This window comes from Ailuropoda melanoleuca, chromosome 9, assembly GCF_002007445.2.
Source record: "Ailuropoda melanoleuca isolate Jingjing chromosome 9, ASM200744v2, whole genome shotgun sequence".
In the NCBI taxonomy this organism is placed as follows: domain Eukaryota; kingdom Metazoa; phylum Chordata; class Mammalia; order Carnivora; family Ursidae; genus Ailuropoda; species Ailuropoda melanoleuca.
The window spans coordinates 56,065,751-56,117,328 of NC_048226.1; the positions used below are offsets into that span (position 1 = coordinate 56,065,751).

Sequence of the window (51,578 nt, forward strand, 5' to 3'; positions counted from 1 at the left end):
TTTTTTTTTTAAGATTTTATTTATTTATTTGACAGAGAGACACCAGTGAGAGAGGGAAGACAAGCAAGGGGAGTGGGAGAGGAAGAAGCAGGCTTCCCGCCGAGCAGGGAGCCCGATCCAGGGCTCAATCCCAGGACCCTGGGATCATGACCTGAGCCAAAGGCAGACGCTTAACGGCTGAGCCACCCAGGCACCCCAAAGCATCCAGCTCTACTTCTTGAAACTACTGACGTCCATATCCTTCCAACACAGTACCCAACGTTACTATTTTGCAAGAAGAGTAGGTGAAAGCTCTGTGGATTGGTTAAAAATAAATGCTGATCTATAAATATAGTCAACTGATCTTTGACAAAGAAGCAAAAGCAATACAATAGACCAAAGATAGTCCCTTCAGCAAATGGTACTGGAACAACTGGGCATCCATATGCAAAAAAAAAAAAAAAGACACTAGACAAAGACCTTACACCCATCACAAAAATAACTCAAATGGCTTATGATTTAGAAATACGACCTATATAATGATCTAAATATAAAACATGGAACTATAATGCTCCTAGAAGATAACATAAGAGAAAACTTAAATGCCCTTGGGTATGATGATGCTTTTTTTGATACAACACCGAAGACACAATCCAGGAAAGAAAGAATAAGCTAGACTTTGTTAAAATTAAATTTTTCTGCTGTGCAAAAGACAATATCAAGAGAATTACAAGACAAGCTATAGACTAGGAGAAAATATTTGCCAAAAAAACTCTTAAAATTCAATAGTAAGAAAGCAAACAACCTGATTAATAAATGAGCCAAAGACCTTAACAGACACCGCAACAATGAAGATATACAGGTAGCAAAGAAACATGAAAAAATGTTCCATGTCATGTGTCATCAGGGAAATACAAATTAAAACAGCAATAAGGTACTATTACACACCTATTAGAATGGCCAAAGTTCAGAACATGGGCAACTCCCAAAGCTGGTAAGGATATGAAGCAACAGGAACTCTTACTCATTGTTGGTAGGAAGGAGTTGAAACTTACGTCCACACAAAAACCTGCACATGAATCTTTATAGCAGCTTTTTTCATAATTGCCAAAACTTAGAAGCAACTAAAAGCCCTTTAGTAGATAAATGGATAAACAGTGGTACATCCAGACAATGGAATATTATTCAGTACTAAAAGGAAAAGAGCTATCCAGCCATGAAAAGACATAGAGAAACCTTAAATGCGTATTGCTAAGTGAAATAAGACAATCTGAAAAGGCCACATATTGTCTAATTTCAACTATATGACATTTTGAAAAAAAGTATCGAGACAATAAAAAAGTTAGTGGTTACCAGAGGTGGAGGGGATTGGGGGAGGAGATGAATAGGCAAAACAGGCTTTTCAGGGCAGTGGAAATACTTCGTATGATATTATAATACTAGATGTATGTCAGTTGTACATTTGTCCCCACGCCTGTCACATACAACACCAAGAATAAATTTCAAGGTGAACTATGGAATTGGGGGATATGATGTGTTAGTATAAGTTCACCGTTGGTTAAAAAGGAAAAAAAATATGTACCACTCTGGTGAGCGATGCTGATAGCCAGGGAGGCCATCCATGCATGAGTGGGAGCAGGGGGTAAATTGGAAATCTCTGTACCTCCTTCTCAATTTTATTGTAAACCTAAAACTGCTCTAAAGTCTTCAAAAATAAATTCTGACTAGCTGATATTTCCTGAAGCTTATCCTCAGGATTGAATGATCAAATGGGAAAAATTACTTTTAAGCCTTCATCTTTGGTGAAATAGAAGAAAATTGTGCTCTCACATTTCCTCACGGCACCTAGGAATGAATAATTTCTATCTTCTCAGTCACCTTTTATTGCTTAAAACCAAATAAAAGTAAATCAAGTGGGATAGTAAGGAGTGGGCAGGACAGATACATAACCTCCTTGGTAAGTATTATAAATCCGGGAAGAGCTGGGGGTAGTTTAAATCGTTGTATTTCCTAGAAGGAAATGTTTATCTTTATGTTCAGGAAGTAGCCTGCACTATCCTGCATTGATGAGACTTCAGAGACACGGGTTGTATATAAATCCAAAACAGCTGGGCATGGGCTTACCCCCTCCTGAGCCACATGGAAAGCATAAATCGACTTAAGACAGGAGTAATTGTAAAATACAGAAGGGCAGTAGCAAGGAGAGAAGGGATGCCTCTGTAAAAATAAAGCAAAGGTCAGCACTCAATTCAGAGAAATGACTTCTTTCAAAATCAGCTCTCCATTGAAGCCATGAGAATAGACTGCTTTGAGAGATAACTTACCCGAGGAAAAATAAGTCAAAGTAAATGTCGTGAATGTTGAATGAGGAGCATATTCTTTTTAAGTCAAATTATGCTTTAACCTTTTTTTCCCTCTTAGTCCTTTTAGATTTTCCCTACATATTTTCCCAGTAAGATATAACGATTATAAGCACTAAATTAATTGGGAAATAATAGGCTCAGAACAAGAAAATAAGTGCTGATTTCAAATATAACTCACAGGCACAATGGAAACAACAGGGCTTAACCTCTCAGAGACCAAGGTAGGGCAGTATGACATCTTTTGTTGAGCATCCAAAGGACCTCCCTAATAGCTACTTAAGTGCTCTACACACAGCTTATGAAGGCTTATCTCAAAATCAGCAAGTGGTTAATAGAAAGTGACCCCCCGCTTCTGGCATTCTGTGAATGTGGTTGTAGATATAAAGGAAAAGCTCCCTTTTTATTAAGCAGACATTACAATAGGGTCTGCTTATTGTATAAATCTGATGCAAACTGAGGGTCTTTCTTTTCAAGATTGTGAAGTGCTAACATTCTCATTAAACTGTTTTAGGGACCCCTGATACTATACCTGATGTAAGCCCAGAGCAAGAATTTAAGAAAAGAGGTTCTTGAACACTTATTAAGAAAAGTAGTAACAGTGGGGACATGTAAGTCACATATATTTTTTAAACCAGAGTTTCTCAGCCAGGATCTCAAAGCACACAGCTATGTCTCGCATGGGTGATGGCGTAGAGATGGTGATTTCCAGTAGCCTTGGGGTGCCCATGGTCTCCAGTCTCCTCTGATCCACAGCAGTCTTTGCTGCTTGCCCCAGATGCCAAACAAATGCTATCACTTTATGTGTACACAACGATATGGAAAGAAACCAAGTAAGATAACAGATGAGTAACCCGTGGTTCCTCCGAAGAGATAGAAGCAAGACTAGCAGAGCCCATTTTTATATTTTTATGATACCGTTTATAGGCCTGAGAATCCCTGGTCAGCACAATTTGATTTGTATGTTTCCAAGAGATTAGCATTCTCCATTCTCTGCAGCTGAGTCTTAGTCTTACAGCACAAATTCAAACTATATATCAACACATTTCCATAAAAAATTGACATATATGTATGATACACTAATTTTTTACAGTAAATTCTCTACTTTAATGGTTATATCCTAATCTGACCACTTTAGTACATTAGGGTGAATATTCTTTTGTTTCCTTATTCAATATAGCCATCTAAGGAACACATTTTTATTTCCTCACTGGTGTGTCTATCCTAAAAAGACCAAGAAATAAGATAGATGATTTAAGCTGGACCTGAAATACTAAAATCGGTACCAAGAAACAGAATTTCAGAAACAGAATGGACACTTGTTTTCCAAATAAGGGAACCATAATCAGAAGGGCTAAGAGGAAATGAATCAAAACTAGATTTCAAGTGTCCTGACTCTTCCATTTCGTGTGTGTGTGTGTGTGTGTGTGTGTGTATGTGTAATCTACTTTCTTTGTGGTGGTTTCATTTTTTATTTTCTCCTTAAGTTATAGCCTTCAGTTTAAGACTAAGGTCGTTGTCTGGTCCAAATACATTTTGTGAAAACAGAAATCCAGTGTGCCTGGCTGGCTCAGTTGGAAGAGTACGCAACTCTTGATCTCGGGGTTGTGAGTCTGAGTCCCACATTGGGTGTAGAGATTACTAAAAACTATAAATAAATTTTAAAAAATGATAGAAATCCTATCAAACCAGCTTGAAATTCAAAAAGGAAACATATTGCCTCGTGTCATTGCGAATTTGAATTGCTCATGGAACCAGACCCAGGTCATCAAAGATTTCATTAAGAATTGTCCTTTTGTCTTCCCCATGTGCTGTCACAGATGACCAGCAGCAGCTCAGGGTCACACTCTACCAGCTACTCAGCCCAGCAGAAATTGTCCTTCTTGTCCAATAGCAGCAAACATATTCTGGATTTTACAGTGATTGATCTGTCAAAGCATTTCATGTAAACGTTTTCAATCGTAATAATTATTATTCTAATATTTGAGAAATCAGGAAGAATTATAAAAAATGTTAATTAACTTTTATAAATTATTAGAATAATAGAAACACTACCTACTTTATTTAATCAATTAATATGTACCTGAGCATTCACTTTTATAAATTATTAGAATAGTAAAAACACTACTACTTTAATTAATCATTTAATATGTACCTGAGCATGTGCTGAGCATTATTTAATCATTTAATATGTACCAGGCCATAACATACTCAGTGTAATTTAAGACTTCCAGTTGGAGATAATTTTGCCATTGTTCAATGCTGAGTGCCAAATACATAAAATTATTTGAAATGCTAGTTATCAAAGCTTTGATTTATTAAGACTTTAAATTTAAAATGTTAATAATGAAGTTATATCATGACATCTTAATCTCCCTCACCCATCATTTACAATCCCTTAATAATAAATTCTCCCAATTCTACTAACCAAAATATTTCTTTAATCTACCACTTAAATCCAATCTCATTTTTGTGTAGACTAGGGCCATAAACCTCTGACTGGTCTCTATTCTGTCATTATCCCTACAACAGAGAGAGCTTTTTAAAACCCAAGATCTTATCACTTTCTTATTTAAAACTCTTCCATCATCTCTGAAATAAAAACAAAACTTTACTATGGCCTATTAGGTCCAAATTGGTCAGGTCTTTGTTACTTTTCCATTCCGTATTATTGGCTTCTCCCCGTCCAACTATTACACTCTCACTGGCCTTCTTTCAGATTTCCAATATCCCGAACTTTTTCCCATTTTGGGGCCATCATACATGTTCTTCTCTCTACAGGGAAACTTTTTCATTATATGTTTACATGGTGGGCCCCTTTCCTNTCCATAAAAAATTGACATATATGTATGATACACTAATTTTTTACAGTAAATTCTCTACTTTAATGGTTATATCCTAATCTGACCACTTTAGTACATTAGGGTGAATATTCTTTTGTTTCCTTATTCAATATAGCCATCTAAGGAGCACATTTTTATTTCCTCACTGGTGTGTCTATCCTAAAAAGACCAAGAAATAAGATAGATGATTTAAGCTGGATACTGAAATACTAAAATCGGTACCAAGAAACAGAATTTCAGAAACAGAATGGACACTAGTTTTCCAAATAAGGGAACCATAATCAGAAGGGCTAAGAGGAAATGAATCAAAACTAGATTTCAAGTGTCCTGACTCTTCCATTTCGTGTGTGTGTGTGTGTGTGTGTGTGTGTGTGTGTAATCTACTTTCTTTGTGGTGGTTTCATTTTTTATTTTCTCCTTAAGTTATAGCCTTCAGTTTAAGACTAAGGTCATTNCCTGAAATACTAAAATCGGTACCAAGAAACAGAATTTCAGAAACAGAATGGACACTTGTTTTCCAAATAAGGGAACCATAATCAGAAGGGCTAAGAGGAAATGAATCAAAACTAGATTTCAAGTGTCCTGACTCTTCCATTTCGTGTGTGTGTGTGTGTGTGTGTGTGTGTGTGTGTAATCTACTTTCTTTGTGGTGGTTTCATTTTTTATTTTCTCCTTAAGTTATAGCCTTCAGTTTAAGACTAAGGTCATTGTCTGGTCCAAATACATTTTGTGAAAACAGAAATCCAGTGTGCCTGGCTGGCTCAGTTGGAAGAGTATGCAACTCTTGATCTCGGGGTTGTAAGTCTGAGTCCCACATTGGGTGTAGAGATTACTAAAAAATAAATAAATAAATTTTAAAAAATGATAGAAATCCTATCAAACCAGCTTGAAATTCAAAAAGGAAACATACTGCCTCGTGTCATTGGGAATTTGAATTGCTCATGGAACCAGACCCAGGTCATCAAAGATTTCATTAAGAATTGTCCTTTTGTCTTCCCCATGTGCTGTCACAGATGACCAGCAGCAGCTCAGGGTCACACTCTACCAGCTACTCAGCCCAGCAGAAATTGTCCTTCTTGTCCAATAGCAGCAAACATATTCTGGATTTTACAGTGATTGATCTGTCAAAGCATTTCATGTAAACGTTTTCAATCGTAATAATTATTATTCTAATATTTGAGAAATCAGGAAGAATTATAAAAAATGTTAATTAACTTTTATAAATTATTAGAATAATAGAAACACTACCTACTTTATTTAATCAATTAATATGTACCTGAGCATTCACTTTTATAAATTATTAGAATAGTAAAAACACTACTACTTTAATTAATCATTTAATATGTACCTGAGCATGTGCTGAGCATTATTTAATCATTTAATATGTACCAGGCCATAACATACTCAGTGTAATTTAAGACTTCCAGTTGGAGATAATTTTGCCATTGTTCAATGCTGAGTGCCAAATACATAAAATTATTTGAAATGCTAGTTATCAAAGCTTTGATTTATTAAGACTTTAAATTTAAAATGTTAATAATGAAGTTATATCATGACATCTTAATCTCTCTCACCCATCATTTACAATCCCTTAATAATAAATTCTCCCAATTCTACTAACCAAAATATTTCTTTAATCTACCACTTAAATCCAATCTCATTTTTGTGTAGACTAGGGCCATAAACCTCTGACTGGTCTCTATTCTGTCATTATCCCTACAACAGAGAGAGCTTTTTAAAACCCAAGATCTTATCACTTTCTTATTTAAAACTCTTCCATCATCTCTGAAATAAAAACAAAACTTTACTATGGCCTATTAGGTCCAAATTGGTCAGGTCTTTGTTACTTTTCCATTCCGTATTATTGGCTTCTCCCCGTCCAACTATTACACTCTCACTGGCCTTCTTTCAGATTTCCAATATCCCGAACTTTTTCCCATTTTGGGGCCATCATACATGTTCTTCTCTCTACAGGGAAACTTTTTCATTATATGTTTACATGGTGGGCCCCTTTCCTTCAGGTTTTAATGTCACCATGTTGCCCAACTCCAGTGAGCACCTTTCATAACTTTTAATTGTGCAAACCATCAGTATACAATAATAATGCATATTCACTTTGTCAAAGAGGTTCTCCAGTCTTAAGGAGATAACTCACATTGGTCTTTTCACCTCACAATTCTTACCACAATTTGTNTAATTCTTCCCTCCCCCCTTTTTTTTCACCTCACAGTTCTTACCACAATTTGTAACCATAAATGTATTTATATGTTTGTTTTGTAATGTTGGTTTTCCCCATCCAACTATGATCTATGAGACTAGGGAGGTTATCTTTTTGATCACTGCTGTGTACTTCGTATTTGGCATAGAGACTGGCATATGGCAGCATCTAATACATATTTCTTTAATGAATGAGTAAATTCTTCCACCTGTAAAATTCTATTAATCAAATCATAGAAGTGCTAAAAGATAAACTGAAGCAAATTACAAATTTTAAGTTTATTTGAACAAAAATTGATTACAATTGAGCAGTTCCACACAGGGAGTAGTTAGAAGTGCTCCCGTGACGAGAATGAGGAGAAAGACTTATAGAGAAAATGCCGAAGCCAACAAAGGAAATCATTCAATTGGCTATAACTTAAGCATTTGCCTTATTTGGAAAAGCCTATTAGCTACCGGTGATTTGTCCTTAGGTTTGATTTCTTAACCTTGAGTCGTTTACAGGACTTGGTTTTGGTTTGCTTACATAGGTATTAGAACCACCTCGGTCTAACCGCCTCCTTGTTTAATCAATGTAACAAAAAGGAAAGACCAAAACATAACTAGGCTAGGGAACCTGTAAATTTCCTTGAGGCCCAGATATTTTCGGCACCCAGGAAGACAGAAAGAGCAAAACAACTAGACTGAAAGATTGCCACAGTCTCACTCAGTGAAAATACAAAAACACGCTGCAAAGTAGAAGCCCTGCTGGCTCTTGGACTGATGTGTCTGGAGCACACTGCAACACAGCCTGTAATAGGCACACCACGTGTCTCTGTTGAACGAATAAACCCATATGCGAGGCAAATATTGCATCAGGACCCACATCTGACCCTTGCAGCAAAAAGGGGAAACAGTGACGTGGGATCTGTATCAAGAAGAGCATTTGCTGAGAGAGTGGAGCAGCCAGATTGCCATTCTTGCCTGTGCTCGCATCTGGCAGAAGCACTCACAGTCAGAAGCCAAGCCAATTTGATCACAGTAATAGACTTTGGCCAAGAATTACTTAACTAAATGGAGCCTACTTCCCGTGGTCTACAAACACAGGTGTTTACAAAGGACAAACCCAAAGGACAGGGAAATTCACTAAAATTGCTTCATGGTGTTCCCTGAACACCAAGATAAACTTGGGTAATGATTCTCAATTCAATCTGCCTGCCTGCTCAAACACCTAACATCTACGTCGAAATTTATAGGAGTCTAAGCATGTATAAAGAACTGGTTCGTTCTCCTGTTTTGAAGTATATTAAAAGAAAAAAATTAGACTGAATTATCGAGTGAGATTTACTCTGCATCGCACTGTTTGTTTATTCAACTAATTATGTTACCTCTCTTCAAAGAGTTCAAAACATGTAGATAAAAGCAGAAGTACAGAATATTCCACCTCGGTGATGAAAATTAATCAGTATATTATGAGGATAAAAGGTAAGTGAAATTTAGAAAAAGAGAGACAGAGAAATTATTTCAAATAACTGCAAACAGCATTTAAGGTTAATTGCAAAGTCCCCAACATCACTGAAACCAGTGTCTGCCTGCCTACCAGGCACCAAGCCACACCCCATTCATCCTATCAAGAACAAAAAGGCACTCAGAGAGGCTACTCTATTTCCAACTAGAGGAGTAGCAGAGATAATCTGAAATAATCGTTCTGGAGGTTCCACATTTATTACCTACTCTTAGTATGGTCTCCTGATATTAGACAGCAATTAGACATCTGTTCAAAACAATTTTCCTTACTTAAATGTGGAACTCTTGGGGAGAGTGGGAGAACTATTCCACAGTAGACTCCTTGAGGTGTAGGTTAAGATTAAGTAAACCATGCCCAAACGCAGCCGAAAAGCCATATAAATGCATGGAGTCTTATGAAACCTCTGTTGTTCTGCAATTCTTTTTCAAGATGAGGAATGCTAAAAATGCACTCACTGTGGACTAGCATTGTGTTTCCTCAATGACATCTGCTCTTCCTAGGCACTTAAATAATAAATCTAATCTGCTAAATGTTTCTCAATTGCATCATTCCAAAAGAAGAGAGCTTCAAAGTATCGCTCCCCAAGTTAGCCAGTTCAATAGGCTTAATGCTTGAATTTACTTCAACTTAGGAAGACGTGAAGCATAGACCTAGGTGCAGGGAAGTAATCAACAATATCTGGACATCCTGGTCATCATTTTGCTGTTTTTCTAACCTTATGTCATAAGTCCTTTCTACTACTTCACAGTCATGGAGAAATATTTTGAGACAAGATTACCTCAAATGCTATTATTTGCTTTGACAGTATGTGGGAGTGAGGAGTTAAAAAAAAATCAAAGTGTAAAATGGTTTCAGAGGTAAGCTTCATTCTTCATATTCACCCTTTAGGATAATGATCCACCCTCCAAAACAGATTGCCTTTACTCTGCTAGGCAGAACTCAGTAGACGAGACCTCAAAAAATAAATATTTCATATCTCATCAGGCATCAAACAAACACACTTTGACTCTAAGAAATTAATTGGTTAGAGCAGAAAAGCCTTGAGGAATGAGTATGAGGAATTTGAATCTATCTTCCCCAATTTCCGGAATATTGTGGCCCTAGGCAAGTTAAGTGAACTTCTAAGATTCAGTATCCCCATCTGTGAAAGTGAAATAATTATATCTATTTCTTATGATTGCTCTAAGATTTAGATAAAATAATTTATTTAAATGCTTAGTACATAGTCGGGCAGTAGGAGTTCAGTAATTGTTCTATCCATACTCCTTTGGACAGACTTGGATTAGACTGACCTATGCATGTGACTCTCCCAGTCACTCGGCTGAAAACACCTGGAAAGTGAAGACCATCTCTTTGTGTTTCTATTAATTCACAAGACAATGTTTGCTTAAAATAAATCATACATGCTTTTTAAATAAAGTCAAACACTTGCTACTTGATATTGACAGAGACATATGACTAAAATAATTCTACTTTATTCTCAGATTACATTTGGCTAAAGATTAATTTAAAAAATGAGGACCATTGCCTCCCATATCAACACTGCGTAGTCCCTTTTGTATAGTACTTTCTTTTGCTTCCAACCCAAGGCCTCCCCTCCCCAAACTCCTAGAGCGGGTCATGTGCTTGCCTTAAAGTTCCAGTTAGTCGGCCGGCTCTCCTCTCCCACTCCTCCGGGTCAGTGCATGCCTGCTGCTGCACTCCTGCCCATAGTCATGTCTCCTATTTTGTTTCTGTGGACTCATCGCTCCCCTTTTCTCAGTCTCCTCCCTTCCCCATGCCTCAGCTCAGTCCTACAATCAATTCTAATAGAAAGTTAGGCAAATATGTCCCTACCTTCTTCAGTAGAAGCCTCCACACTGGATAGAAACACTTCCTGATGGTCCAAGATACTTTCTTCCACTATCTCTACCTCTATTTTTTTTTTGGTTTTCATAAATATTTTTATGATTTGCCCTTTTAGAATGTATCTGTGGAGCCACAAAGACTGAGTTCCCGGAGAACCTGGACACGTGGAGTCCTGCCCCTGCCTATTCCTCAGGGCCCTGGGGCACCTCACTGCACCCAGAGGGGTGAAGGTGTCCACAGAGTAGGCAGCACCCTGAACATGCCCCGCTATGTAGGTACACCTCGCTGTGTCCTGAGCCTCCTGCCCGACACTTAAAGGCAAGTCCCCACACCAAAGCCCACCCAAACACAAGCACCCTCTCCACAGACCTCCCTTTGAGGGCTGTACATGTGTGTGTTTCATTTTCAGTGCACTGTATTTACTTGTGTTCAAGAATGTCTTTATGCTTCCCTTCTAAAAAAAACTACTGTTAGAAAGTAAATATCTTTTATTATAATTTTCAGAATATAAAAAGTCATAAAAAAGGCAAAATAATAATAACATAGTGTTGCCTCAGGGGTTGCTAAACTGAACAAGTCCATTTGCCCTTCTTTGTTGTTGTTGTTGTTGTTTTTTTAAAGCGGGCTCCATACCCAACATGGGGCTTGAACTCTGGACCCTGAGATTAAAAGTCACATGCTCTACCAACTGAGCCAGCCCAGGCACCCCTGCCTGTCTGTGAAATGACTCCAGACAAGTACATGTTTTGTAGTTTGGGGATCACTTTTCTATAACTTCCTCTTCACTTCTCTCACTGTCAGTGTAATATAAATTATTTTTTATTATTTTTCTCTAGTTTCTTTCTATTGAAACTGATTTTCTGCTCACCTAATGGGGAGCAATAAAACTGAACTTTATACCGGATCAAATTAGGTCTAAAAGAGGAGTAAATAGAGCTCAGCGTAAACTTTAATACCTGGCATTGTGATGCAGCTTTGAATTCTCAGTAAACCCTTTGGCTTGATGGATTATTTTCTATTTCCTGAGAGCTGAGATTACTTTGTTAAATAACTGCTGGGTACGTGAAGAGTTTTTATATTAACATTCCTGTTGACAGGAAGTGGTGGGGCTGAATCAGCAGACTGATATGTCCTCTAAACCAGTATTAAATAATGTCTGTGTCCGTCCGTAAAGACTTGTGGGTAGTGGAGATGCCAATTGCCAAACTGCGTTACAAAACCAAGCCTTTAATTCCTTCTGATTATTAAGTATTCCACTGAGTGTGTGATAACAAAACAGGAGAGGATATTTTCTTCCCAGAGTTCTGCCAATTCTCAGCTTGGATTTAACACTTTGGCTGAACACATTTCCCCTTTCTGTTTCATCTGGATAAATTTTGCTTTTCTGGTTTCCTGTCATATGAGGTTATGTTTACAAAGGGGCCATATCATCTTTGGGTAGAAGGTATTTCACAGGGTGCTGTCAGGCTAATTAGCAAGGAAAGCCGCTTAGCGCAAGCTGCTATGGAAACGTCAGATACTACATTATGTCAGACCGTGTCATTTTAATTGGCATTGAGGGAAAATAGACCTAATCTCTAGGAACAATTTAAGCCCAAATCCTTTACTAACTTGACATGACATTTTAAATTTGAAGTGGAAATTCAGTTTCTCAAAGGGGAAAAAAATATTCTTTTTATAAAAAACATGAAAATGGGACACTTGAAAAGGAATAAAAGAAAGATTTAAATTGAGTTGATACGGTTTGTAGGAAAGATTATTGTGTATTTGCCTACCTTTGCTTCTGCTCAATCTAATCCCTCTGAGGTTATCAAATCTGTATGCTCAAAGAGCTTCACTGTGTGGCTTTATGAGAACCTAATCATTAACTCACAGAACATAGAATCTACCAATAGTGTCCACAAGTCTTCAGTACTTTTCCAATAGGTACTATGGTTAAGAGTCTCTAATTTGCAAGCACGAGAAACTGACTGGCTAATCCAAATGAAACAGGTGAGTGTGTTAAAAGGGTTGCCCTCAAAATCAAAGGAAGGGCAGGATTCATCGAATTTGAAGGGGACAAAAATCAGAGCAGATGCAGGAAAATCATGGGGACTGGTTGTTCCTGAGCCCTCTCTCCAGGACGCTCACATCAGATGACTCAGCTCTGAGAACCTTCAGTTTTTACATATCTCAATTTATTTTCAAATGTCTGGGGAGGGAATATCCTCTGGGCCAGCTAGATTTAACATCTCTTTGGATTAACAGCACAGCCAATGCCAAGAATAAGCAGAAGAATGAAAGGGATGACAGGACAGTCAGGGCTACTTGGAGAATCACTGTGCCTGAGCAGCAACCCCACTTTGGTGGTGAGCTTACACTCAGGCTCTAAAGTCCTGTATTTATCACGGAACATTGATTTTCCTATATTTTTCTCTTCTAAAATTAATAAATAATTTCAACACTTTAGTAAGTACCTACAGTATGCAAGGGAGAAAACAAAATTCCAAGCATAAAAAGAGAAGCTCATACTCCAGAACGAGACATAGATGTGTAAGTAATGTAACTTGCATTGTAAGAAATACAATTCAGGCTTATGCGTATTTAGGGAGTTACTAGAAGCTTTGGAGGAAAGTGTCAATCTACATACACCTGAAGATGTCAGGGAAAGCTTCCTAGAGGAAAAACTATTCGAGTTGAGTCTTAAAGGATCATTGGGAATTTGTTATGTAACAAGGGAAGAGAGGCATGCCCTATAGAAAAAGTGCATTTTTAAAACATGCAGCACCTACAAAGGATAGAAGAAAAGGACAGCGTGGCTCATTTGGGAGCTGTGAATAGTTTGGTATTGTTGGAGTTTCAGAATCTGAAGGAGAAGTTGCCAAAAATAAGTCTGAAGAGAAAGGCAAGTCCCTGAAATTTCTATTATGAAACATTACGATGAATGGACTAAATGCCTTAGATAATAGAGAGTCTAAATGATTTATGACTTGGTGAAGTGACACGATCAAGTGGTTTTAGAAAAGCTACTTCGGCAGTAAAGTGGAGGAGAGTCTGAGTAAGAGAAGAATATCAGCTCGAAGAACACAGCAGTAGAGCAGAAAAGGGAGGTCCGGGGAAATTCAGTCTTTTTTCTCAGGCAATAGTCTAGAGGCTGGGGTCACTAAAGGAGATGTGGAATTAATGAAGAGAATGTTCAGAAGGTCAAAGTGTTCAGAGGTCAAGTTCAGCAGTCAAGAGAAGATAGAAAGACTAGAAACTTGTATTTCTGAGTCAAAAATGCAATTTAGCTATCAAAGTGTGGGAAGTTATGAGGTTTCACATAAAGAATATTTAGAATAAGCATAGACCTCAGAATGGAACCCTGGAGACATTTAAGGGGGGTGGATCAAGGAAAAGACTGAGCTGGAATTCAAGAATAATAGGAAGAAGACCAGTAAGGAATAGCCATTAGATAAAGTAAACAGGGGGAATGGAGGGGAGTTTTAAGAAAGATTATGTACTGGTTAGGATTAGACTTAGCTGCAGGTTACCGTTCTTTCTCATGTAGTCTAGATGTGGAGTTGGGCAGCTGGTGCTTGTGCAGGGGCTCCATTATCATCCAATTCTTTCTCTATTCTACTCAGCATCTTAATAGTCTAAGTTGGTTGTCCAAGATTCAGCCCGGTGCAAAGGAGGACATACTGAAGAAGGGAGCTCCACTCCTATTTAAGATAGTTACTGTACATTTTGTACAACACTTCTGATTCCAATCCATTGGCAAAATTTAGCCACATGGCCATGCCTGACTTCAAAGGAGACTGGAAAATGCACATCGTATTCTGGGCAACTATGAGTCCAGCTAAAAATGGTGTTCTATTTTATTTACTAAAGAAGAAGGGGGAAATGGATCCACGGAAGCAACTGGAAGTCTCTGCCACATAGAAATTGGTGAATAATGACATAACCTGAAGAGAGTTCTTATAAGATAAGGAGTGAAAAGTATTTATTGTTGTTAGTCAGCAACAACTTTGGCAAAAGTAATTTCTTACCTGGTGAAAATGTAAGTCAAATTACAGTAGATAGAAGCATGACATTATGATAAGGGAAATGAAGAGAAATATAGATTCCACTTTCAACAAGCTGGCCTGTGAAAAGGAAGGTAAGAGGTTAAGACCATAGTTAGCTCGGCACTCTTGAGAATGGAGTTCATTCTGTACAGTCTGAAGGGCAGGAATCCAGTCATGAGAAAGAAGACAATGGAGCAATCTTCTTCTTCTAGAAACTGATTCCTCTTCCCACCTCCTCCCAGTTTTTATGTTTTTTTGAGATGTTATATTCTTATATGACCTATTTCTTGGTTCAGGTTAATCGGTAGAGGGTAAATCTAACCGAAATTTATCCAAAGAACCCAAATTCATGAACCAGTTGAATAAATTAGGAGTGGCTAACTTACTCAAATGAGCCAAAATATCTCTATCGTGGGATTTTTAGATTTCATACCAGAGGAAATATCGAGTCAATTTCATTCCAGTGATTGAAACTAAAAATAAGTTTGCAGCCATTTTTTTTATCATGTGTTGAAAAGCAACCTGTAATGTGAAAGACAAACGAAGCCAAGATTAAGAGAAATATAAAGGTACAAAAATGACAGAAAAAAAGAAAAGAAGACCAGAGTCCTAGCAACATTTAGATCCTTGCTTCTGTTTGTTCCTGAGATCCAGCAACATTCTTTCCCTTGAGATGTATGAGATCATCAGGATCCTTATAATAAAATTCCCCCTTTCTGCTTCAGTGAATTCTAGCTGGCTTCTGTCATTTACCATCATCAGAAGTATTCAAGTAATACTGAGAGGAACAGGCTTATATGTTTAGGAAAGAGATCCAAGAGAAAGGCAAGATACAAAAGACAGAACTGGAGAGTGTATCCCAGACAGCATTCTGTTTCTGCATAGCTCCCCTTGAACTAAATTCCCTGCCCCAAATCCCTCCTGCCCTTGTGACCTCAATCTCTGACCACAGCTGTTTGTATCATGAGGGGGCACCTGACTTCCCTGTATGTCCTAGATGAGCTTTTCTGATTGGATTCTTTTGTGGGGTTTGGAATTGAGATGTATAGAGACTGAGCTCATAAAGAGTAGAGGCTGAGACTATGTTGGGCCATGTGCAAGCTGTAAGCGAGGGAGCCAGCCACTGTAAAGAACTGGAGCATTCCCACAGAGGGAAGTAGAAGGGACTGTGGGACCCTGAAAGAGAGGACAATGGAGGCTTGATCAATGCTACCCTGTATAACATTCAGGAGGGTGAGTTTCAGAATCAGAACTAAGTTGGAGCCCTCGCTCCCTATCAACTAATGTGAACTTGCAGTAATGTAACCTTACTTAACCTCTTTAAATCTCAATTTTTTCATCCATAAAATGGAGTTAATAATAACATCATTCTCATAGGGTTGTCATAAGAATCAAAAGAAAGATGTCTATGAAGTACTGAGCAGTGTCTGATCCATGGTAAACTTACAATGTTAGTCATATATTAAATATAAGATGATAATCAAAATGACGAATAATAAAAATTATCTCTTAGTTCTTTTTTTTTTAAGATTTTATTTATTAATTTCACAGAGAGAAAAAGAACATGAGCAGGAGAAGTGGGAGAGGGAGAAGCAGGCTCCCCGCTGAGCNCGAATAATAAAAATTATCTCTTAGTTCTTTTTTTTTTTAAGATTTTATTCATTAATTTCACAGAGAGAAAAAGAACATGAGCAGGAGAAGTGGGAGAGGGAGAAGCAGGCTCCCCGCTGAGCAGGGAGGCTGATGTGGGACTCGATCCCAGGTGCCCGGGATCATGACCTGAGTGAAGGCAGATACTTCATGGCTGAGCCACCCAGGCGCCCTATCTCTTAGTTCTGATTCCCATCAATCCCAGATCCTTTCTTCATTTCTCAATGAAATCTATGTATCCTTTTAATAATCTTTCTTTCTGTTTGATCTGAATAGATTGAGATTTTGTTCCTAACTAACACGAAGTTAAGAATGCTTGGCTCTCCGTCCCCAGGGTGAGTTTGGACAAGTTATTACCTGAATTGTCATTCAGCAATATTGCATCCTGAAGTACTCTTGCCCTTGGCTTCTGTGACCTTACTCTCCTCGCTTTCCTACTACTTCTCTGGTCATGGTGTTCCCCTGCTGGCTCAGTCTCTTCTGCCTGCCCCCTAAATGCTGTAGTCCTCAGGGCTTACTCCTACATGTCCTCATTTTTCTCACTCTGTATTTTCTTCCTAGACAATGATGTAAGCTCATGGTGTCAATGATCATCTAATTGAACCCTTGATTCGCAAAGGGTTATCTTTATCCCAGACCTCCTCTAATCTCCAAATCTACATATCTCATTGCCCACTCAACATTTTACTTGGATATCTGAAAGGTGACTCACAGTCTCCAAGTCCAAAACTGATCTCATGATCTTTTCCCTCCAAAGCTGGTTTTCCCCCAGAGTTTTCTATCTTGATACCACTATCCACCCACCCATTCAGTTTTGCAAGCCAGAAAACTGTAAATTATACTAAAGACCATCCTCTGCCTTATGCCCTGGTCCATCACTAAGTCCTGTTGATTTTCCTGTCAAAATATTTCTTGAGTTTTTCTACTTCTCTTTCTCCTTGCCATCACCCTTGTCCAAGCCACCATCATCTTTCACAGGACCTTGCAACAGAAGTTATTTCATTATATCCTATCATATTTTTCTACAATGTTTTCTTCATACTACAGCCAAAGCTATAGGGCTTTCTGTTGTTTCTTAAGATAATAAACTCCTTCTCACAACATGTAAGGCTCTGGATGATCTGGCCCTTGTGTGAGAAAAGGGGTGTGTTGGAGCGGGCTCATACTGGCTGGCCCTGGAATACGGATGGTTAAATTCTCCAGAATTTTGCAAACCGATTTTTGAACGGTTGGTATTTTAAGGTTTGATGCGGTAGGAGAAATTGGCAAATGCTACAAAACAGGGGTTTCTTTTTCCCCTGGGAGAAACAGTTTACCAGCGCACTGCTTATCTCTCTCATCAGCTCAGACTCCCTTTAGCATTCTGTGCTTTCAGCACACTATCTAACTTTAAGTTCCTCTAATATGTCATACTTCCTCCTATATCAAATATATTGGCCCTTTAAGTTCCTCTAATATGTCATAGTTCCTCCTAATATCAAATATATTGGCTCTTTTTTCTCAGGAAACTATAAATTCTAAAAGGTCAGTGACTGTATCTGTTGGCCCAACATTATATTCTCAGTACCTACCAATACCTGGCACAGGAGAGATGCTCAATAAACCCCCTGTACTCACATGGATATTATAAATCTCAAAACAAGGTGGTACCCGTGATAATGATTTGAAAATGATAAAAAAATATTTAAATATGATGATGCATATTAAAAGATGTTTTGCTTCTTGAACAAACGTATTCCTATTTTTCCTGGCTTTTCTATTTTCCGCTTCAGAGAGCATCATAATTCATCTTCTAAATGATGAATTTTTATTTCTATAAAACAGTCATAACTGAACCATGATATTAATGTTTATTTAACTTGAATTAGATATGACTTTTATTATCATAATAAAATTACATCAGAATAGATGAGGGTAATATTTAACAATGAATTCTTTGAAATTTCTTCTTTCCTATTTCAAAAGTCAACTTTCCAGAAACACATATTCTTCCTCTTTATACAATGAGGTAGTTAAAACATAACGTTAAACTATTTCCTCTGAAAAGAGATTGTTTAAATTATCAGAACTCTCTTGGAAAACATTTCCAGTAACTTATAATGAAGTGAAAATTGCATCATCATCATAATTATTAAGATTATATCCACAGGTAGAATTTCCCATTTATACAGAAAAGAAATATGTTCATGACTATTTCCCTATCAATACTTTTAACTATTCATTCATTTTTCATGCTTTTTTCCTCACAGTGTGTATTTTTTTTTTTATCTTTAAGGCACTAAATGCAAATCAGACTTATTTTAGCATGTGAGCTAATTAGCCAAGGCAATACTTTTTTACAAATGTCATAGTTTTTTAATATGTATTATCTCTTCCACATAATCTCAACTTAGTTTTGGAAAGAACAAGTTGCTCCATCATAGAATAATATGGGATAACACTGTAGTATGTAGAGTAATATAGAGTAATTAGCTACTCTTTACCATGATCACTAGTTTTTGTTGTATTTAATGTTTGTACCAGACGTGATTGAATAGATATCTTCTAGATTAATATTGGAGATCTAGTCAATCTTCTGTGGTTCCAAGTTCAAATTATCCCCATATTGGGCAAAACAGAAATAAAGATTCCTAATGGAATAATCATGTCAATCTCTCAATCTCAACGACCACAACGTTGAACAAGATAGATCACACTCCAGGCCATCAAATGTATCTTAACAAATTTAGACTAAATCATACAGAGTCTGCTCTCAGATGACAATGGATTTAAACCGGAGATTTAATCCATGCGTTGGTCTCTCCCTACTGGTTTTCTTATTCTTGTATCTGGATGTGATTGAGCAATACAGTGTTGCTTGTAAAACGGCATATTTGTGCACCACTTTATTAAAGTTGCTGATGTGTCTATCATTTGAAAAGTGTCTCCTGTTCTTCAATGAAGCATTTGTTGAATTTGATGTTGGCTTTCCCTGTCAGTACACACTATTAGTTACAATTAGTCTCTGCTTCCAAGTGTATGTGAAGCCAACAGACAGTTGCAGAGTTCTTTAGTTGTATTTGATCATTGTGGACAACAAGCCAACAATTTAGACCAAAAATAACTTCATTCTTTTCCTTAGTAAGAGAAAGAGCTTGTAGCTTCTGTTTGGATTTTTTATGTCCTCATATGTTTGTCTATGTTGATTTACCTTATAGAAACATTTTTCCCTGCTTTTTTTCTTTTTAAGCTGAACATTATAATTTAAATACTAAGAATGTTGGTCTGGTAAGAATTTAAGATGTTTTCCTTTTTATAAGACTTACAGCTTACACAGCTTACTAGACACTATTGTTTGGTACTTCATCCTAATTCAGTGTCTCATTAGAGGCTAGATATTTTTCAGCTTATTGTATTACTTCACTTGATTATTCTGTATATACTAACATTTGTAATTGCTCCCTCAAGTCCAAGGACCACATAAGGTAGAGAAATTCATGCAGAAAATTTTTAGGTTATGACCTTTGAAAAGGCTTATTGTAAAATCACTATTTTACAAGTTGTCAGATATTAAACCCAGCACATCTCTGATACTCATTTCATTCCTGCTCTTTCTGTAATCCTCCCTGACTCCCCAGACTAAGTCAAACCTCCTCATTATATGCTCTTATAACACCACAGTCTTTTCTTACAGAACTTTATCTCAGTTTGTAACGATACATTTATTTTGACATTAGTTGACCAAACGTCTAAGTTTCTCTGCAGATTGTAACATCCATGAAGGCAGGGATTGTGTTCATTAAGGTACGGACTAAAATGCTTTCACAAAGAAAACCTCAAATAATGGAACTTATACAAGTTGCAAGCCTATTTCTCTTTCACATAACATTCCACATAAGGGCAATGTGGAGCTGGTAGGATGGCTCTCCTTTCCTCAACACATGGCTTCTATCTCTAAGTCAAAGGAGCTGACAATTTCTTACTATCTCCCTGTTGATTAAGAGAAAAGGACCAGAGCAGCAGCACAAGTTCAATTTAAAGGGTGAGACCCTTTAAAGGAGCATACATTGTTTCTACTCACAACTCATCAACCCTGACTTAGTCACAGGACCACAAGTAATTACAAAAGAACCTGGGAAATGTAGTCTTTAGCTGGCAATCACCTATCCTAGGGAAGAAGGAGAGATTAAATCTAAGGGGACAGCAAGCTGTTTGCCACAGTATCTGTTATTACTACATGCTATATCTCCAGATCCTACTCCATTGCCTGTCCCAAAGAAGCCCTCAGTAAATATTTTAAGAATGAATGGATAAATGGATTTCAGATTTTCATACCATCACTGACCTTNGGGAGATTAAATCTAAGGGGACAGCAAGCTGTTTGCCACAGTATCTGTTATTACTACATGCTATATCTCCAGATCCTACTCCATTGCCTGTCCCAAAGAAGCCCTCAGTAAATATTTTAAGAATGAATGGATAAATGGATTTCAGATTTTCATACCATCACTGACCTTTCCCCCAACCTTTGACAGCTGTGGACCCAGAAGAGCAGGAGGCCCAGGGGAGTTACAGCTATGGGAAAGTGGCTGTACAAGCAGCCCAGGAAGCAGTTGTTTTTTTTTTTTTTAAGATTTTATTTTATTTATTTTAGGGAGAGAGAGTGTGTGAGCAGGGGCAGAGGGGTTGGGTGGCAAGGTGCAGAGGGAGAGGGGAAGTAGACTAAGCACAGAGCCCCACATGGGGCTCAATCTCATGACCCTGAGATCCTGACCTGAGTGGAAACCAAGAGTCTGAGGCATAACTGAGTGACCCAGGTGCCCCCAGGAAGCAGCTTTTTTGCAAGGATGAAGCTGATGAGATAAACTGCGACTCATGCTATGTGAATCACTAATCCCTAAGATAAAATGAAGATGTTTCAGAATCTACCCAGGTGGAGGCATCTTCCATTGTGCCATTACCCATCACTCTTAAGCTGAAGGCGTGCCAATTTCTTCTTCCAGCTGAGCACACAGGATTGTCAGGGGAACCCAGGTATCTCCAAAAACCAAATATTAATTCTGAGAGACAGTGCAGTACAAATACAAAGAGAAAAGAAACATTTTTCTCTTTCATAACTGAATTGTTACTTCCCATTATCAATGGAAATAAATGAGAAATAAGACCATGACTCTCCAAGGAAAATTTAATTGCAACTTTCTCCATTCCCACGTAGCACCTTCTATAGCACTTTTCACATGGTATTATAGTTAACTACACTATGAGATATTTGTGGACTCGGAGCATATCTTGTTTATATTTATATAATCACCCAAGTACCAAGTAGCACATAGTAGTACCTAACAAATGTCTGTTAAATGAATCAGTGAATGAATGAGGAATTAATGAATGAATAATGAATCTCTTGAGTCATTGTGCTACTGGAAGAATAAAAGGTAACTTAAAGAATAAAACCTTCTCCTCTCTCCCTTTAAGAGAAGCTGAAAGAATCTCAGCGCTTCTGTAGGGCCTTCGTGAAGAAAAAAGTTTGGCCATTAAAAAAAATTTTTTTTTTTAAACAAGGGAAGAAGGAAAATACTATTTGTTCTGCTTAATCTAAAAACTGTGAAGTATTAATTTGGTTATGGATTAGAAAATGTTTATTTTATTATAGGATTGAATTTACTATCTATCAGAATTAGGATGTGCTTTGGGGGGTGGTGTGTGTGTGTGTGTGTGTGTGTGTGTGTGTGTTTTAAGTATTCCTCCATGCACAACTGGGGTAAGAAACTGCCATTCCATAAACTTACAGTGCTCTCATGGAAGACTCATATCTATTCTGGCTGTTACCAAGCTACTTAGGGAGTGTCGGCACAGATCATTGACGCCCCACCTCCCACCCACCCACCCAGAATGTTACTTTGAAATGAATTACTCAGATTTGGGAAAACGTACTTTCGTGAAGAGAAGAATGGATTGTGGGAGATCAGCCTCTGTAGTTAAGAGGCATGATTTCCCAAAAGGATGGTGAAGATTTGCAGGACAGAAAGAAAAATGAAGCATGGGGTGTAAGAAACCAGATTAGAAACATGAATGTGTCCAAGGGGGTCCTCTACGAGTGTTTTAGCTTCTTGGGTGCTCTCTCTCTGGACCTCGGGAAAGATCATATTTGGTGCATACTTGGTGACATCCTTGACTTACACCGAGCTGCATAATCAAGTGTGAGAAAGTTATTCTGTATACTGTAGTGGTAGTGGCAGGAAAGAATGGGCCTACACTTAGTTAACCTTGCCCAGCTTGGTGCCCACGGACAGAGGCATATGGCCTTTCCCCAGGCCTGGGATAGAGCCAGAGGAGAGCAAGGATGCTACAGGGGGCCGGGGCTAGCCACTTCCACACAGAGCGAGGCAAGATTTCAAATCAAAGAAAGCAGCTCTCCTTCCCCAAAAGGCAGATTTTTTTTTTCTCTAAACTGCTCCTTGTTTGAATCTCATTTGGGTTAAATTGTCAAAAGGTTTAGAGATTTCAGAATTCTGAAAAGGACTGTAACTGTAGCTCACTTTGTTCTTAATATTTTCATTTCCAAAGAGTTTGCCTATAAGAGTCCAGAGAGCCTAGAGATATTAAGAAATTTATGTTTGTCATTGTTATCTAAGTAGTCCCAGAGAGCCATGAGATCATTGGTGGGAAGCAAGGTGTCATAATAATGCTCTGCATTTAAAGAACATAGTACTCGAAGGACCTAAAACAGTTTCTTGGTGGATTTGTATTAAATATCATTTATTTCAGAAGCTTAACATCACAGTAATTAGTTCACTATTAAAAAAGATTATGAAATGCTTTCTAAAAATTATTTTGCTTTCCATATAAACTGATTATTACTTGTTCTCAATTAGAATGTATCATCTCCAGTCTGGACACTAATTCAAAGCTAGAATAGCCATTTAGCTATCAATATGCACCCATTTTACATGGATGCGTGTATTTACATTCCATATTTATGTTTATGTTTAATATGCGACTACTCATTTTTCTGTTAAATCTCCTAGAAAGTCTCAACCATTTTTCCGTGGTTTGTAAAGGCTGCATATTCCTAGTTAAAGGGCACCTATCCAGCAGATCCAGCAGACACTCAGTAATTACACACTGATGATGACCATGCTAATGGTAATTTAGGATATAAGATGAGTTAAATTCAGCATTTTCTTCTCATCCAGCAGAGATGGATTTTTTCCCCCATGGCAGAATTCCAGTGGCAATGACGAAATCTCAAGGCTTCCACCACAGAATTTGCCCCTCATTTGTCTACACTTCTCTTCCTTTTGCTTCAAGCCTTCTCCCAGGGCTTCTTAAAATAAGCTGTACCTACGGCCATGCCTGCAGCTCCTCCTCGGCTATTTGGAAGTGGCTTAGCTAACTGCAGACTGGAGCACCTCCCCAACCACCACCATCACCATCAATTAGAAACAACTCCCAAGACTATCATTTGTAAAGGTGACACGTGGCCCCAGCTCCTTGGAAAGTTCTCTGGCTCCTAAAATGGTTAGTTAGATGGATAGATCAGTGCAGCGCCATCACTGATAACACTCAGGGAAATGCAAACCAAGTAGCACAGAGGAGTCACCACTTTGTGTCTGAGCAGGTCTGCATATCCACCCACTCTTTGGCAGGAAGTCAGTTGTGAGAAGTTTCGTGAAACTTTAGCCAGCTAATCTGAATTCTCCTCCTAAGCTTTAAGCCAATAACCTTAGATTTTCTTCTCCTAAATTACGTAACTTGCAGCTGGACTAATTATAGAAATAAGTTTGGTCCTAGATAAGGCATAATGCTGACCTGGTCTCTTTGGTACCAGGTCTCAACTGAAACTGTACCATGTAAATTCCACATTGACTCATGGCATTTTCTCCAGGTACCAGGAAAGCAACACTGTGGAGAGAGGTTTAATCATGTTGGATGGGCCATGATACTATTGCTTCCTACTTATCAAATTATTTCCCATTTCCACCCTCAGAATACATTTGAAGTCTTAAAAAGTTTTTGGCTGATGAATTGTAGGCATATAAAAATCCCTTAAATGAAAGAATCATCTTAGTTTTATACTTTCTAGGACAAAATTTTTTTCATTTATTATTTTATGTGTAGGCTTTCTGAATCGTGTACCATTTTGTTCTAATAAGTAGTACAATTAAAGGACTTTCTGTAATCAAATATTTTTGAAAAGCCTCAAGTAAGCTAACATTAGAGAAGCTTACTTACTGAATCTTCTGAGAGAACTAGGTTGTTTAAGGTTATAACTATCAAAATAAGATATTTTGCAAACCAGAGCATGATTTATTTTATTCCCTAAAAATCAGTGTTAATTTTCATTGACCCTCATAATTCCCTATGCCCTGGCTAAGCTAATTAAAACCAGATGAGTTGGGTTTTCCCACTCTCATTCTAAAGTTAAAGGCCTGATAAGTCAAACTTTAAAGTTAAAGCTTAGAATTCCATCTATGGTCTAGGTTTATTAGAAAATATAATAAATACACTTCTAGGAGTTATCTAATTATGGGGCTTTTTTCCCAGATTCCTAATTTGTTCTATATTTTCTACACAGCAGTAATCATATTTATTCAATGATTTATTGTTTTCTAGTATGGTCTTTACAAGGCACTGGTTCTTGGTATTTTATGAGAAATGAAGATGGATAATGAGGAAAACTTATCAAAGACTCGGAGATGGCCAGGAGGTACTCCTGTATGTCCTTTCAGGGGAGCCCTGGGTATTAGCAGGAAGACCCTCTAGGGGTTATCTGATTGTATAGAGGTGTGACCTTTGACTCTCTTTGGTTGACTAGTGTTTTGCAACTCCAGGAAGACAGAAGTGAAGATGTAGAAAACTGACAACAATGTAAATAATTTCTGTTCCTGCCAGTGCAAATTAGTTTTGTCCTGTGAAGAGCATAAATCTCTGTAAATCAAATTCTTATTTGAAACAGTTTTAACATCTTACTGGTTCTCTCATTAATGACTTGAATAATTTTTGGTACATGTTCATTTTTCATTGGTATAAGAGTCATGATTTCACTATTTTGAAAATTATACCTTAACAGCGAAATATGTCCCTGCCCTTTAGATGCTTATAATGTGAAGTGAGGATATATACATATGTACCGTATCTATAATACATGTCAGAATTTGGGAAATTCCCTATAAGAATTGTGTGTTCATTAGAGAAATTATTTTACTTGGAGCACAGAGATTTCAAGCAAGGATTCAGGCCAGTATATTCTGATGACAAAGATAGAAATAAAGGAACACATTCCACGTAGGGATATTATAAACAAATACACGGAGATAGAGAAAATAAATTGAATGTCGAAGAAACAGCAATCAGGTCAGTTTAATCAGAGTATGCGTGTACATAGAGGAGTAGTAAAATGAAAGCCAAAAAAAAAAAGAGGAGACGAGGCAGGAGAAAAAGAGAAATTGTTTCTTTTGGACATCCCTCCACAATTTATATTATTTCACAGTTTTTAAGGTAACATGTTCACATAATGACTTTTAAGATTAAGATATAAATACATTAGAGGGAGAAATGTGAAAATAGCAGCAGCCTGAACACTTAAAAGTCAAAAGTTCTGCTATTTTTGTATACAGCACATCTCCTTCCTTGTGCATTTCACCCCCTCCCTGCCATCAGCGTAACCTCTCTTTCCTGGCCCAGACTCCCCCTCTCAAATGTTAGGAGTCTGGCCACTTCAAGGTAAAAGTAATACCATGATGGAATTATGAGTGTTGACACAGATTCCTGTTCAACTCTTGACTCTGCCACTTACTAACTCCGGTATTGAGACCATCAGTATCTTCTGTAAAATAGTTGCCTCTGACGGGGTGCCTGGGTGGCTCAGTTGTTAAGCGTCTGCCTTTGGCTCGGGTCATGATTCCAGGGTCCTGGAATCAGGCTCCCTGCTCAGCAGGAAGCCTGCTTCTCCCTCTCCCACTCCCCCAGCTCGCTATCTCTCTCTCTCTCTCTCTGTCAGATAAATAAAATCTTTAAAAAAAAATAGTTGCATCTGAGTCTTAAGGTCCTTATTTCTGGGCTTAGAGTGGCAAGTCTGGGGGATAGGGAGGCTGAGGAAGGAGAAGATGGGTAAGAGATTTGGCATTATTTTTTTTCTAGCTCAGCTTTCTCAGACAAAAATGAAAAAGTCCTGGTAACTTGCTATTAAATTGACCCCTAGACATAGTGAGGAGTTTCTGTTACCCCACACAGAAAATTCCAAGCCAAGTTCAAGAAGACCTGCCTACGCTCAAGGTTCCAGGGATAAAATCCAAATGACACAGACTTAGGGAAAGGGGTGGCATTTCACACTTAATTCTAGTTATCTTATAAAGAAATAAAGAGTTGACCAAATGTCCATTCATAGGTGAATGGATAAACAAAATATGGCATGTACATATAATAGAATATTATTCAGTCTTTAAAAGGGAAGAAATTCTGACACAGGCTGCAACATGGATGAACCTTGAAGACATTATGCTAAGTGAAATAAGCCAGCCACAAAAGGACAAATAGTGTGTGATTCCCCTCACATGAGGTAACTAGAGAGGTCAAATTCGTAGAGACAAAAGAAGAATGGTGATTTTAGGAGCTGGAGGTTGGAAGAAATGGGAAGCAGTATTTAATAGGTACAGAATTTCAGCTGGGAAAGATGAAAAAAATCTGGAGATGGTTGGTGGTAATCTTTGCCCACAATGTGAAATGTACTTAACTACACATTTTAAAAATTATTAAAATGGTAAATTTTATGTTATGTATATTTTACCGCAGTAAATAGAAAGCAATATAGAATTGAGCTGCCCAGCTCTTCAGGATGTCCTCAAATGAACGCTTCCTAAATTAGGAGATTGTCCCGTACTGACCCTCTTTCTATTTCTTATGCTCCTATCACTTTCTCTCCCCCGCCCCGCCCCGAGTCTCCACTTTCTTCATCATGTTGCTCTTCCCTCTTCCCCACTTCCTGGGCACTGCAATTTGCCCAGCAGCTAGCTATTCATGAGCTTTCTTTAGCACCTGGGAAATTTTGTTTTCTTCCAGCGTTAAGTTGTGAATCATAGTCATTTCCTTCCTGCCCTCGGTTTTCACTGCTGGGTAGGGAAGAAGAGGAAGCTTCAAGCCTCAGGATGGGGGAGGAAAGGAAGATAATCCTCCAGTGTGAGTTGAAGTTTGAGTCTTGGTTTGTTTTTCTTTGGCTGTCCTCAAGAACATGAAACAAGTTAGATAGCCTCCCTGCAGCTACCTAAGAGATTCTTATCTCTCCTACTAGCATAACTTCAAGTCCTTGTGTTGAAAGAAGAGCTTCTTCTCTCCTTGGTTGCATTTCAAAACTCTCTTCCATTGATTCAGTGTGGAAGGCCTCCATGACCAACTGCATCCTCCCAGTAACCAGAATACATCCACCCACCCGACCCATGTCAAGGAGTGGGGGAATCGTTGGTGGAGTCTTACCACACTGACCTAATAATGAGAACAAAAGATAATACAGGGGAAGCCTCCACCTGTTCTTGACATGGAAACTCAATAAATGATGCACATTTTATAGGATGACTGGGTGGCTCTGTCAGTTGAGCGTCTGTCTTCGGCTCAGGTCATGATCCCAGGGTCCTGGGATTGAGTCCAACATTGAGCTGCTTGCTCAGTGGGAAGCCTGCTTCTCCCTCTGCTTGCTGCTCTCCCTGTTCAGTCTCTCCTTCTCTCTCTCTCTCTCTGACAAATAAATAAAATCTTTTAAAAAATAGAAAAATAAGGATCAGAATGATATGTAAGTATCATGGAAGAACTTTAAACATTACCCAAATCTTTTTAGGATAAATACTGTAGGATTTTTGAACAAGGGAATGACATGTTCATAGCTCTCCTTCAGGAAGATTAAATTAGCACCAGTGAGGAAGATAAATTGAAAAAGAATACAACTAGATGCTGAAAAATTAATTAAAAGGTAAGGGGTTTTTCATGTAACACTACTGACACGAACTCTAGAGTGTTTTCCAAACATGAAGCAGTCAATTCTCTGATTCTCTAACACCCCAACCGGGTGTTCAGCAATTCAATTCAACACTGATACTTAACAGAAGTTTAGTGCAGGCTCCACAGTTTAAGGTCTTAGTCCCCAAGACTGTCCCCTACTTCAGATGCTAATCACAAATCCTGTGCCTCCCCCATACTTGTAACAGACAGGCTACAAAACCATGGTTCCCATTACCCCACTTCAGGTTTGATAATTTACTAGAACAGCATGCAGAACTCAGAAACATACTTTACTTATATTTACTGGTGTATTATTAAGGGCATTTTTAAAAGGATACAAATGAATAATAGCCAGATAAAGAGGCACACAGGGCAAGGTCTGGACGGGTCCTGCTGCCAGGAGTGTCTGTCACCCTAGAAATGCAGTGTGCCACCCTCCTGGCATGTGGATGTGTTTACCAACTTAGAAGCTCTCTGAACTCCATCATGTAGGGTTTCTATGGAGGATTTATTACATAGGCACAATTGAGTAAATCATTGGCCATTAGTGATTAACTTAATCTCCAGGCCCTCTCCCCTCACCAGAGATTGGGAAGGTGAGGATGAAAGGTCTAAGATTCTAATTAAGACTCAATGTTCCCAATGACCAGCCCACATCCTGAAGCAACTAAGGTCCCACCAAGAGTTACCTTGTTAGAACAAAAAAAGCTCCTTATCACCCTATCACTCAGAAATTCCAAGAGTTTAAGAAGAATGCCAAGAATGGGGGACAAAGATCAAATATCTTTCCATGATATCACAGAAGAGTATTGCAGAAACTGCTAGGGGGAAAAAAAAAAGAACGTTGGTTGTTGGTGTTGGAAAAACACCAGAACTGATGGTCAGAAGTTAAGGACTTGTGCTAGAAAAGTAGATGCAGCAATGGAAAGGAGAAAAAGCAATATGTGAGGAACACTGTCAAGGTAGAATTAATAGAATGTAGATGGTCAACTAAATACGGGGAAGTGAGGGAAAGGAGGACTCAAAGATGACCCTTAAGTATGAGTCTATATTGCTGGGAAGATACGGATACTGCCTACTGAGAAGTAGAAGTAGAGTGGATTTGGTAAGGAAGATGTTCAATTTTGTATGTGCTGAGTTTGAAATATCAGTAAAAGATTCTAGTGCAATAGCCTAAGGAGGGACATAAAAATATTAAGATACAGTTAGATAACAATTTTACACTGCATTGAAAGAACTGCTCCTTTGATATTGGATCAACCCACATGAAACTTTGAGACATGTCGACATTTTATCCTCTCCATCTGATAGCCGCTCTATTTCCAACTTTTGAAAGAAGCTCAGCCATTTGGAAATAATTTTCACTACCAAGAAAGTAAGTTGAGAAATAGAAGAAATAAGAAGAAAATATAAATTATAAATGAATCCTTGAAAGACTTAGCTTTAGACTTACCAGAAAATGTCTTTCACTGACCTAAAGGCTAGGCTTTTGTAAGTGTGCTATGCTAATTATAGTCATATTTCTGAAGTTGGGTTCATATCTTCCTTTGCCCCTTCATGTGGCTTTACGAGGTTTTCTGTTCTTTATGATTTTCTGTGCTCTGAAATGCACCCCTTCAAAGTTTGAAAAGAACACATAGTTTGGCTATGTTCTTTAATAAGCTTAACTTTTTTCTCAAGTTGTCAACCATTCTTTTTTAAGATTATTTATTTATTTATTTATTTGACAGAGAGAGACAGCCAGCAAGAGAGAGAACACAAGCAGGGGGAGTGGAAGAGGAAGAAGCAGGCTCCCAGCACAGGAGCCTGATGCGGGGTTCACTCCCTGAGCCAAAGGCAGACGCTTAACGACTGAGCCACCCAGGTACCCCAAGTTGCCAATCATTTCTAACAGACATGGAAAGTTGGCAAGATGTAGTAGGAAGGGGGAGAGAGAAGAGGAGAGGTTTTGAGGCAGATGAGGTTATCAGGTAACTTCTGCAGGATCTCAGACACACTATTTGGCAATCAGTTCTGGTTCTAGTAATCAGCATTATTGTTTTCAACTTTGCTGAAATTTCCTAATGCTGTTTAAGAGCCTTGACACTTGTGGAATGAAAGGTAATTCTCTCTCAAAGTGTCAGAAATTCTTCCATCCATTCTATCTTGTTATAAAAACAAGAATCAGTAGAGCATTCATGTCTGAGATCAAATGGCTGACTTGCTCATTTCATAGTTCCCTGATTTGGAGTAGCGTCTAAAAATAATCTAAATAATTTGCCTCTGTAGAATGGCTATTTTTACTGCACATATATAACAATTGCTGGGTACTTATTATAGGCTCTGCAGCTTATGTGCATAATTTTATTTAAGCCTCACAACAATCCTATGAGGATGGAATATGGTCATACACACCTCCATCATCAATGTGAATCTGCAAACAAAATCTCTACGTCCAATATGGAGAGTGATAATTGTCATTCTCAAACTTTTTCTATATCCTAATTTAGAAACTCTGGCTGAATATTCTCTCACACTGGAGTCTGAGCCCTCATTTTATTAGTTTTACCATAGTTAAAATCTCCTCAATGTAGTCAGGGTCTAAGTAAATCCACCACACTCTCCCTTCTGTCATTACCAATTCACAAGTTTATGAATGAACATTTTCCCTCATCAGACCACAAACTGAGTCTTCCACTGACTGGGGTTTGAAGACTACTCGTCCCATGAGACTCAACAAAGGTCATTTTTCAGCTCATATACAAGATGAAGAAAGCATATGGCACTGCCCCATTAGTGGCTTTTTTCCCTCAACCACAGATGCGTGCCCATAACCTTTGGATGGCTTTCCAGAAGAACGACCAAAGAAACTACAACATTAATTCTTCGATGGCTTTGGCTTTTCAAAACTGTATGTCTCAGATTCTGCCTTTAGGCTCATAAAATATTTAAACATAAATCATTTACTCGTTTCCAGCAGACTTTACTCAAATTTAATCATTGGTTTAGGTCATTTCCTTTATATTGACTTGAGGTAACTTGGATGCCGTTGAACCAGAATCAAAACATCACAAAGTTTTGAGCTCTTACTTTTTAAATTATGATTTCTGCAGAACTTGCAATCAGGCTTTTAAAAAATTCCAAAACAATAATGGACTCTGAGCTCAGTTGTGACATCAAGAATTATGTGAGCCAGAATTTTTCAGTGAGAAACACAATGCATGTTTCCTGTAAGCAAAAGAAAATAATATTATCTTTCAATTTTATGTATGTCTTTTAAAAGTACAAACTGCTGTGATAAGATTGAGACCAACAGATGATGAAATTCAAGTTGAAACACTGGTTGCTGCCCAGAATGAGCCCATCAATTCAAAAGAGAATTATAGAGGCCACAGGCTTTTATAAGGAACACCTTGTTCTGTAGAAACCTCTCTGATGCACTCAATTTGTTTTAATGAGTTCTGTTTATGGCAAAATGCTAAATGCATATTATATAAATTGAAATTTGATACTACACAAGCCTGTAAGATTTTCAGATAAAATCCCAGATAGGGTGAGAGACAAGGTCGGTCCTTAACATAGTTCAAAGAGATTTCTCATGAGGAGGCTCCAGGATGATTTCCCATGATGCAATGGATTACTTTATTAGTGGTAAGTGGCACAACACAATCTTCTATGGAGGGTTAATGTTTTTCTATTGATATTATATTTGTTCACTCACTCATTTATTCATTTATTTGTTCCTCTAATAAAAATGTATTACATATCTACTGTGTTCATTTGTTTTATAAATTTTATGGAACATTTACCATGTGCCACATAATGAACATGAAAATACTTACATATAAGGCTGTGCTTGCCTCTAATTAACAGAGTCTCATTAGGCCAAATCATGAGTATTAGTAAAACAGTTTTTAAAGTGAAAGAAGGCAGAGGTCTTAATTAATTTAAAATAGTGTTAACCACTATTTATTTAGAGTTTGCCATATGCCACTCACTGAGAAAAATACTTTATCTTATTTTTAATATAATTCCCATACAAACCTACATGGTAAGTTTAACTCCAATATGATAAAACAGGTTTAAAGAGATTGATTACCATCTCTCATCACCTAGTGACCACCACCAAACACCCTGCATTTTACCACTTTTGCCAGTTAAAATATATTTTTTAAAGATTTATTCATTTTTGAGAGATAGAGCAAGCCCAAGTGTGGGGGGGAGGGGCAGAGGGAGAAGGAAAGAGAATCCTAAGCAGACTCCACACTGACCGTGGAGCCTGACATGGCTTGATCCCAGGACCCTGAGATCATGACCTAAGCCTAAACCAAGAGTTGGAGGCTTAACCGACTGTGCCACCCAGGTGCCCTGCCAATTAAAATATTTTTAGCTTCAAATAGAAAAACTGGTAAAAGTGTCTTAAATCATAAGCATATTCAATTAAGTCACAAAGTAAGAAGTCTAGAGGCAAGCAGTTCCAAGGATGGTTAAACTTTCAGGTTAACAATATGAGGGTTCTGTTTCTCCATTGTTCTCCTAACTTCCACCTCAGGTCCACAAGATGGCCAGCACAGCTTCGAGTCTCACATCTTAACATGACAAAATCCATGAAAGGAAAGGATAGGGAACTTTTTCTGGTTTCTGTCTTTTAATCAAGGAGAACAATATTTCTTATAAACTCTACATCAGACTCTCCCTTACATTTCATTGGCAAAAACTAGATCACATGCCCACCCCTAAACTAATCACAGCCCAGGAGCATGGGATTATAGTGATTAGCTAAAATCAATTATAATTCATTCACCGAAGCTGGGAATGATTTTGCTTTTTACTTAAATAAAATTGGTTTTTGCTTAGTAAGGGTGAAGGGGACAACCAATAGGATCTTTCTCATATACTAAAGTGCACACAGATTCTATGTAATGAAGACTTTTCTGGCTTGTCACAAGACACATCATCTTCCCTAAGACTAACATACACAGAAATATTGAATTAGCAATTAACCTAAAAATGTAAGACTGGAGAGTAATGAAACAGGACATCTTGGTAGATTTTGTGCTGTGAGTTTTAAACTGTGAATAGGGTCAGCCATTGAAAAGGAAGAAGATATTGCATTATACCATAAAACACAATGAGGAAATTACATTTTTGTTTTAAAATAATTTATCCCATTGAGACAAAGATTTATAAGTCAAATCCTTTTCAACACCTTTCCTTTGAAATTTATTAAGAGTCATCTTATCAATTCAGAATTATTTATTTATTTATTTATTTATTTATTTTTGCTGCCTGCCACCCACTCCTTCAATTCAGATTTCTTGACAGACATAGTATTTATTTAAAAAATCTTTGCAACACATATTTTAACATTCTTAAATGTACTGAAACTTAGGCTTCTAAGTTAGGATGGCAGACTGAAAAAACATGTATTTCAGCCCCTCTTCTGGAATCCAACTAACACTACAGTAGAGGAAATTTTAAAATAAATAACCCCATGAGGAAGGGGGAAAAGAGGAGGGCAATAAAATATTGGAAACTGGAAAGTGAATTCATGAAAGGTAACTGATTAGCAGACTCAAGATAGTGGGTCCCTAAACTACAAGTGGGAGAAGCTGAGAAGCAATTTGATGTGTACTACAGAATGCTCAGAACACCATATAAAGGCATGCAATTATTCATGATTGAAGAAGGGGAGGAGGTGGCAGCACCTAAATAAAGAGGATTAAGTGGAAATAACTTCTAGAGTCTCCATTCTACTCTTCAACCCTAGTAACGGCTCCTATCCTGTGCTACCACAGCAAAGAACTGGAGATTTATCTCTGGGAGACATCAGCACAGTCAGAGTTCTAGGTGCCATGTGAAAATAAGAGATCAAAATGTCATTACATGTACTGATTACTAGGTGCTGAGACTGTGCTGTCTAGTCCTGTTCCAGCCCAACTCCCAGTAACATTAAAGCAGTCACAGCCTTGCCCTGCGGACAGAAGATTAGAAGATTTCTCTGGGGAACCTGACCAGCCCAAGATGACCGATATACAGATTTTTATCTTTGGAGGGTCCTTAACAATTAGTCCCCATATCACCATATACAGTAGTCACTCCTAATCCATGGATTATTCATTCTAAGCCTCCCACTGGCTGCCTGAAACCAAAGATAAGACTAATCTCTATATACACTGTTTTTTTCTATATACACTTATCTATGATAAAGTTTAATTTGTAAATTAGGCACAGTAAGAGATTAACAACGGCTAATAATAAAATGGAATGATTTTAATAATACATTGTAATAAAAGATATGTGAATATGGTCCCTCTTTCTCTCTTTCTTAAAGTATCTTATTGTACTATACTTACCCTTCTTCTTGTGATGTGAGAAGATAAAATGCCTACGTGATAAGCTGAAGTAAGGTCAGTGACATAGGCATTGTGACTTAGCGTTAGGCTACTAGTGACCTTCTGACAAGATGTAGGAGAGTCATCTGCTTCTAGACCACAGTTGACTGCAGGTAACTGAAACCGCAGAAAACGAAACTATGGCTAAAGAGGAACTACTATAATCAATTTTCAATTTCATAAACCTCATGCTTTCAGAATTCCCATCAACTTTTTGGCTCACTAATCATAAGGAGACAGTTAAGGCTTACAAGACATTTGAGAAAAGCCCTAATTCAACATGGACAACAGAAATATAAGTGCAGATATTGAATCTATGAACTAAAAATGAATACAAATGAGACCTTGGAAATTAAAAATATAATAATTAGAATGAAGGAAGAGGGACTCATGAGAAAATCTCCAGAGAATAGGAGTAAAAACAAACAAACAGAGATTCAAAATAGGAAAGAAAAGATAAAATCAGAAGACCAGTCCAGGAGGTCCAACATCAAAATAATAAAAATTCTGGAAAAAGAAAACAACAGAAATAGAGAAGGAGCTTACCAATGAAATGATTCAAGAAAATTTCCCCCAAACCATAAGAGAATATTTTCTATACTGAAAAGGCTCACCAAAGGCCCAACACCACATGTGAAAATAAAGGGACGCTTAATTTTTTCTCTCATCTCAAAATTACAGAAGTACCTTATTTAGAAATATAAAGCCAAAGCTTTATTCTCTACAGATTTACTGTGTGACTTCTCTATATTCAGGTAGTTTGTTTCCCATGCTTCTAAATGAGCACACGACTATATGCTGGGAAATGAATTGAATTTGATAAGTAGGAAGACCCAGCTTAGTAGGTTGAATAGTAGCTTCCCTAAAAGATACCCACTTGGAACATCAGAATGGGATCTTACTTGGAATGAGGGTCTTTGTGATATAATTAAAGATCTCAAGATGAAATTGTCCTGGATTTAGGGTGAGTGCCCTTATAAGTTGAGAAAGGAGAAGGAGACTTGACATACAAAGAGACAGAGGGGAGAAGACAGAGGCAGATACCAGAGTGATGCAGCTAAAAGCCAAGGAAAGCGAAAGATTCCAGCCACCACTAGGAGCTAGGAGAAAGGCATGGACTAGATCCTCCCTAAGGGCCTCTAAAAATAATCAATCTTGCCAACACCTTGATTTTGGACTTCTAGCCCCCAAAACTGAGAGAGAATAAATTTCTGGTTCTTTAAGCCACCAAATTTGTGATTTGTTATGGTAACCAACCATAGGAAACTAATTCACCCTCTCCGAGCTATTCTAAACCTGCTCTGGCTAGAGAGGAAGTGAAAATTCCTCAAATGTCATCTGCTTTGCCCTGATTTTGTGATGCAAACAAGAGTTAACATCTCAAAGGTCCATTTACACAATAGAGATGAGATCACTTTTAAACTTCAAGAACAGTCATACACAACTTATTAATTTCCATAGTACACTTGGGTTAAATGGGTAAGTGTCATTAACTGCACTTCAGAGTATAGCAAATAAGTCCCTTGCTTAATGTCATCAAAGGAATTCTTGACAGATTGTCTTCAAAACCAACTCCACTTAAAGAAAACATGACAAGAAAGTAAAGCACTCATGGTCAGGAGTGGTACAAAAGGAATTGGAAAGCTATTGTATTTGCCATGCAAACATTCTAGAAGGCCTTATTTCCTATATATAAACATAAATATGTGTAAATATATATTTGTATAAATATATATGTATATATAAAACTATATAAAATTCATGCTGCAATTTTCCTTGAAAGACAAATGTTAAAACCCTGGCTTTTGCTACCATCAGCCGATTTCTAGTCACTTTGTTATGAAACAAAAGTTTCCCTGAGAAATTTTATTGACCTGATAGACTTGCACGGGGGTATCTATCCCACACAGTCTTAGAGTAGGCATGTCTCAAGCCATAATTAACAGGAAAGATTTTGGTGCCAAAACAGTGAACAAAACTATAATGGCTAGAACAAGGGCCATGACAGCTGTGTTCTACCCGGCCACAATCAGACCATATCTAGAAAGTCTACATTGTTCACAGCATAAAAAATTAAGGATTTCTTAACATAAAAAGATCCTAACAAGGAGGGGTGAAGGAATCAAGGTTTTCAAAAGCAGCAACTCTTGAGTACTGGGTGGGGTAGGGGGGCTGTTAAATCTGGAGAAGAGGAGACTCAGATCCATGAGATAGCTATCACTGAATACCTGAAAGGATGTAATACGAAAGAGGATTTCACTTGATGGATAGAAATCACATTTCAGCTTCTTATTATGAAATGTTTTGGAAGGGTGGCACAGTTGGTTAAACTTCCAGCTCTTGGTTTTGGCTCAGGTCATGATCTCAGGGTTGTAAAATCAAGCCCCATGTCAGGCTCCACACGCTCAGCATGGATCTGAGAGTCTCTCTCCCTCTCCCTCTGCCCTCTCACTTGTGCTCACTCACTCTCTCTCACACACATACACAAATAAATAAATAAATCTTAAAAAAAAAATAGGGTACACGAATTAGCTGAGAAAAATCAGCCATGACCGGGTTACTGTCCACTCTGCCATCAGTTACATACACTTTATACACACAACTACATAGTTGTAAGTAAGTCACATTTTAATCAAATGAAGACATAGTAAACTTGTTACTCTAAGGCTCCCCAGAATTCAGAGGAAGGAGTACAAAGGAAAATAACTTAAAACCCATGCTTCAAAATAAACTTTAAGGTTGAAAAAATACTACTAGTAGCGAAAAGCTAATAAGACAAAAGGTGTTACTCTTTTATCTTCAAATCAGCACCAATAGAAGGATTCAAGAATGATGAAAAGAATGCTTTTTTACTTTAATTGCTAAATTTTATCACAAAGTCACTACAAATTCAGTAGTAAAATGTTGGGGTGCAGAAAAAAAATGGAAGAGGGAAAAATATTATCAATGTATCAAGCAAGGCAAACCAAAACAGAGCTTTAGTTACACAATGATTTCTGCGTGGGTTTGAAAGCTAAGTACTATCATGGGCATCCGAAAGTTACCATGGGCATTTCATCATTAACGTTCCATCATGTGCTTGATCTTTTTCTTCATTTGGCATGTTTAAAAGGCTACTTTTTTTTTTTTAACAGTTTCTGCTTCTGACATCTGTTCTTCAGACACATCAAGATGCAAATATTAAACTGCAATTGTAAATAGCATGTTAGCTTCTCAAACCAAACCAGCCTCAATTTAAAATATATTAAAGGTATGTAAAACAGAAGTCCACTGAGAACAAAGAGACACACGTAGATATTATGTATATGTAGAGACTTCACCAAAGGGATCAAAACCAAACGTAGGCTGATGGCCATTGTTACCAATGGAATGGAATGGAATGGAAAAGACACCTGAAAAAGGCCAAAATTTAAACAATAAGATATGAAAACCCATATAACGTATCTCCATAGTTATACAAACAAAAAATAAGATATAAACTAATGACAGAAAATGGGCTAAATTATCTGAGTTTAGCTAAATCTGGCTTAGTAGTTAGAATGTTAAAGACTTTCATTGTCAGGGTATTATTGGTTGAAGGGAACGAACATCGTGTTTGACTGTCCATGAGTGGAGATAATCAGGATCATGTGATAGTAAGAGAACCATCTTCTGATCTAGATGGAATGAATTCCTGAAGAGGGAGTTCCTAGGGCTCAAAGAAAGTTACATTTTTCCTGGGAAAATACCTAGGCAGTGGGAAATTCATGTCAAAAACACAGAGTATCCTCAGACCCTCTGTTATTCAGGCAGATATTGACACATAAATATTATAACTTTACAGGCTCAGTCTATTAAAAAAAATCAAAACAAAAAATTTTAGCCAAGATAATTCTCCCTATTTTTGGTAGGTTTTTTGTTTTTGTGTTAGCCAAAAAATTTGAAGCCCTACTCTTGGTACCTGCTCTGCATTAGGATTGTTGAGTGTCCTGCACCAAACATTACCCAACCTAGGGAAAAAGTTCAATAGGCAATCACTTTTGATACATCTTTAATAAATAGATATGAATCTATACTCCCAAAATATAGCTATATTCGTATTTATGAAACCCTTTAATTAGAAGGTTATTCCCTCATGGAATTTATTAAGAATTTCCTCTTGGGGCACCTGGCTGATTCAGTCAGTAAAGCATGAGACCCTTGATTTCAGGATGGTGAGTTCAAGCCCCATGTTGGGTGTAGAGTTTATATTAAAAAAAAAAAAAAAAGGAATCTCCTCTTAATTTGTAAAACACCCCTGGGAAAGATAACTTGCCATCTCACAGCTCAATATCAATTATCAAATAACTGAGGGAAAAGAAAAGAGCATTCATGTGGCTTTCAAGACAAGCATTAACTACTTATGGTTGCTCTTGCCTTTCTTTTTGTTGCAAATATGTATCAAATAATAATATACATCATGATAACTATCAATGTCAGACTCTGGATTGTTTGCATGTCTTAGCTCATTTAATACATTACACATTCCTAGGAGGTAGGCATTATTTATTCCCTTTTAGATCTGAAGAAACTGAGGATCGGAGGTTAAATAACAAGATGATTCCTCCTTCCCCATGTATTTTCTGAACACCTGGAGGCCATCATGTGGCAATAATCATACCATGATTTTTGGTTCACCTGACTGTCCAGATAGATTATACCCTGCCTAAAGGCAGGAGCCACATCTTATTCCTTTCTGCACCCAGAATACCTAGTAAGGTACTTAAAATATAGTTGCTTCTCAATAACTGATACTCAAATATGCAACAGTTAGGGGATGGCTGGATGGAAGAAGTAGAAGGGAGGACTGAAAAAGGAAGGATGGTTTTAAGTCAACCAAGGTTGATAGTTAGAACATTGCTCTCTTTTTCCCTATTTTCTTTTTCTTTCTTTCTTTCTTTCTTTCTTTCTTTCTTTCTTTCTTTCTTTCTTCTTTCTTTCTTTNAACATTGCTCTCTTTTTCCCTATTTTCTTTTCTTTTTTTTTCTTTCTTTCTTTCTTTCTTTCTTTCTTTCTTTCTTTCTTTCTTTCTAAGATTTATTTACTTATTTTAGAGAGAGAGAGAGAAAGAACAAGCAAGGGAAGAAGCAGAAGGGGAGCGAGAGGGGGAGGGAGAGAATCCAAGCAGACTCCCCGCTGAGTGCAGAGCGTGACACAGGGCTCCATTTCACAACCCCAAGACCATGACCTGAGTCATAACTAAGAGACGATTAACCAACTGAGCCACCCAGGTGCCCTTTCCCTGTGTTCTTTCTTAAATTTCTTATATATTTCTTATATGTGTTTGTATGAGCTAAAAGGCAAACACTCCAAAGAGACTGCCTAGATTTCAATCCTGGCTCTACTCCATGCTGTGTGAACCTGGCCAAGTAACAACCACTGGGAGCCTACTTCTTCCTCTCCCACTCCCCCTGCTTGTATTCCCTCTCTCAGTCACTGTCTTTCTCTCTGTAAATAAATAAATAAAATCTTTTTAAGAAAAAAAGAGTAGTACCCGCCTTTTGTCTTACTAAGAGGATTAAATGTCATCATGCAAGCAAAGCTTTTAACATGATGCCTAGTCCACCAGGACTATTCTGATAATCAGCATCAAGGCCACCTTTCTCCAATAGTATCCTTATGCTGCCAAGTTTTTGCTTATTTCCTTTTCAATGATTAAAGGGCTCTCCTGTAAAGAAAACAAAAAACAAAAACTAAAGCAAAACAAAACAAAAAAAGCAAATCTTCCTCATCCAGACTAAAAATAAGTTTAAAGTAAGTAAAGTGGAAAGGATGGAATTTGTTGGTGGTCAAATCTAGTTGATGTTTCAGGACAGGAAATGCTATCACTTACGACCCCGCAGCAGCACTTGCCTCTTCTATTTCCCACCTGCTAAATCTGACCCTGTATGTGCAAGATACTGTGTGTGTAGGGAGCTACATTGGTAAACAAAATAATCTCTGGCCAAAAGGCTCATAACCTAACCACCCAGAAGACTACCCTCTCTTTAGTAAACCTAATAGAACCTAGGAGATTTTAGACTGAGTGAAATCTACCCAATAAAAATGAAAACTAAGACCAGATTACCTTTATGCACTTCACAGTTTGCTAGTAGTGAAAAGGTCTACTCACAGATGTTCTGAATATAGTCTTCAAATACGGTTACACCCGATATATTTTATTTCACAAAGAAAAAAATTAGAAAACTCACTTTTACCTTATAAGGTCAAGGTAGATTGGGCTCCTGTATCTCAGTTTTAGTATTCCTATCATTGACAATACAGACCAAATAGAAACTACAAAATAAAGATAGTTTATCAGATCAATTAGGTTTGTAGAGACAATAACCACAGATGCCATAATGACGAGTACTAGCACTGATATAAATGGAGAGGAGTTAGGGCTAAGCATATTAAATAACAAAGGCAGTTGGCCCTCTTGGCCAGCCATACATGTCACTCTTGAGGATTCAAATACATTAACCAGAAGGGTGCTAAATACTGAGGCAGAAATACTAAAAGGAATAACCCATGTTAATGAGGGGAAACTATCCGTCCATGTGACAGCTACAGCATCTACAGAAAAATAAGAGCACACAAAAGACAATGTATTAAAAACCAGAACTAATGATAAACCTTTAAAGATTAATCCTGAATGAAAGCAGGAAATTCAAAAGGGAATTAAGGAAAGTCCATTTTACATGGACTTAACACCATATGCATATGTCCATTTTAGCCCTATCGCACTGTATCATTAATGGTTATCATCTCACACATCGTCCCCAGCAGTCCAGAAACTTCACTTCTTGAGGGCAAGCATCATTCATTTGTTTTCTATAAAAACTACTATTTAAGTTTTCAATAATACTTGTGAAATGGATGGTTGAATCGATGATTGCATGCTGATTTTCTAAAATGAGTTTACAGAGTGCTAATGGTTGCAATCAGAGTCAAAAGAGCACAGTGCAATGTTGCTGACAAAGAAATGAGCCTTACAAAGGCCCTATATCATGGTGCAATTTGAAATACTTAATAGAAATTTAAAAATCAACCCTTTAGACAGAGAAAACAAATTACACATAGATTAAAATACTAATGACATTTGGGTGCTTGTCTAAACTATAGACCAATGGTTCTCAACAGGAAGTGATTTTGCTCCTCAGGGGTCACTTGGCAATATCTGGAGGCATTTTTTGGTTGTCACAACTGGGGAGGTAGGAGGTTACAACCGACAGCTAGTGGGTTGAGGCCAAGGATGCTGCTAAACATCCTGCAAGGCCAGGAAGCCGTCCACAACAAAACATTGTATGGTCCAGAATCTAGTGCTGAGATTGAGAAACCCTCCTGTTGACCAACCTTAGGGAATATTCTGATTTTCTTACTTAAAGGTGAAGAGATCTTATAAACACTATTTCAGTATAAGTCAGTAGACAAAAATGGTGTTGATGAAGAAATGCATCCATTGTCTATGAGAATCTGAGTCCAATTCATATTATATAGACATAAGCTAGGACAGATCATTCAGATACAGGGAAATAAGTTCTCGGTTTTTCAATGGAATGAATACATCAAGACCCAGTATCCTTGGGAGTACGTGTCCTCTGGGGCTTTGCTCTGGTGCCAACGTTGCCTCTGGGACATCAACAAAATGTCTTATAACAAAATAGTAAAACTTTTTCAATATGACAAAATTAAATTATCATCAATGGTTCTTGTTCTTAAATATCTTTACTCTTGAATCCATTTTAAACAGCCTTAAGTGCTATTTTCACTTTTTTCTCCAGTGCTATCCTATAATGTTGAGTCTTGTTTTAAAGTATTTCCTGCCTCACTTATTGTTCATTTCAAATAAGCTATTATCGATTGTTCCTCCTGGACACCCATACCTCCACACATTTTCCATTTTCAAACACATTTCAGAAATACTTCTTTCCAGTAGTGAAGCCCTTGTTCTCCTTCGATTTCCTGTTGTACACTCTACAAACCAAGTTGGCTATAATTAGATGAAGTTCTAGTTTAACTCTGCTACTAATCTTTATCTCTATTCCACAAATCATTTTTTTCTCTTTTTATTCTTTTCCTCATGCCATTTATTTTCTTTTAAAATTTCTTTATATATCTTTTTGGTAAAAAGTGAAATAAATAATACTGAAGAACATAAAGTAAAAAGTAAATGTCTCTCTCCTCACCAACCCTTCATTCATGCACCCCCAGATATAACTACTGTTATCATCTTTTTGAATATTCTTTCAGAAATTTCCTATGCATATATAAGCATCGTGAGAGGTATGTAGGGTGTGTGTGTGTGTGTGTGTGTGTGTGTGTGTGTGTCTGCTCAGGCACACTTAGGGCTTGCTTTTTTTTTTTTTACTTTCCAGTATATCTTGATCATATTAGTACATATGCATCCATCTAAGTATTTTAAAGAATTCTCAATATTCTATTATACAACTGTAAATTAAATTATTTAGCAATTGTATTTTTAAGTTGTTTTCCATTTTTTGCTAACACAAGATGTATTTTAATGGACATGCTTGTGCCTTCAGGTCTTGGTAGTTGTGCAATTCTCCCCTTAAAGTAAATTCTTAGAAGTGGGACTATGAGTCAAAAGGTAATACATTTTTAGATAAGCAAGATATTACAAAATTACCCTCCAAAAATAATTGTACCAACTCACCAGTAAGTGATTCTGACATTTTCACTTTCCTTTCAAAATTTCTAACCATATTTGGTTGGCTAGCTACCTGCAGGCTGTTTCAGGTCAGGGAAACCTTCCTAGCCTCTGGTCCCATACAATTTAGTTTTAGATTGTCTCTTCCCAGGTGGGGGTGGTGGGGTAACTGGGTGATGGACATTGGGGAGGGTATGTGTTGTAATGAGCATTGGGTATTATATAAGACTGATGAATCACAGAGCTGTACCCTTGAAACAAATAATACATTGTACGTTAATTAATTGAATTTAAATTTTAAAAAAGGGGGGCACCTAGGTGGCTCAGTCGTTAAGCGTTAAGCGTCTGTCTTCGGGGTCCTGGGATTGAGCCCTGCATCTGGCTACTCCCCTGGGAGCCTGCCTCTTTCTCTCCCACTCCCCCTGCTTGTGTTTGCTGGCTGCCTTTCTCTCTGTCAAATAAATAAATAAAATCTTTAAAATAAATAAATAAATAAAAATTTTAAAAAAGATTTCTCTCTTCCCATGCCAATATTCTCTAGTTTTAATGATAACATGGAACTTTCAAGAACACTAAATGGGAGCACCCTTGTCAGCAGTGTTTTCGCAGGACTTCAATAACATTAAAATCCTCAAGCTGGAAAAGCCAGGAACCAGGGTTTCTCATTATGACATTTCCACACACCTCATTCTAGAGAGACATCCTTCCCATTGGGTTATGAAACTTATTCAAAATTATGGCTATTTTTTTCTTCTAAGAGAACAATCAGCAAAGGAACAGTTCAGAGCTCTAACACTGATACAAGCAAAAACACTGCATGATTAATAGCACTGGCTCTTTCTCCATATAAACTACAGAATCTAATATGTATCACAACTTGGTATAATTTTTTTCAGTGTTCATCAAAGAAAATGTAGCACCCAATTCACACCATATCTTATATAATTCTATGTTCCTTTGGAACTTTTCATGTCTTTTAAATACACCAATTTGATTGAAAATATTTACTCCTTAATCCTTAAATTTCCTTAATTTAGGAATTATTTCCTTTCGTTGTAATTTCTCTCTTTCACTATATAAATTTTGCAGTTCATTAAAGAAAATTTGGGAAATCCAGAGAAGAATAAAACAAAAATCACCCACAATATCATTCTAGCAGATCCCCACCATTAATTATTTATTTTCTGTTTTATATCATAATGTAGATCCTGCCTTTCTGTCATTGTTACATTATAAACATTGTCCCTTTACTTTAAATATTCATAACAATATGATCTTTGAAAAAGCTCAGAATGGTCTATTATATGGAGTTCCATCAATTATTTATTTCAAATTTACTGGATACTTTGGTGATCCTTAATTTTTTGTCTCATATGTAATGCTATGATGGTTGTTCCTATGCATACATTTTTTGTGTATAGCTCTGATTATTTTCTTTTTTTAAAAAAAGATCTTATTTATTTATTTGAGAGAGAGAGTGAGAGAGAGATAGCACAAGAGGGGGAGGGTCAGAGGGAGAAGCAGATTCTCCACTGAGCAGGGAGCCAGCTGTGGGACTCAATCCTGGGACTGCGGGATCATGACCTGGGCCACAGGCAGTCGCTCAACCGTCTGAGCCACCCAGGCCCCCCTCTCTGATTATTTTCTTAATTTAAATTCCTAATATAATAAAAGATGGATATTTGAATTCAAGAAAATTATTTCAAAATCTAAACACAGTTTAAGGATTATATGCCTAGAAGAGTTAGCATTACAAACCAAATTACAAGCATCATGGTCAAAACACTTCATGGGTCTTCCACACATGTGGAACAATTGTGCCACCCATAAAATTGCTGCAACTATCAAGACATACCAGAGGAGATAACAGTAGTTTTTAACCACCAGTATGACCATAGCATTGGCAGTCATAACAGATTCCAGGTTCAGTGAACCATAACGTCTGGGTCAGCTGATCAGCAGTCCTGACCACACCCATAATTAATTTTGTAAATTTATTCTTTACATAATCAAAGTAGTTAATAAATCACTACTTGTTCTTATGCAATTTAGCATTTGGTTTGTTTCCACAAATGCTCAGAATCTTGATCATATCTAGTTCACAGGTCCCTAAGAGAGCTAGACCATCGTGAATCAACACTGGTACCATGCATATGGCAGCTTCTTGCATGGCAGTAATGCAAGAATGGAGGCAAAGTGTATTAGGACTCTTACATTAAACCTCTCTTGGATTTACCTCCAGTGCCTCAAAGATATACCAAAGCTGTAATAGCTATTCAAGAGAGATTAGTCCTAATGGTACTGGATGTTAGTTTATCTCAGAACTTTATTTCATATTTCCAATATGTTCAGCGCCCCTTTGCCACCATAAATTTTAGAGTCATTTATAATAAACAACATTATATTACCTATTAATACTATTAATTGCATCCATCAATTGCCATTAACATCTACTCTTTTAACTAACAATATCCCATATTTCAAGTTCATCATTCTTTATCTCATGTAGAAGAACATTTAGAAAATCAATGTGGTGGAAGTTTTAATAGACCTAAGCACTGATTACATAGTGTCACTCTGGTGAGGAAAGATCATGAAAGGAATACAAATATTTTGAACCCTGTCTGTATCATATGTCAGCATTATATATATATATTTTCCATATCACCAGAAATATGGCTTTCCATATTATCATACTTAACTATAAAACTCTTTCCTAAGCCAAATCATACTCTTTGGCCCCTTCATTATTTTTGAAGTTGACTCTCTATTTAAGATAATGATAAACAAACAGCAGTGTGACTGGTAAAGTGATACTGATGACCACTACTGTCCTTATTATTATTTATTGCCTCAGTCACTTGCATACAAACCTGAAGAGAGAATTTCCATGGGTGTCAGAACAGTCAGGTAGGAAATATTAGCCAGTAGATAAATGAATCACCAGAGGTAATGTAGTAAATATACATCATGGAATTGTCTTTCTGGGTTTCTTCAACTCCCTTATAACACATAAAAGAGCAAAATCACAATGGGTAGAAATTGTGTCTTAAATTTATCTCTAAAACTTCTTCATACATTAACTATTGGGCTGAATTCTTCCAACATGCACAGGCCACCACCACACTTATTCACACACATACACACAAGCACATTAGTGAACTGTTACACGACTATGGCCTTTCAGAGCTCGGTGATAAGTGCAGAAAAGGGGGGAAATTTTCTTCATTTTCCTTAGAGATGGTAACAATTCTGAAGAAAGTCACAAGAATGAAAATCAAATCTGAGCCCATAGGACCCTGTGTGGTTTGGAGCCTACCTGTCTTCAGCCTCATCTATTAGATACAAGGCATTTAGTCTGGGTAGTGGAATAAGATCATGAACAAAAACAAACAGGAAGCCTAACCTCAAGAAGAGCTATGCATGAATTAAATAATCACATAAATAAAAGTGATAATAGTGACTGAGGTAAATGTCCATATGAAAAGAGATAAAGGGTTTTGAGAATATATTATATGATAATTTGATGATTCCCTTTGCTATCTGTGTCATAGCAAAGGGGACCATCTTCAGTTTCTCAAAAGTGTCATAGCCCCTGTACCCATTCTCCATGTGAAATGTTCTTCCCTTTCCTAGTTGCTGAGCTGACACTTACTCTTCCTTCAGATCTCAGCGAAATCATAACTTCTTCTGGGAACATAAGAGAGGAAGCTCTCCTTGGCTAGCAAAACTGTCCTAGTACACATTTTCATAGCATATATGAAAAGAGTACAAGAATCAGTCATAAATTCTCTTTTCCTATAGGCTCTTTGCCTTCCTTTAATGTCAGTATTGAGTGCAAAAAAGAAAAGAGGTCATGATTTAGCATCATAGGTAATGGATTTTCTAGGATAGTCTTATTCTCAAATATTGTTCCATTTGTCACACCATTTTCCCCAATTTTGCCATTCTCTGAAAATTATCCCTGACATAAAGAATTGAACGTTATAGTTATGTGTATATAAGGTGACCCTGTGCCCTGGCTACCAGTAATAGACCCAAGTACAGACCTCTGACTGACTGAAAGCCAATCACTGCCAGTATACAAGAAGATTCCTCTTAAGAATTTGAGCCAAATGTCAACAAAACTGAGAGAAAGAGGAAAAAAGCAACATAACAGTAGCAAAAAAGAAAGGTGGCTGATAAATCTAGTTTTTAAGACCTAGAGTTTCCCAAACTCTTGCTGCTCCTGAAGACCAGTTGCTCATGTTTTCCTTGAAATACAGCATTATTCTTCCAGCAAGTTCTTTTATTGTTTAAGCCAATGTGTGTGGGTTTCTGTTACTTAAAGCCTAATCCCTCTGACTAATAAATATCTGTCCTTTGACATACATCAAATCTGTTTCATCTGCATCTGCCCACAGGTGGAATGTAATGCCCATGATGTACACTAATATGAGCTGATTAAATGCTTAAAGAGTAAGGAATTCCAATGTTCTCAGCTAAATAATGCCTGAACCATTTACTAGTTGTGGGCTTCTGGACAATTTATTGACTGTCAAGGTTTCCATTTCCTTACTGGTATATTGGGGAGAATGGAAAATATAGGGACAATAAAATTCCAATCAAATGCTTAGCACATTAATAAGTTATTAATGACTATGGTTTTCAGTCAAAGGTTTTGAACAAGCAAAAAGGCAACTTTTAGGATTAACTACACTTTCCTCTGGGCCTTTTACTCTTTCTTATTATGTGTTAGATTTATAGAGAGTAAGGAATATCATATAACATAACATAACATAATTCAAGGTTGTAATAGCCAGACAGTGAATATCCTTGGTCTTGAAATTAGAAGATAGATGTTCCTACAATATGCTTAGTCAGCTGCCTACATATCACCATTTTACAGGTAAAAGTGTTACTTAGAAGTTAGCTATACTTAAAGTTATTAAGTAAATTAACAATCCTAGCATACACTGAAATTCCTCCAGCTTTTGCTTACTGCCAGCTGCTTGTGAAGTGTTCTGTAATAGTTTATAGGTTAGTAAATTTTGTGAATCTATTTTCATCAGAGAAAAATTATCTAGCAGTGAAACATCTCTGGCAATGGAACAAAATGAGTAAAACAGAAGCCAGAGATATCTCTTCTATCCTTATAAGAGAGAGCAACGAAGTGTGAGCGAGAAAGGGAAAGTCAAGCTAATTATGCTAGCCTCTCAAATTGCAGTGGTACATTTAATCACAAACTGCTTAAAAGAATAATCTTATATCATGGCTTTCTTTTCTCAATACTTCACTTTTTAACTCAATGCAGACTGACTTTCCTCTCATGTCCAAAGTTCACCAATGACTTCTGACTTAGTGAAATGGCTTCTACTCAATCCTCACATTCCTCAACTTCTGAAGCCCTTCATCATGTTGATTACACCCTCTTTTTTGGAGCATAGAGTGATTTTCTTTTATAATTCTCTCAACCTCTTCTGGCTTCTTCATTTCATTGTCTTTCTCCACCTACCCCCTAAAAGTTGGCCTTCTCCAGTCATCTGTCTCCAACCTATGCCATTTTATTCTACTTCTCTCTATATACTTGCCTTAGTAATCCTATCCATTAACCAGCTCATCAGATGGAAACCATTTTGCAATCACCCAAGGTTACATGCTGTGTTTTATCTGCACCTGCATACTTCTGGTTTCCACAGCTTCACTCATATTATTTTACAACTGGATTTTTTTTTTCAGATTGTATTTATTTATTTGACAAAGAAAGAGAGAGCACAAGCAGGGGGAGCAGCAGGCAGAGGCAGAAGCAAGCTCCTGCCCGAGCAGGGAGCCCGGATGCCGAGGCTAGATCCCAGGACCATGGGATCATGACCTGAGCCGAAGACAGATGCTTAATCTACTGAGCCACCTAGATGCCCTGCTGCTGGAATTTTTGGAGTTCAGTGAAATTGCCACCTTTTTGATAACACAACAAAAGGTGATCTTACCATCTACTGAATTCTCACAGTAATCACATTGTTCTCTTATTACCACTTTTAAATACCATCATCCCATTATTTATAAGCACAGAATTATACTGATTTTAAATCATAATGACCATTTTTCAGATGAAGGAGAAAAAAAAAAAAAGTAAGTCCAGAGAGGTGAAGATACTTGCCACAGCTCATAAGTGGCAAAGGTCAGACAAAAATTTAGATATTGCCTTTTCCATTAGACTGTTAGCCTCTTTAGGGTAAAGAATATATCTTATTCATCTTAAGGCACTACTATAGGGTTTCGAAAATAGCCAGTGTTTAAAAAGATATTTGCTGACCAAATTATTTAATGCATAATGGACATATCAGTGACTCAGAGGGTCCTATGATTAAAGGAAATATATGTTTTAAGAGTAGAGCCTACTTCATGTTGACATGTCAAGGAAAAGAACTGGCAAAAAAATTAAAGTTGAAAAAAAAATCAAATAACCGAATAGGGACAATCCCTGAGGAGTGAGAGGGAAAGAATAGCGTCCAAGGGGGGCACCTGGGTGGCTCAGTCATTAAGCATCTGCCTTGGGCTCGGCGTGATCCCAGAGTCCTGGGATTGAGCCCCACATCAGGCTCCTCTGCTGGGAGCCTGCTTCCTCCTCTCCCACTCCCCCTGCTTGTGTTCCCTCTCTCACTGGCTGTCTCTCTCTCTGTCAAATAAATAAATAATCTTAAAAAAAAAAAAAAAAGAATAGGCTCCAAGGGAAGAGGCTGATTTCAAAAATGAAGAGAGAAACCTTTTGTCTTGACATTGAAGGGAAGAATGTTAAATCCAGCCTTTGAGTAATTATATTTACGATTCTCTTCTCTTTAGAAATACTTCAGAGCATAAGTGTATCACACCCACTCACAACACAAACACAGTCTGGCATTGGATCACTCCTGAGGAACATGTCCACCACCCCAGAATTCATCCATTAACAGAAAGGAAACTAGATTAGCGTGGAGATCCCATATCTGTGGGCCCAGAAAAGAAAGCTGAAAAAAAGAAATCATTCAATAAAATAAGCACTTTTGAATGAATGGGGGAAAACATTAAGACTGGGAGATAAGTGCAAGACTGCCATATTCTGACTCAATTTAGAAAGTAAGAAAGAAGAATAAACACTGAATCATCATGTATTTAAAATAAAATTCAAAGTATATAAAAAAGATGTACATTTCACATTGCATGCAATAAGTCATGACTTGAGATTTTCTTTCTCAATGAATTGGTAATTACCTGCTATAAATGTAAAACATCCCCCGCCTGAAAATGCAAAATATCCTTGGAAAACTCTATAAACTGGGAGGCTTCTGGAAACTCAGTACCAAAAGAATTCTGAAAGCTTTTACATCCTCCTTCCTTCCTCTCACCAGCAGTACCACTCCACACAGGGAAATAAGGCCGACTGGGGCCATTTTCAGCACTAGCCTGGCTGTCTGAAGCCAAGTCACCTCTTTCGCACCGCGAGAATTCAGAATGCCCACAGTCCACAATATGGCTAGCGCCAGACATTTCTTTGGCAGCTTTGGAGCAGAGCAGCTGGGATAAAAAGGCTCGATGCTATACTCAGCAAGGGGTAGGGCTTGGCTGGCAGCTAACCCTGGCCCCAGAAACAAAGCTGTCCAGAGATTCAGAAAAGAGATCAAGTTGCTGAAACATCTTTTGAGAAAATAGTAGTGAGCTCCGCAGTGTGGGAAGGTTATACCCATCTCTGCTGAGCAGAGAGTGGTCATCATGGAAAACAAGGTGCAGGCAGCCCAAATACACAGGGAGAGCCCCACATTCATGCAAGAGTACTTCAGTACCCTTTTGGGGGCCACAAAAAGTCCTGTGCCAATTATATTAATGATTAAAAAAACTTGTGCCCCAGCAATATCCAAACATTCTCTTGAATTGTATCTTCTTCCCTTTATCCATTGTAATTAAAATATTTTTAAAAATAAAAATGTATATAAATCATAATTTCTGAATTTTTCTGCCCATATTGTTGAAAAGGATGTTCATGGATTCTCTGAAATAAAACAGTGCTGTCCTTTTTGCTCCACCTTGTTAAATATAGCCTATTTTCAATCATTAACAAAATATATGTGATACATCCAAACAAAATAGTGTAAAGTTACTTGGGGGGGGTGTTCAGTTTAAC

General features: G+C 37.5%; 1 protein-coding gene across 1 annotated transcript; it reads right to left on the reverse strand.

The window, feature by feature from the left end:
* Nucleotides 1-37,881: 37,881 nt before the first annotated feature.
* Nucleotides 37,882-51,352, reverse strand: SLC7A13 (solute carrier family 7 member 13). Its single transcript, XM_002916902.4, is given in 10 exon segments — nucleotides 37,882-37,946; nucleotides 37,949-38,168; nucleotides 40,992-41,020; nucleotides 41,023-41,349; nucleotides 46,318-46,385; nucleotides 46,387-46,447; nucleotides 50,672-50,725; nucleotides 50,728-50,778; nucleotides 50,781-51,291; nucleotides 51,293-51,352. Coding segments are annotated over 10 exon segments (1,446 nt in total).
* Nucleotides 51,353-51,578: the final 226 nt, after the last annotated feature.